This window comes from Pseudopodoces humilis, chromosome 16, assembly GCF_049639895.1.
Source record: "Pseudopodoces humilis isolate 2021_Gansu_Grassland_sample_001 chromosome 16, ASM4963989v1, whole genome shotgun sequence".
Lineage (NCBI taxonomy): Eukaryota > Metazoa > Chordata > Aves > Passeriformes > Paridae > Pseudopodoces > Pseudopodoces humilis.
The window spans coordinates 8,893,612-8,965,700 of NC_142215.1; the positions used below are offsets into that span (position 1 = coordinate 8,893,612).

Genomic DNA, 72,089 nt, shown 5'->3' on the forward strand with positions numbered 1-72,089 from the left:
TAATCTGATCTACATGTACTGTTCTTCAGGACAGACCCCATCTAAGTCCTGTTTGATCAGAACTCTTCCATGGAATCTGAAAGTAGGGAAGGTCTTCCCAAGTGTCAGAAAAATTCTCATTAAAATGTGGACTTTGGGCGCAATTCTCTCACAGAGCTTTAATTTCTCACTGCATGACCACTGTTCCACATGTCATCTTATTTCAATTTGAAACACTTCCCAATTATCTTTTTATCTTGTTAAAGGGTGAAATTTTTCCAAGTAGTACTTTCCTCTGGAGATTTGTTTCCACCAGAGAGGCTCTGTTAATATGTACAGTCCGATTTGCCATCCTCTTGAAGTCATCTTGGTCTAAAGCTATTCCTTTGCTACAATCCAACAGGTAGGCTAGCTATAAAATAACATCATTCCAATGTCTTCCTTTCTCCTTTTCAAATCTTTAGCATTTAATTCCCCTTATTTCCCCTTGTATCTGTCCTCCTTCTTTACAATTGCAGTATCTCATAGAAGCTTTTCACATACACTTGTACATGCTACTACTTTCATACCAGACTTATCTATGCAGACTACCAGACAAGGAAGTTTTAAGGTTGAAAAAATGAAGGAAACAACATCTAATATGATTTTTATGAGAACAGTCATCTGGTAGACTTCATAGGGTCTCTGCCACAGTGCTCAACATTCACAGCTCTTCAAACTCAGAAACAAAAGATGCAATTTGCCTCCAATGTATGAACTTGGTCTTGATTTCCAAAATACAAGTTTAAATCAGTACCTACAGTCCAACCCCTGGTAAGGCTGCATATCACGAGTCTCAGTACTGAGAGAAATGTATTATTTTTAAGACATACCAGACTGAGTAACATGAAGGAATTATTCAAACCCTTGCTGAGATCTCAATAAAAAGTACTGAGCAAATAAGCATAACAGTCTTATATCTAAAGATAAGCGCTCCATTCTTTGGAAGAACCCACCCACCAATTTGTCATCAAGCACTCTGGAAACTTTCTCTTAGTACTACACTTGCATGAAGCATCTACATTGCCAAAACAGCCTCATACCAGGGTACAGTTCTTTGCCTGGCAATTGGCAGACCTCATGCTATGGACTCTGTTGCTTCCAGAGACCAATTTGTGTGTGATCCATTAACATTCATCCTTCGTTCTGACACTCCAGTGTACAGTTCAATTTTATATTTATGAGCACTACTCCAAATAAGCAAAAGGCCTCCTGCTGCTTTCTGCAGAATGAAAGCATGTGTCTGACAGGAAGCAGAGAAAGCTATTTCAGGATTATCCATGTGGCTCAAAGTTAAACAGGATTTCAAGATGAAAATGTAGCAGATCTGTAAAATAACACCTTTATATTTTTTCAGGAGTATTTAATATGCAAAACTGTAAATCCGTATAATTTGTTAGCTAAAAAACAAAAAGGCAAAAATACTTTGGTTTGAGATCTTTGGTAACAGAAGCCACATTTCTTTAAAAGAAAGGACCTTCTTTCTGGACAAGGATCCAGGTTAACAAAAGGTTAATATCTGTCACCTGACAGAGATCAGTATCTCCCATTCCAGTGGCTAACATTTCAGAGGCTACAACAATTAAACCATAAGAAAGCCATGACCAGTGTAATGTAATAGTTGTATTAGTCAGGCAGATCATTTTACATCACTGGGTATTCTGAAAGATCCCATGAGGATTCCAGATGTAAATTCTTGACGAGAAAGGAAATGATAGCAGTGTCTCAAAGATTTATTTTTACTTTCTGTACAGCACAGCGAGCACATGGTAGAATAACGAGTCCATTCATTCATAATTGCAGATGTTTTACGCATCTTGCTGAAACATGTGCATTAATGTGTTATATGGGGCTCTCTCTTCTGTTTCCAAAGTGTTAGGATAATTATTCTTTGATTTGCATGTTTGAAGTGTATACATAAATGCATAAACTCTCCAGAGCTCCTGTTCCAGTTATCGCTGTTACAACTCGTGTCAATCACAAATCAAATCATCTCCTCACTGGAAGGTGGGGTTTCTGCACAGTTATTGATACTCAACTACACAGTTCACACTCTGGAAGGTTCTGGCAAGGAAAGGCACTAGGGCTTGTTCCTGTGGGCTACACAGTGTGACCCTCCTCACCCGTGCCAGCTGATAAGGCACCTCACATAACTCAGATATTTATACCACCCCTGGAAGATGACTTCCATCCATTCTGGAAATCCCATAAACTAGCTGGTTACTGCACACAAACTTTTCCGAGTACTCAAAGATACTATCACAGAAACTATTTCAAACAAAGCAGAAAACTACTATTCAGTGAGAGAAAAAGGGTTTGAGTTGTTTTGGGTTTTTTTTAATCAAGTACTTAAAGTCATTGGATTAATTTCTTTCAGTTCCACAGATGATTTTTTTTGGTTTTTTCCTTATGAGTCTCACTTCCTCTCCTGTTCCTTCTCCTTCCTTGTCCTCCAAACCAGGAAGTTGGTTTCCCTATAAAATGCTGTGTTCTCTCTGGGTTTATTATCCTGATAATTGTTATCCTGATATGCTTCTACAGGCATTTCACCTCTAACCACATTTTGCAAAAGATTAATCTTTACATCTATTTCAGTCCTGCCAACTTTCTCAACCCAAAGATGCTTTGCCAGTGTATTTGTTTTTTAGTAACAATAATATCTCCACTCATGGGATTACTGCATCCCATTTCCCTAACTTCTTGCAATCTTTTCACACAGAGAAAACTTGTTTGATGAAGTTCAACCAACACTTTTTAAACTTTTTTAAACTTTTTAAACTTTTTAAACATCTGACAAGTCACTGAAGTAGAGATGTAAAAATAAAAGGAGCTGCCTAATTTTCAGAAATCCCAATCCTGACAGCCTCTATTGACTGCAATGTACATTCTGCCCCTTCAGCAGCTGAAACCAGACTCTACTCTAGACTCAAGTGCTCAATCAAAATGCAAGCTGGATCACATCACTCATCTTGGACCACAAAAATATTTTATCAACCAAAGATCACAAGTATATAGAGTTTCATGGCAGGAGAGATTAACAAAAGTAGCAGTAACCACAGGACTATTTGCAAAGCCAAGTCAAAATACAGACACTGAACAGGGTGAAAATAAGTTACTGAACTGCTGATGACCAGAAAGTGGAATGATAGAAATCATATAATATTCTGAGCTTGAAGGGACCCATCAGGATCACCCAGTCCAACTCCTGGCCCTGCACCACAACAGCCACACAATGTGCCTGAAAGTGTCATCCAAACACTTCTGGAACTCAGGCAAGCTCCTGACTAGTTTTCTTTGAACAGAATAATACTTCAAATCTACAAACCATTTCAAAGTTTATTGTTTCAAAAACAGTATTTTTGATTTTGATTTCTTTTTAATGTTACCACTCTAATCATAGCATAAAGCCTGACACATTAGGAATGGCGGCTGGAACTGTGTGATAATTTGAAGAACTTTGCATAACTTGCTCCAGGAATAAGAGCCAGGTACACATCACAACAGCCCCCATAGTTACATTACCATAAAAGCACAAGTAGAAGGACTTAGAAGGCTACAAAAGAGCTGTGGCTTTTCTTTTTCTCCTAAGATATGTGTTTCTCAGGATGAGGGGGGGAAAAATAAATCACTGAGATAATAATACAAGAGAAACTCTTGAACTCATTGATTATTGTCAGCCTGGTCCTCATCATGAGATCCCTGAACATCCTGCTCATGTTTGCTAACATGACAGCAGAGACACAGAAGGTCACTTGGTGCCCAACAGACTCTTTCCTATCGTGTTGACTAAGATACTCTTTGGATTAAAAAACTCAAAATGATGAAAACTGCAGTTCAGAATTTTCATTATTTGGCAGTCACAGGCCACAGAACCTGCTTGGACATAGCTACCACATGACAACAGCAGTGGACACCAACCTGAAAGCAGACAAAAGCTTTCTTGCTTTTGTCACACAAAACCATTTTAAACTCTTGAAGTACTTAAGATATTTCCCCCAGGTTGCTCTCCACTTTCTTAAATAAACAAAGAAAATAAAAGCCCACGTGGGTTCTTTTAGCACAAGAAAGGTGCTGCCTGATGCTCAAGGTGCATCTCAGCCCATGCACATCCTTCAGAGAGGAAGGGAGCATGAACAGAAGGAGCAGTGTCCTCAGACTCCCACCCTTGAGCACAGCTCTGAGGATTAATTCCTTCAGCACAAATGGGTGTGACAGTGTTTGTGCAGGTTATGGCCAGTCCCAGGGGAAGGCAGGTGAAGCTCTGCACTGATGGATAACAGAGCTCTTATAAACAGTAGGAGTCTATAACAAAGGTTTTCTGGTGTGTTTTGACTACACCGACAAGAATTTTGCTCCATGGACTGCACCTGAGGTCTTTCCTCTTCAGGGAATATTAACACATTTCTTGGTACTTTTTGAATATTCCTTTTCCATTAAAAAAAACCAACAGACCAAACCAACAAACAAAACAAAACCACCCTCACATGTAGATATTTACCTATTCTTTTAAATTGAGATCTGCATTAGCCACACCTCATGGACAGCTTTAATATTCCAATTTACTTGGGTGCTTGATTCCCCTTAATTTAACCAGAGACAGAGGGAACATAACTGGGTTTCTGCACAGACACAGACTTGTTCTTTTTCCCATGCCACTGAGTTTACCTGTAGTCAGCCCCAAAGATTACTTACAGCAGGGAAAAAAGTATGGTTTGGGTTATTTGACTGGAAAGGAACATGCTTAGTTATTGACATCCCAACTTCCCTAGGAAAGGAGTAAAAAATGTATTTTAAAGAGTTCATGCCAAACAAGTTGGCCCAACCTGTACCAAAACTCTGTACAAAGCAATTTTAAACTTGGAATATTTTCTAGCACATTCTACCTTAGCTGTGGACCTTACATATATTTTTATATAGTTTACAGCTATGCACAAGTCATCACTGGAGAAAATTCCTATTAGTGATGGATATATGCTGACAATCTCATTCATAAATGCTGCATCATTATTTTTGCTGGAACACAGGTAAAGTTTATTTTTACCCTGTAATTTCTACCTAGTCAGAATGAGTTAAGAGGCTTGCACTTATAAAGTGTACAGGATACAAAAGTGAATTATGAGGATGTCAGACTATGTGAAAGGGAATTCGTGATGATGGCTGAATCTCAGAAGAGCTTCAAGTTAAATTCACAAAGGGCCTTATTTGAACTTTATACAAAACCACATGAATTTGAAATTGGGGTGAACATAGAAATACCATCTGTCAGTCTTAACCCCTCTCTTAGCATTCCATCCAGGTGAGAAATACCAGGAATCTTATTTAGATGTTTGATATTCCGTCTTCTAATCACTGCTGGAGCTGGAAACTTCAGTATAAGACCCAGGCAAAAAGAAATTAAAAAAAAAAAAAAAAGGAAAGTTACAGAAACATTTTGGATTTGGGATAGAGAAGCCGTGTGCTAATTTCACGCTCAACATACCAGGGTTTATTTACCTAAACCACATAACTGTAGTATGCAATGGTCCCTACAAAGAATGAGAATCCAACCATAGACTGGGCACACAAAGGGCTGAAGGGTTGGCATGGAGAGTAAATTACAAGCCAAAAAAATCCCACAAATCCACATTTTTGGATAATTAAGCTATTGTAGATTTTCATATGGATGAATGCTCTTGGGACACCTGATATGAGCTATTAGCTAGAGTAATGCAAAATTTAATTTACACAAAGAGTATAGATCTTCTTTCCCTAACAATTTTTAGTGACTAAAAGAGAGGGTGGAGTACAAGAAGCACATTTGCCATGAAAAGTCATTTTTCACCCATCTAAAAGAGTGAAATTTTCCCAATATGGTGATTAAGCAAAAATGAATTATTTTGCCTGGAGGACGCATTTTTTTATTCAGTCTGTCATGAAAAATATCAGCTATTGAACTTACAGCAGGTTTTCTGTGGACAGATAATTTTTCTCTGGATTAGAAATTTTAAAAAAACACTATCAAACCCTTGAAAACATTTTTTTTTATACAAGTGGTGATAACATGAAAGATGAAAACTGAAGGGGTTTAGTATTTTGTGTTTTGAGCAGGGGGTTAAGAGTTCTATATGCTTTGTATATCACATTTTTGTTAAAAAAATAAACATCTATTATGCAAAACCTAAGTTACTTTGCACATGACATTGCACTAGGCAGACTTTGAATTTTTTTATTGAATGCTAAAATCTTGTGTGTGTTGCAGACACTAAAGCAATGAAACAGAATCTACAGAAGAAAATGGAATTATATAGCCTTAAGCATTATGGAGTTTGCATGCTGTTCTTTGTTAAACAAGCACCATACTCCCTTGTCTGTCAGGGCTCCCATTTTCAGCAGCAGTTCAGCCCTGCCTCTCTAAATGACACAAAGCAAGGAAAATAAAGTTTTCAATGAAGCCTCACACAATTAAAATGTTAAATATTTCACATACTATTCTGATGTCTGCAGGAGGTAAAGCTTCACAGGGAGCTAACTTATCCTCCACAGCCAAAGGAAATGAAGCTGTTTCAGCCATCAGATGGCTTTACCTCAGTGCATGTTCCAAAGAGATTCACAGGCTTTGCTTCCATATAAAAAATAATTTAGAAAAAGAGGGTGATGGGGGGAATTTTACAAAGAGAACAGTTCAGTCTCATTTGACAGGCAGTAACTATGGGTCAGACTGCACAACTGATTTTTCAGCAGAACACTTCTTTGATTTCTATAGGGAGTTCAGCTTAAAAATTAATGAGACAATACGTCCTTATTAAAGGAACCATTTTAGGAAAAAAAAAACCTCTCACCTGCTTAAGTTTAACTCTTGTTCCCACTAAAGACTGGCAAAACCATCTATTATGTCAATTTTAGGGAATACAATTCCTAAAATTCCAATTTTTAGGAATTCTTAGGCACTAAATCTAGTTTGCAGAATAGGATAAATACAACTGTCTACAAATAAAGTTTGGCAAGTTCCTAAGAGCTTGTAGGATTGTAACCCAAATCTTTGGTTGGGTTTTTAGTGTGTGCTTTTCTCTGCCTGCCTGTGCAGAGCCACAAGGAGTGGGTTAAGTGTAACAAACACGAGCAAAGCACACCCAAGGATGCAGAAATTCTCTACACTGACTTCCTAACAGGGAAATGATCCGAATTCTGCAGTGCCTTTATAAAGAGGTGTTACGGGGGGCAGTCTGAGCAGGATTCTGGCCCAGGACAGGATCCAGCCCATTCCCAGGAAGGTGCACACACCGAAAGAGCCACAGGAGGGCTGTCCCAGCTCCCAGCACCAAAGCGAGCTCCTTCCCACTGGATGTGACACAGTCACCTAAGCAGGGGTGCTTCCATTAAAAGAGAAGCTCCATTAAAAAAGAATGTAAAAGTTTTCACTGCAGTGAATCACAGAAGCAACTTATTGATGTATTTCACACGTCATGCTAGCTGGTTCTTCAGTTGTGAAACACAGCAAAGATCAGTGTCCTCACCTGCCTTTACCCACACCTGCCCACAAAAGCGAGGTGACATCTCCCCTTGCAATTACTGCACATTGTTTATAAATGAACAGCCTTTAAGTCTGTGCTCAGTCCAAGTCCAGCCTCTGTCCTCAGCTGCACACAAACATTACACACTTTCTCCATAAAGTCCAACAGCAGATATAAGGCAAGATATGAAACATAATGAAATCACGAGGATCAGAGAGTTGGAAAGTTAACAACACGACAGCCCCACTTGCAGCAATATGTTCCTCCAGAGAAGGCATTATGCATCTGGAAAAGAAAATAAACCAAACAAAACAAGCCCATGTCTTTCCCTTTTCAATCCAATTTGCAAATTCACAGAATATTTTTTCACCAAACAAAAAACCCAAAACCAAACAAAAACAGGGGAGCAGGGATAAGATGATGGGACACACACACACACATATTTTGGAAACACCTGGTATGACAACCATAGTCTACAGCCCAGGTGTTTAGAATGCTTCCCCAAAAAGTTGAATAATCTTGGTTTAAAATTATCATCACCTTAATCCAGGTCCTTAGTACAAAGAAAAAAAGAGATACAAGGGATGCTCTACTGCAATCCTCAAAGTTTCACTCAGACAACAGTACTCAAGTTTCCCCACTTACTTTTCCAGTCCTGGTTTTCCACACCTTTTTTTACACATGCTCAAAGGCAAGTACTTAATTTTATTACAAATAAAAAAAGAGGTGTTTTTCAGGGTTTCTGCCAGAATGGCAAAGTCAGCAGGATTTTGACAAAGTGCAGCAGGAACTTAAAGAGTAAAGGCAAAGTATCCCATCACCTGGAAAGTGCTGATGACGACAGCAACCAAGCTGGAAAACCACTTGGAATAATTAATCAGGCTGTGGTACAGATTAATTTGATACTGTCTTTAAAGTGCTTTGAACATGAAAAGCATAACTTAATTGTTTTCTCTTCAGCCTCACCACCACCGCTGTGCCTGATCCTACCTAACGGTGCAAGGCAGCTGGTGAACGCCTGGTGTTTCACTGGGCTGTGACAAGGGAGGGCTGCTCCAGCAACACCCCAACCCCTTCATCTGCTTTCAAGCAAGTAACAGCTGATTGCTGGGTAGATATTTGTTAAAATGTTCTACTCTTCATTCACATCAGCCTAGCAGTGCAATTCCTAAAGTATTCTGGCTAAAAGTTAGATCAGTACCTAATGAAAAAAAATTTAAAAACCATTAACAGTAATTGTGATTTTCACTTTCAAAGCTGTGACAGCACCCAAGCAATTAACAGGTCCTTTTGGCTTTATGAGGTTTCATATACAAACGTTGTAACTCCTACAGCAGTTTAGGTAGATTAGAGGACACTGTAATCCAAAGACTTTAACATCTCCCTTTGAAAAGCACTTCTACCAAAAGACTGTGAGAACCACACTCTTTTTTACTTTTACTCTGTTTTTCTTATCCTGTTAGACCAAATTTGGACAGTACAGATAGCAAGTGCGATCTTCAGTCTTCAATTAACTCTTGAAAAGGAAGTGTTCACTTAAAGGATAACAGGAGAGAAAGATTCAAACATTCTGCTGTCTGACTGCACACTCACTGATCAGGAAACACGGTACAATTATAATGCATTAAAAAAAATGCATGATTTTTCTTCATTCAGAGGCTAGCACCTCTGGCTTCTAACTGCATACTCTAAAAGAAAAGGATAGAAAAACTCAACTCAGTCCTGCAGTGCATCAAAATGCCCCAATACACAAGAAGTCCAGCACACAGACCTGCCAGGACAATGCACATTTCAGCATTTTCTGAGGAAGTGAGCATTCTGCACTAGTAACAATCACAGTCATCTCATATTACACCAAGAAATGGGCCTACTCTTTTATTATGCTGTTTAAAATTATATCACTCCAGCTTTGGGGATTTTTTGTGCCTTTCTTTTTGGAGGGTGGGCATGGGGAGATGGTGGTGGTGGTTTGGGAGAGAAGGACATCTTGCTTTAAGGATGCAATACAGAGAACTGCACTAAGTGTAATAGTAATATTACAATAGTACAATATTACAATAATATTGTAATACATAAAATTACAACAGTAATATTACAATAATATAATAGTAATAGTCTGTCCCTGACAGAAAAACTCGGGGATGAAAGCAAACATAGGGAAAGAGAGTGGAACTGCCAGGGTAGCCCCAGAGCAGACATCCTCTGCAAATACAACACCTGGCCAGTGTTTGAACCACCACCTGTGGTAGGCAGGAGAACACACCTGAAGAACCTCACAGTCTGGAGCAACTCCTCTGCACACATTTAAACTAACACATCAGTCAAAAAGTCTATTTCTACCAATTTCACATGTTAAGAATGGTACAGAGCTGAGGTGCTTTCTTGCTCTTCTCAGACTAAAGAATCAACTCACCTTCTCAATCCTTTTTCTATTCCTTTTTTTTTTGTTTGGCTTTCCCTCATAACAACCAACACTTTAAAAAAAAAACCCCACACAACTACCATGAAAGATTATAAAGGGAATAGAGCACACTTTCATTGAAGAAACAAGGCGCAGCAGCAGGAACACACTAGCGAGCACACAGGAGCCAGAGTAAAAAATTACAAAGTTCTTAAGTACTCTTGTCATAAACACTTTCAGGCATCCCCAAATTTTATAAATACTTCACGTAGGGATACATAGGCCTTTGTTAACTCATCTTTTTGTTGAAAGGACAGGATCCTACTGCAAAGCTCTGAGACACGAGACACTGAATGAATGCACAGTAACTCAGAATTTCATTTGATTTCTGTCCAAACAAATTGAATCAAGCAGAATACAGATTAATTGCAATTCTCTAAGTCAAAGAAAAATTCTGCAACCTTTTCCCAGAATCTGCTTTGTGACTATCTTAAAAAAATGCTAGAGGATTTTTCACTGAGGTTTACACGCTTTTTTAAGTGGCTTATTTATTTCATTAGCTGTCTTAGAGCTGAGGGAACACATGAGCATGCACTTCATCCCCTTTGGGCAGCAGCCCCTCCAAAATTATTGATTTCACAAGGTTGGTAATTCAGCTGGAGTGTCAACCTCAAAATCCATGAGAGAGGCCTAAACATAAAAGACTTGACATACGATCATTCTGCCTGGTAAGAGCCCCAAGGTTTTCCATGCCTGGGAAGTCTTCCATTTCAAAACACAGGAGCTTTTCAGTGGAATATCAGCAAGGTGGTTACGGCACTGTTGAAGCAATAGAACTCTGGAAGACTTAACACCAGCTTTTGCACATAAATATAGTGTTCTGCACAGAAATTGAGAGAGACTTCAATGGAAATGTTTGCATTTCAACACAAGTCTCCTTGGTGAGTGATCTAGGTTTTCTCCAAGATCAAAGAGGTGTGCATTAACATCTTCTGGCTTGCAGAAGAAAACACACACAAAACCCACCCATAACTCAAAGTGTAGTGAACTACAGAAACACAGCCAGGGAAAACAAGAGGAAACAGAATGGATTAACCAGATAATCCTCCAGAAACAGGACTAAATACAGATGCAGATTAGCCTGGCAAACTGAACATTTCCAGGAAGTGCTGATATGTCACTCTATCGCCAAAATTAGAAAAACTGTGTAGGAAGCAATTAGCTACTGTAGCTTCTCCCTACTTAAAATGATTGTTCAAGGCTATATTGTAATATGCAGTTGGTCATACCAATTCAGCACATAAATGCTGGTGTGAAAAATGCCATTTATTCAATCTCAACTTCAAAAAAAATCAAATTGAGTTGAGAGAAATAACAGTGCTTTTCTTGACCATTCTGCATTGACTCTTCAATTCTATTCCCAACACGCAGCTTTGTTGTGCACATTGTATGTGTGTCCTCCATAATTAAAGCTTTATTTGAACCTCCCCCCCTCTTTCCACAACTCTCTTGGTTAGATCAAAACAGTAGAGACAAAAACTGAAACATGCCTGGGGTGCAGGAGAGAAGAAAGACTATTTAGCGAAGTAGGCTAATGGTGGTGGGGAGGAAGGGGGCTGATTTTCACATCTCAGAACTGTTAAGCCTGCAGATATTACTGAAATCACATCTGGGAACAAAGCTCTGCTTTAAGTAAGTTCACCCATGAGTGTTGCTAAGCAATGAAGAAAAGACGAGGGAGCAGGAGAGTGCCTGACTTTAGGATTAGGAGGATGGATAGAAGTAAGGCTTCCGCATAGCTTTATTTGTAAAAACTTTCAAGTTCTTTGTTTTTAGTGCCTGTCTTCCAAACTGCTTGTACCATGATTAATCAGGTCTCATTCATTGTCTATCCCAATGCACACCCAGCACAAAGAGAGGTGCTGCGTCCTGGAGCACTGGCACAAGCGTTTGCGCACCAGAACTGCCAACATCTGTCTCTGGATTTAACAGGTAAGAGCTGGAGAAGCTGTCCTGATGCAAATACTGTAGAATTTAATGTCTATATTTTAGAGAAATACTGCAGGTATTTGTTTTTATGAAAATTAAACTATGCACTGTATGGGAAATAAAATACTTGTGATAGCTAGAGCTTGCTCTAGCTCTATTCTTATGCTAGCAGTTACAGAAAAGTGAAGTATTTCATCTTATAAGATCAATAAATGTCATATCTTCACCTTACTTAAATGAAGTTTTTCTCTGTCCACTCTCTACTTGCACTTTGATATTGTAAAAGTTTCTTGTTCTGCTTTAGCAAGATTGCTTCCAATCCTTAGGAAAGCAACTACACACTTTCAGCTGTAGACAAATACATTGCCTCATATTATTTCCCAGAAAACATTTGTTGCCTTGTACAGCTAAATGCCTCCATAAACTATAGTATGTACATTTGTAAAGCATGCATTGTTGGAAAACTAAATTGAATTCTTTGATTCATTTTTACATGGCAGCAGTATTTTTCTTTTTTTTTTTTTTAATCATCATAAATACTCTGGAATGCTCATCTCTTTATTACTCAGAATTATATTCCATATGCTAAGGCATTTGCAGCCACACAGGTCATTTCATAGGCATTAAACTTTTACTGTATACCTGTCTTTTTAACATTTGCTAATAACTCATCTGGAAAGAGAGTGACATTTGTTGCTGAGTAACAGATGTCTGCACACACAGCATGAGCTAGGAGCATTTCTCAGCCTGAGATCCTAGATTATGATTAACTACCTAGTCAGTATTCTAGTTAGAGATATTATGAAGGCCTTTCCCAAAACTCAAGATATTCAAAGCCTATCACTTCTGCAGCACTCCAGCAGTGTTCCCTACACACAAGATGCATTTCCCTGACAGGCAAATGGCATTTAACAGACTGAACAATAGAAACTAATTGGGAAGATTGAGTATTGTAATCACATTTTTATTTTGTACACCTTTATTATTTTCAAAAGCAGAGACTCTGAACCAAATATTTTAAGCTCAAAGAGGCAGAGACACTGTACAAAGGCAAATTAAGCCACATGCTGAAAAGGCAAGTTACAAGTTTTCCTCTGAAAGATGATAAATTAATTACGGAGATTGGCAAGTTTCCCATGCCTAACACATAAAATAGATCATTTCTTGTGCTATATTTTATTTAGATACAAAGTCAGAAGCAAATCTATGGGAAGCTGCTTTAGAGCTGAACAGGCACAGTCATATAATTTTTCATCCTCCAAAAACTCATCCAGGCAGTCCAGAACAAAGTGATCAAGTGGAAATACAGACCAGGATGGAAGAAAGATGCTGTGGATAACCCAGCAGTTTCCAGTTTCATATAGCAAACCTCTTGAAATGGATGACATGTAGAAAATGCACAGAGATCCATCATGTTGCGTTACCTAATTGACTTTTTTCCCCTTTTGCTTTTTCTTAATGAAAAGCAAGGCATGAGAGAAGAAGAAATCTTCCCTATCAGCAGCAGCAGGGGTTGCTGCAGCAAGATGATAATTCCCTCCTGCTACTCTGCTGACAACCACCAAGCTGCACAGGAAGAGCAAAGCATTTTAATCATGGAATTGAAAAACATAGCGGTTCCTAAAGCTCCACCTTACCTTGGCTGATTTACATTAATTTAGAATCAACTTGCTTTCAGCAAAGTAATGTTATCTATGGAAGATAACAGGCGGAAAAATTCAGTAACTTCTAGCTTCCCTGTGCATAACAGGCACGGATCTATGTACATAAACAGTTTTGGAACATCTTAGATAAGCAAGGATTATTGAATTCCTTAAAAGCACAGTGCAAACTTGATGGTTCCATAATTCCATACTAAATGTTTTATAAGTGCCATGCTTCCAAATACACACCATTAAAAGGATAAAAAATTCACTAGCAGCTGGCAAGTCAGGGTCCAACCCAGTGTCCACTGGACCCATCAGAAATCCTGTGACAGAGGCCTCAAGGTTTTGGCTCTGGCTCTTCCATCAGATTATCATTTATAACAAAGGCACTCCATAAGAAGCTGCTAAGATAAATTCAAACCTTGTGTCAAAGACAGTCAGACACCCCACCAAAATTAAAAATTTGAGCACACAGCAGCTTACAGGCAGCAGCTTTGGGCATGTGGCACAACATCTGCTACAAAAACACTAGAAAGCAGACCTGTGGCAAACTGGACCGGTGCCAGCTCTCAAGATTATCCCCCCTCCAAGGCTGTCAAGTAAATGGACAGATGGCAGCCGATGCACTCACAGGATAGTTAGCTCAGTTAACAATCAAGTATGCTAAATGATTTCAGATTCACTCTGCACCAAGCACTGTACTTTCCAGTGAACCATTAACACTGTGTCCTGATAGAAATATGGTTTGGTATGAAGGAACTGGCAGATCCTGTATTTTACAAGACAGTTTCTCTGGAACAATTTGTCAGGGAACATTAGATCTGCCTTCATGAATAAAGTGAGAATCTGCCAAGTTTGCCAGGCGGGTTTGCTCATAATTTTAATTCTACAGTGTTTGAAGAGAGAGGATGGAAACAAACACAAAGATGCAGGTCAGTTATCCATGCAAGCTGTTCCCAGGGATGCACTCAGTGAAAGCAGGAGGGATTTTAGGAGCACACAGGATCTCACATCCCAGCAGCCATGCCCCTGCAGTGCTGCCTGCCTGCTGTAGGGCATCAGACAGCTCTCCTGCACAGGACAGCTAGCACAAGCAGCCTGCTGGGTGACACACTTGTCACCCAAGTGCACAGATGTGACAATTCATCCCAAAAAAGCTAATGATTGTTGGGTTTCAATGGGTAAAATGTGTAAAGAAAATCTGGCCCTCATACATCAAGGGGGCCAATAACTCTGTACTGGGCACTAGCACATAGCATACAGGTGGACTTTTGGCCTCAGCATTACAAGAAATATCTTAAAATTCTTCCTCCTCATGGTTAGATATGCCTTTAAGGACATTTGCAGACTTAGTGACAAATTTATTCTATTGATTTGCTTTTCTGTAAATCGGCAGGGCAAGAATAGTCTTTGAAAAAAATTGTTGGTTTCTTCTCTCACCTCCACCCTCTGCTCCTGTTGCATTTCCCTTCTATCTGTCCTCCCAAAATCCCATGTAGCTAAACAGCTGGTCATAAGTGTAATTTAATTTATTTTACACTTGGCTCCCATGACCATTTTATTCATCACAGTATAATAAATAACCTGAGAAAATACACACCACCACCCCTTTTCTGCCTGCATTGGAAAAATCCTTCAGCAGAAAGCAGGGGAGAAACCCAAGAAAAACAAGTGGAAAAATAGGAGGACAGGGAAGAGAGAGGATTAGTTAGCTCTATTGAAGGAGGTAGGAGTTGTGCCATGGATACCAGAAAAGCAGCACCTCACACTTCTTATCTGTTATCTCAGTTCCAAAGAGTAGGACTGAAGAAAACTGTAAATATAAAGCATTTCTAGTGGGCAATCTACAAATTAGTTCCCTACACAGTCAGGTGAGTGCCAGCTGGAGAGCAGCAGCTTCTGCCCGGTGCTGTGAAGCCTTGCACTTTGGACTCTCAGCCCAAACTGTCCCAGAGCACAGAGCTGAGCCCAGAGAAGCTCCATTGCAGGGTGCAGAATGTCCCCCAGCAGTGCTGAGCCTGCCTGTGCTCAGAGAGAGAACATCACACGGGTCTGCTGCCCCCCTTCTGCTGGGACACCGCTTTTCCTCAGATCTTACAGGGCATTGCCAGGGTTATACCAGGGAAACCAACAACAGCAGTCAAGGATTCACACTCCCTGCTCTCCCGGTTCAGATGTGGAAAGGTGCCACAAAAATACCAGAGCAGGAGCAGGAACTCTGCCAGTGCACTGAGCTCCTCAGCAGCCCTCTCTGCAGCTTTGCTCTCTCTTGAGGAGGCAATGTTGTGACTCCAGGGTCTGACCACCAGAGCAGGGAAGTCAGAGATGTAATTTAGAAAAAATAAAGAGCAAACCAGTCAAAAATGGAGACAGAAGCAACCTCATTTTCTGGCTGAACTTTATGAAAATCTGATTAGACCTTGGTGAAATTTAATCTTTGCCTTCCAGACCTTCTGAGACAACAGTGAAGATCTCCTGAGCTCATAAAGTACCCAGAGAGGAGAGATACCACTCAACTAGGTAGTAGTGGAAAGGAAAATAGCTGGGAAAAATTCTTTTTCTTGGCACTAATCACCAGGTAAATCTGCAAAAAATGTCATTAAAAAGTCAATGATAAAAAGCTACACATCACTATTTTCAAATACAAGAATGCACTGTATCAGACAAAATAATAAAATAATATGAAAAAGACAAATTAACTACAGCAATAATTAGGAATACCAGAAATTCAGAAGAGAGTATTTGTTCAAATTGCAAAGATAGTCAAGAGACAGAAAATTTTATTCCCAGCAGCCCTACAGTGTTAACATTTCTTTTTCCTTTTTTTCCTACTAAAAATTTACAGCAAAAACAAACCAACCTACCAGATATATTTTTATATTATCAGCCCTTCCCCAGAACAATTCTGCTTAAAAACCACTCATTAAGCTGGAACTGGCAAAACCCAAAGTTCCAATCTTTTATTCTCAGCCAGAGGGTCCACATTTCTCCATGTCCTTGTAACAGCTGCTCCACTTTGCCTCATGAGACAAAGAAAAATGGGAAAATTTTGACTTTTCTCAAAATGTTTTTATGTTCATGGACAGATAAGACACAGGGTCATTAGCCCCACAGGAGGCCAAACCAAATGCTGCTTCCTGCACGTACTGGTGTCACTCCCCTCTGCCAGCTCAGCGGTGGCACCAAGAGAAGCCTTTCTGCTCTTTCAGCATCTGCGGTGGAATATTTGCCAAGGGTTTGATCTTGGCCTCCTGGTTTGTGCCTGCAGTGCCCAGGATTCCCAGGGGGTCTCAGAGCCAAACCTTTCCTACTTTGGGGTTGCTGAGCCCACCACACAAACCACGTTTTGCTGCCACAATATAAAACCAGCAAATGCTACAACACTGATGTTTTTAGATTCTCCCAGTACTCTGCTTACAGTCCAACAAGATCAGCTTCTGCAGCTTTCAGGAAAGAAAGCAAGCAATTCTTATCAAAGTACAACAATAAAGGAAATCAAAGAAGAAAAGGAAAAACCAGATATGAACAGGTGGTAAAATTGTATTTGCAATCTTCTCCTCTAATAATGTAGTATAGCACCATCTTCAACCAACTTGTTTTTTATCACATCATACCAGACAAAGTGATATATGCAGGAAACATTAAAATATAAACAGATGCTAAAAAAAAATCCCAAACTATGGATGTGCAGAGCCGAAATAATTGATGATGGAGTCCATATACTGAATTAAAAACTAGAGAATGGTGAAGATAGATATAGATAGATAGGTATAATCTAGGAACTCTAATTTTTGCATTCATTGATTCCCCCATGTCCTTATTGTTGCTTATAGAATCCTTCACTTACTAATTCCATGTCTCATACAGGCATGCAACAAAACGTGGTTATGTTGCATATGGTTACCCAGCAAAATGTCTGTGGAATAAAGTTTGCTGATTAAAATCCTATTTTAATCATGCAGTTAAAAAGTCTACAGTAATATTGCAATTACAATACTTGTAAAATGCATCTATGCAGAAAGGTAGAAAACTAGAATGAATATGATATTCTGATCTCTTACTGTACAGATGTACAATAACTCTCAATCTGTTCTTGCCTGGGCAAGTCAGAGTCTGTGCAACATTCAAGAATTAATTAGAAGGAACACGTGTTCCTCATGAATGATGCCATGTCTAGTACTATATGTAAATTAATTCATGTCAGCATTGTCCATGTTGTGTCATGATTTTTTTTTAATTTTTTCTAGGAAAAGGATGCACAATTTTTTTACTAAAATTACTATAGATTGTCTGTTGATTTTACAATAGCTGTAGAGAGATTTTATAAAAATAAAACATTAAGCAACATGTAAGTTGGTTTTCTGCTGGGTTTTTTGTTGTTGTTTGTTTGATCTTTGCCAACTAACCGGGATAAGAGAATTCATAAGGTATGAACACATTATGTTCTGTTTGGGCATCCATAACATGAACACAGTGGTTATCACAAGGGCTCAACTGCAGCCACCTCTTCCCAGTTTATCGCCCTGAGGAAACAGCACTGCCTGCAACACCAAACACAAAATAACATCACATTACCCATGCAGAATCCAAGGTCTCAGCTTTAACTGTCCTTTGATCTTCCATAACTGAAGGAAGTGTAAACCAAGATCAAGTTTATTAACTACAGATCAAAGTGCAGCCTAGTTCTTCCCTTTCCAACAGCAATTAAAGACTGGAGGAAAATTTCTAGAGAAAATTATTTTGAGATATATAGGTTATTTTTGCAATCATTGAATGTGCAATTCCAATTTAAAAACAACTTCAGGACACTATGACCTATATTTCTCCCAGCTCCTACTTGGAGATTCCTGCTCTTCCTTTGGCATTAGAGTGTTTATTAATTGGGAGCATGGACATGTAGCTCCATGTTAAGAGCTAACAGAACAACTGCAGTAATACAGTAAAAACTTAGAGGTCCAATCACTTTAAAATGTATTTTATCCTCAAAATTCATTCTTCCAACTGATTCAGATGTACTGAGAGATTGGCAGTACAGGTTATTTGAAAACTCATTGAGTATAAAAAGCTAAATATATTTCTCCAGTCTTGGAAGCACCTTGGAAATTGCCTTCTGTTCCCAGCATCTTGTGAATTCATCGCTTAAGTGCACTGCAAAACACCAAGCTATACTGCACTCAGATTTCACTTTTAGGAGCAGTTTATAACCCAGGAATTGTAATTCTTTATCATAGCAGCAGCTTAAAACACATTATAATGTCTAATTTTTTTGAAACTTAATTGTAGAACGCTCTAAATATGACCTTTAAAATAAAGCACAATCTAAGTACCATAAAAACCTTGCAGCTTCATACACAATTAAATTCTTTGAATGAAAAGCACTATCTTGCAGTTTTGCAAGTCAAAGCAGCAGATGTATATGCTAAAGAACAACTCAGGGTAAGCAGATGCCATTAATGATTGAGACTTGCGACTGAATTTTTTTCCAAATATAAAGCAGTATGAAACCAAGATACCTGTGAATTACATGTTTTTTTGGGGGGTATTCATACAGATATATCAGTTTTTAAACAAGACAAATGTTTGCATTACAAGTTTGGCTGTTTCCACAGGAGTTAGCAGGATGTTTGGGCTACAGTTTGGGGTACTGGTGTCAGGAGCATAAGACTGGTTCTTGTAAAGCATCACCACCCTCAGCTTCCACCATGCTAAGTCAGCTCACCTAAAACAACATGTCCTAAAGTAGATTTTATTTCTTAAAATACCAGTTGAGAGACAAGTGATAACAGCTAAAAGTCAGACTACCTTCTTTATTAAAAATAACACAGCTCTGCCTCTTCAAATTAACACTTTCACCCCCTCTTCTCCAGCTCATCTCCAGTTCCCCGTTACATTCCAGTGTCACCAGACTCACATCAGTGCCTGGATTGCACCCAGGGTACATCATCTTACAGCTGGTTCCAAAACCACAAGGTAAATCAGCATTTACCCATATAGATGCCCAGCAATCATTACCATACTATATTAATATCTTTCCTTATATTGGCAAGTACTGCTCAGTATAAAGAGCTGGGTTTTTTTAAAAGACACTCTAAAACTATAACCAATACTGACACGTTTCCTTATATTCCCAAATTAGTTGCATAATGCTGCTGCCCTTTTGTAAAGATAGATCACACTGGCACTTCAGAAATGGCTGCAGTTTCCAAGTGATGACAGAATTTCACATCCCCACCCTATTCCCACTGAGTGCCAGGAGCCTTTCCAACGCCTGCAGCAATGCTTTGAAGTAGGTGCAAATGCAGCAAATGCAAAAGATTAAAGGATTCTGGAGTTCATGGAAAAAGGTGCAGAGCTCACTATCACCAGAAAGATTCAACTAAACATTTTAAATTTTTATTCAAAGAATTTCATCATGAGATGAGTTACACCATAGTACTTTTCCTCAGGATATATTTTACATAACTGTCTATGCTGCCTGTGACTAAATCCTTAGATGCATAGAAATGGACACACATTCAGCCTTCTGAGACAGTGCAGATCTCACACACAGATAACAGCATACCAAGAGCTGAAAGGTTAAAAAAATGTTCAAAATCGACAGCAATATTACCTCAACATTTTCTTTTTTAAGCAGCTTTCACACAGAATGTTTAAAGGAGAAGTCTCACATTTAAAACATCCTCCTACAGGGGGAAGCTGCAGTATTTCTGACAGACATTTTCATTTTTGTTAGGCATTTCACTTACTCAGTATCCTGTCAGTTCAGGAACTAGGAATCAGGGCTTTCAAAAATCAACTGATGACATGAGTCACTGTCTGTCCCTCCAAAGGTGGTTTACCAAGCACTATTTCTTTTAAGGCAAGGGGACAGGAACAGTGAGGTTGACAGTGATTGGTTTTGTTTTTTTTTTTTTAATCCTTCAAATCACAGCTTTTAGCCAAGTCAAAGTTGAATATCCAAGTAACAAAGGTTTCTACCTCAGTCATTCATGTTGCTGAATGCCCTGGAGTGTACCAGTACCAAAACCCACCTACCTACAGGGTATCACAAAATCTGTTCACTAAGACAATTTGACATTGGCTTCCACAAGATGCAGTATAACACAGGGTGCTGCAAATTTTGGTGGCTTTTAAAGTAATAGGCCATAAAAGACTCCCTGAAACTTTCTGGTGAGTATACAAACTGTTGAAAATAAAGTCAATCAGCTACAGCAATATTTTATTTCTGCTGTTGTCTAGAGATAAGTATGACAGATTTGGAAACAGAACTGGTCTTAGATTAAAGGCCATCAATAGAGCAGAGAAGCAGAAGTGCCCTCATTTCTCTGCTATTTCTATTCAACTCAGATCTGTCTGCCCAAACCTCATCCTCAAACTTGAGCTCCAGCCTCTTCCTTTCCCGGATGGCATATCTTGCCTTGCCAATCAGGGCCTCAACACCATATCCCTTTTCCTCCAGTCCTAATACCACAGGCCTATTGTCCCAGCCCACCACAAAGCCTTTAACTTGCTGCCCACTCATACTCCTTCCTTACCCTCTGCTCTGCCCAGATCCCAGCACTGCCTTGGGTGATGCAAAGAGCAGCAGCATCAGCAGCAGTATGTTGGAAGTATCCTACAAGAGCTGAGCCATAATAATTACAGCAAGATGCTTTCACATTTACTGAACTCTTGCATCCACAAGTTCCCACAAACCTGCATGGAAGGCACGTGAAGTGTGCTGAAGTCTCCACCTTAGAGCTGACCCAGATAAGCACTACTTAGATTGCTGTTACTGATGCACTTTCGCTGTAGAATCGACACAAATCGTCTAAATACATTCAACAAAGGTTGAGTTTGGATTTTCTCCCAGGGCCAGCATTGCTGAAATGAAGCTGAAGCAGATCCAGTTTCTCTTCCTGGACCTGTGATACACTACCACCATAACAGATTTGTCCTTTTTCTAATACTTGTCTCCCTCCCCCGTCCTAGACAGAACTGCTGAAACAATTTGCACATAGGCATTACCAACCTCACTATCCTTGTATAAAACCTCTTCCTTTTCGATCTGTTTCCCATTGCTTTACTAAAAACTAAGAAAGAGAAGACTGGGAAAGAGGAGGAAATGAGGGAGTGTTAGTTTGGACACTCAGAACTGCTGCAAGGTAGAGAACACAGTATAACTAGCAGAAATATTTGTAAAGATAAGTTTAAAGGCCTAACACATAAACAGTACTCTGAGTTACAGCGCTTTCCTGCCTAACAGAGTCAGTGTGAGAGCCCTAAGGCTACAGTAAAGTTAACAAGCATGAACAGAATTGCCAACACCAGGACACAGTTTATATGTATCCTGTGCACATGCTTTTTCAAATGTAACTAATTCTTACTGAAGATAAATGGGAATACTAATGAATATCTTAGCCTGTGGCACTGGGTTGGAGAGGTACCGTGCACAATGAGAAAGCACAACAAAATTAATAACTTCTAAAAACGTATTAGCAGCAGTAGCAATTTTTAGTTTCTTGCTGTTTTGTCTTCTATTCTCAGTAAGATCTAGTGAAGTCATTAGACTTCTGCAATGAGTTAAATTTTCTTCACTTGAGTAGAGCAAGTCAGGCTTTTCTAAGCGGCTCAGTGCCAAGATATTGTCATGTATTTGATCTATCTTCTTTACAAGCTGGAAGACCACTTGCTCTCCCCCAAGCCCTATATCACACTAGGGTAGAACACTACCATAAACTACTACATCCTCAGACCTCCTCTGAGCTTAGGAGTTAAATTTATCATTTTTCACCAATACAGTCACACCTAGAGGCCTGAAGGAGTGAACAGCTAACACTGTTTAATCTAGTCTGCCCCCCACTCCTTCTCAACAAGTCCTTTAATAACCCAAAGGTGTGAAGAGATGAAAGCAATACAGCAAAAGCCAACAACTCAAAATACTAAATAACTCTATTCCCTGACTTGTGACTTCTAAGTTTCCTTGGCCAGTCCTCAAAGGTTCTTTCTGAGACCAGGAGGCCTTATCTGATGGAATTCAACATCAGTAACTTCAAAGTCATGCTCTGCAGGCATGATGGGGAAATCAATCCAACTGTGATACACAGTTATTAGATCAGCCATTGCCACTCAGAAAAGAAACCTGTGAACCCTCCTGTGGAAGTGTCAGCTCAGTGTTCATCAACAAAGGAAAAAATGAGTCAGGAGCAACCCCTCAAGGGGCAGAGAATGAAATCTAACACACCTTTGTGTGTCTGTCGCTACGAACTTGGATGGTGGCATTCAAGTTTTGTTTCACTTTTTTAAACTGTATTCCACTTTGTTTCTAATCCAAAAAGAACACTGGGGACAAGAAAATTCTAGAAGAAAAAGGAAATTATGGATAGAAAGTGTCATCAATACTGAAAGAGACTAGAACTATGATACTCTTTCAGACTGGGAAAAAAATGGGATTTAGAGGGGAATAAACTATCAGTTTTGGAGTTTAAAACACTTCTCAGTTTTAGAATACTTCTTCAAAGCACAACTCTGAAGACCCAGTTTAGATCCAGATTGCTATGGGCAAATCCCTCAGAGCCCCCAGCCAAAAGTCATTGAAGCGGCACACAGCAGCAGAGAAAAGAATCAGAGTATTTTCACCACCACAGCCAGAGGACAGGACCAACCCCGGCTGATTCAGTGTTCCTAGCAGATGGTGTGTGCCAAGGGGCTCCCACAGAGCACTGGCTAGGAGCTAAAGCTGCCCCCAAGATAACCTGCAATCTGAAACTGGAGACTGTGCAAAGATGCCACCTGCTCCCCCTTGCAGTGTAAGCAAGCCTCTGGACTGGAGCCAGTCCCAGGGGCACAGAATTCTTCTGCTTGTTCACACATACATGCACAGGAGACTGAATGTGTTTTCTCCTAGTGCAGAATTTTTATTCCAGAAAACATTGGGCTGTTGGGTACTTTCTCACTCCCCCCACTCTGTAGACACCATGTAGTCTAAAGGAAATAGAATGAGAAAAAATCTATGCCTTCTTAAAAAACTCTTTTTTAATGAATTTAACTCCTTCCACTGCCTTAGACAGAAGATTCAAACCAAGATGAACATGTGTTTCCATACTTTGAAGCAAGTCTCATGAAGACCAGGCTTACAAATGCAGCCCAGACATAAAACAATCAATATTTCCCTAGAATATGGCCTAACCCATTGTAGAAGGCTTTTCACATAAGTTGATGCAAAGAGCCTCCTCATTCTTTGAAATTTAAGACCAAGAATTTCTGTCAGAAATTATCCAATATTTTTTACAAAAAAAGGAAACTTGGCTTCCCAACCCCGAAAGCTCCTGATACAAGCAGCTGTTCTCCACAGAGTTATTGTAGACAGAGACCAAAGCCTGTGTCCACTGGCGTAAGAGAATTGACCATGAAGGAAGCACACATCCCACCAGAACCAAACTGATACCCAATTGAATGCTCTGTTATAAAGAAAAAGAGCAGAGTGTGTTGTTGCCTTTTCCCCAACCTGGAAACGAAACTCAGGACAATTTTAGAGAGGAGATAATACAAAAGGGGATCTTTATTTGAAGGCCTTCAGGGGCAGTTATGGAAAGATGGTCATCAAACCCCCCCACCCACCCCCACAGGGATGAGTACATTTATAGGTTTTAGGATATTTGCATAATTGATGAAAAGCACTAATTAGGGGGACAATTGGTGATGTGATTCCCCCCCAGGTCAAACTCTTTCTCTGGAGCCTTCCCTCAGCACTAGCTGTACTTTGTCCATGAGAATGTATCTCCAAGAGTTGTTCTTGGCCTTGGTTCCCAGGAAGAACCAAGATAGCACAGAGCCTTGTACCTCCCAGGGCTTGGAGCTCTGGAATTTGTTTTGTCTTTCTGCTTAAGGAAAGGCCATGGAAAAGTACTGGGAAAACTAGTCACTAATACAATAGACTACAGAGCTACAAATATATGTGTGAAGAATACAGAGAACATAGAAAAGAAAAAAAGGCAAAAGCTAAAGACCATCAGTGTGAGCATGGCAATTGTTACATGAGATCTAGTTCATGGGAGAATCAGCTCTAACACTCTGTAATATATTTTTGTAATATACCAGTTTGTATTATACCAGTCCCAAGGAAACGGAAAGGAAATGCTTCAAATACTGGTACAACATTTATTTTCTAATTCAGGCACTGATGAGGATAGTCTAAAGGTTGCTCAACATTACCAGCCCATTGCTCCAGGACTGGTCCTGCAGATCAAACTTCAGCATAAGTTCAGTTTTCTCTAAGGCATCCTGCACCATAAACCTGAATTTTGTATGTCTGACCTCTTCCAGAAGACACCAGCTGGCCTGTCTCAGATAACAATAGACTACTAAAGGTTTCTCCTAGCCATGACATTTAATAAATTTGAGGTTTGGGCTGGGGAGGAATTGCAGGGATGATGATGAGAGGAACAGTGGGAAGAGGCTCATAGGTGACAGAAGCAGTGGGTCAGCTCTCCTGGCTGGCAGTGTCCCAAGCCACAGGCCTCCCAAAGAGTCAGCAAAGTGTCTGTCACAGGGTTTTCCCTCTGCAGCTTCACACCCCATTACCATGCTCTGCAAAGTCTACTGTCTGCACAGGAGGAAGCATCACCTCTTGAATCTTTACACCACTCCTGTTTTGACAGTGCTTGATTATAACCTATGGTGTAAAAAATTCAAATGCATTTGCCTGCCTGCATTGCAGAGTGAGGATATTTAGCAGATACACAGATAACCTCTCAAAGTTATATCCAGATATTAAATTGCAGAGAAATATTCTGTTGACTGCTTCTAGCAGAAACACAGAGAATTATTTTAACAGTCTCAAAACTATTCATTTCTGTGGAAGAAACCAAAAAACAGGCATATCTGGAAGACAGCAAGATCCAACAATACAAAAAACACAAACTCATGACATGGAGGACAGCTGTGGAAAACAAAATTAGCAATGCTTTCACTGGTCAGAGCACATACTGAAATGATAACTAGAAACCCAGAGTGATATTATTATGCTTTTGTTATATGACCTTGTCAGAACTTCACTTGGCTGGAGAAAGTCTTGTAGTTTTGTTCTTTCATTTCACCCCTAGAGCCAAGTATCACTTAGATACATTTATTTTCTCAGCATGTCATTTTAGGAAGTTGTAATTTTACTCAATACACAAAGTCATTTCTCTGTTCTCAAAAAAAAAAAGCCTCTATCCAAACTTGTGCATTGTGCATCTAAACAGTAAAGAAAATCATTGCACTAAGAAAGCATCTCATTACCAGCCATTCAGATTGTTGAAAAATTATAATGAATAGCACATTTATACAACAGGCTTCCTTATGTTCTAAACTATGTTTTGACCACAATATCCACACTCAAAAACCTTCCTGTCCACTCTTGCATATCCCACAATTGTTACAGTGTAGAGTGAAATTCCTATTTTGCTTTCAGCTAAAATTTCTAAACATATACATTTGCAGCATAAATTCTGCTAAAATGCTGGAAGAGCCTATACATTTGCTCATTCTGGATCCACATGGTCTGTGCTGCTTTCTACTTGCCTGGTTAGCAGCCCTCTCATTCCTTCTATCAAAGCTGCCGTGTTAAGTTGAACAATGCCAGGCATTTCCCCAGTATTCTTCAGGTTGCCCAAGGAAAAACCTAAAACTGTAGATAAAACTTATACCCCTGTATTCAGTAGATGTGCTGGGAAGTGCTTGGAAGGCACTGGAACAGTAACACAAGAGGTCAGTTAAAAATAAGAGAGCAAAAAGGGCTTGAGCCAGATGACCTCTAAAGTACCTGAACCATTCCTCAATTTCCAGGCCACTATTGGCAAATTCAGCAATGGCAACATTGCTGATACAGAACCAGACATCCTTTATCATCTCTTTGGCCTTGCAGCTATGTGTATTACCTGTCTAACAATCAATTAAACCTTTTCCTGCTAAACACCACATGGTCAGGCCACATCATGAGCCACTGCATGACAGTGTAAGTTGTCAGTAGGAACACAGCAGAAGGTCATGTCCAGAAGGTCAGCTCCTACGTGCTGCCCTTCTCAGCAGGTGCTCCCAGCCCTGATTTTCCTCAGCAAACACCTGCAGAATGGTCATCAGCTTTTAGAGCCTCCAAATACTCACACACACCTTGTAGAAAATAAAGTTTGGGAACTCATGTACCACTGCAAGCTTGAGTAAGGCTTGGGCAGCCTATCCTTTCCAAGGCAAGCATCCAGTTACACTGAGCACATTCACCAGCCATTAAAGTATATATAAACAAACTTCCACTCCAACCGGCCATGACAGGTCAGGCCATGACACTCCTGGGCTGACATCTCCCAGGTAACACCAAGTTTTTATCACAGGCTTCCTAACCCTTATCAAAAAGCCAACCATACACAAAATACCCACATCCCCTGTGCTGACTTCAGTATGTGATGCCAGCCATATGTCACTGACTCTACACACCTGCTTCAAGGGCAACAAGCTAGACTGTGACTTTTACCAAATGCCTTCATCCTGCCAGGAATTAATTTCTCCCTCAAGCCCTCCTGACATTTCCATGGATTGGAAACTGTTAATTAAACACTTGCAGTCATGTCCTTTCTCCTGGTTTGCATCCTGAATGCAACACCAGTACAGCTGCAAGCAAGAACCATTCTTCTGCCTTGCTTCCAGATGGATTTGACTACAGTAAGGGGCAGAGCTGAACTCATCCATCTGTCCCCAGAACCCTTCTCTGGAGTCATAATGGACAAGGGAACCTTAATATTAACCTAATGCAGCAATCATGAAGCAACGAAATCCATGAGGGGTGCACAGAACACAGTACCCCACAGCTGCAGCTGTATTGCCATGGGTACACAGACATCAGTCATGCAGCTCACCCCTTGGAAATTCCCAGCTGTGCTTTGTGGGCCTCAACGGGCACACAGGGAGCCTGAGAGCTGCTGCAGATGCCTTGAACCAGCACATGGAAAAGGTTTCCAGCTTAATTTAATGATGATATTTTTCCAATAGATTTCTATCTTGCATATACCAAAAAATTTGCACTCCTAGAGGTTTTCTCCAAAAACTGTTTCCACACATGCACAGGAGAAATACTTAAAATAAACCTGCTCCTTTAACTGTTTGCTTAAGTGGATGCTATTGCAATGAATTATCTTTCTTTAGCCACAGCTGCCTCCCAATGGATTTATTCTGTTTCTTACAGGGAATTTAACAGCAGTCTCTCCAATCCAACAGAACTGACAAACTGCTTTAGTTTAGTGAGACTCCATGCTGGGCAAGTCCCAGAATCTCCTATTCTTTACAAACAGCATTTCTTTTTAAAAGGTGCAGAGAGTTTGTTTCCATATGCTCAGGATTTCTCAATACTGCTGTTCTTACAAACTAGTAAATGAATGCCTCCAGCTAGCAGTAACATTTCTATCAATGTAACAGCCCAGCCCACAGGGATCTAATTTACTGAAACTGGTTAAGTGCTACACAAACATCATCTAGAGAGATTAATTGGCTGTTAAAGTTTGATTGCTTTGCAATCCCTTGGTGATGGTTGGAAAAATGAAAAAGTGATCTTTTGTCATTACATAAATACCTTAAGGTACAGTACATATGCAGGGCTTTGTGTACATTTTATAAACACAGCAAGCCTTCAGTGGGTAGGAGAGCCGTGACCCATTTATTTATACTGAAGTTTATTTAGTATATTCATTATGGATGACATTTTCCTGAAGTTTATTTAGGAGCAAAGTCTTCCCAGGCTGTAATTAATCCAAATTAAAACACATTTATGCTGATCATTAAAGCAATTTGTTGCAGACAAGTTTCCATTTGATCACTTCCCGAGGTCTGTATTACTGTATTCTGAATCTTCCATTTCCTAAGTGCAACTTTTCATTTCTTCTCCTAAAAGGAAAAAATAAAATACCATAAGCCAGATACCCCTGGCTTCTGGAATTTTTCCACTCAGATTTCCTGAAGTTATAGGGGAATTTGGTGTCAACTCTTCTATTACTCAGTTTTCTCCATTTCTGGTTTGTAAAACTCTTGCTTAACCAGGAATTTTATAACCCTGTTTTTCTCAGGGGGAGAGCCCAAATCAGATGTAAGGAAGGGTGTAGAGAAAAGCTCACAACTCTGTTCACTGACCACGCTACAAGATTGTGTGAGGAGCCAGGACTAGAGACCAGCCAAATGAGCTGTCAGTGTGATCATTCCCTACAACTTCAGCAAATGAAAATAGTTAGTTTACACAGTGCAGTCCTGTGCATATGAGAAACTACTTTTCTTTAAAAACTGCCATAATTTTTTCACAAGCTACCTCATTGACAGCACTTACATCTCCAATACCTGCAGGCATGCTCAGAGCAATAGGTGCCCCTCAGTGTTTGCATCCATGTTCAGGATGGTGCAGTAAGGATCAGAAATACACAGGCAACAAAGAACAAGTGCTATTAAGATCAGAGTGGAATTACTGAAATCACTCCTAGCAGTGTGGATAAGAAAAGGAACAGTTTTCAAATTCAGGGGAAGCTCTTGCATAGTAAGAAAAATCCTTTTTATTCTCAGGCTCAGGAAAATCTGATCAGGAATCAGAAATACAAAATCCTCAGCATCCTACATTAAATTGCTCTTCCACTGATATGTGACTAAATATCCATAATAGTTCAGCATCTGGGTTGCATGTAAAGCTGTAATACAGAGGGTGGGGGAAAAGAACCATAGCACAGACTTCATATAAAACAGCCTTAAAATAGACTTTCTAAAGGCAAGGCATGAAGAATTTAAACAATTTGCAGATAGTGATATTTTTTGTCTGGATATATGAACAAAAAAGCACTTTGTTTATGCTGCACAAGTGCGACAGCCCATTTATTGAAGAATTTGCACAGTTCTGAAAGAGAGAAAACTGAATAAACCATCTCCTCCAGCTGGGGTGTAGGGTGGGAAGGGGTTAGTTAAATCTGTAGGGAAGTCCACAGCTGGTACAGGAAAATAGGTAATGGCCTTTTGGGAAAAGTAATGGAAAAATCCACGATTGTGTGAATTAACAGACACTCCCACGTTACCATTGCAGAACAAAGTGCTCAGATACCATGGTGATGAGCATGTTAGAAAATAAAGAATGAGTACCAGCTTATACAGTAAAGGTTTCTAACAGGACTGTCCATCAGTTGGGCCTGCACCTAGCTTGTTTAGAAAAAGAAAAAACAAAAAACACCACAACACACCAGCCCAGCCCCAGGACAGGCATCTCCTGGCACAGGAGGTGCCTAGCTCAGTCCTTCAGAGCACCTTATCTGCCTTGTTAATTAGTGCTTTCAACTTGCTTTTGGCCATTTCATCAGATCTTGGGCCAGCAGAGGGGAGGGAGGGGAGTTTGAAGTTTGGAAACCAAGTTCTTCCAAGCTAAATGCAGATGTCAGCTCTGCCAGTGTTTTCAAAAGCTGGCGTACACATCCTTCCCCTTCCACCACCAACCATCCTGTGATGCCTGGAGAGCCATGCACTACCCAGGAGCACTTAATCCAAGAGATGCCACTTGCATCCAAAAGATTATCACGGGGTTTGGCAAGTGAGATGTGCTGGAGGCCAAGATTAGCGGGGAAGAGAGAACGTACTGTTTGGAGCTGTGCATTGCTGTCTACCAAGCAAATCTTACCACTGAAGCCTGAATTTGCACTCTGCACTAGGGGTGAACACAACAGAACCTACTTTAAATTATTTAAAACTGTCATACAGCTGGCTTGGATAATGTTTGTGTAAAATTGCTGACTCAAAACCTCAGATTGCTTATCCTGTTCAGATTACATTCCCTCACTCATTCCTGTATTTAAATGAAACCGTTTCAAAATAGGCACCTATATCAACTTAGGAAAGGAATACACTTTAAAAGAAGTAATAAAACTGTCTCCTTTCTACAGTGAAAAGGATCCTAATTGCCTTATGCTTACTAACACCTCCCAGATTTATGGTGCCAGTAGGATTCATCTCCCTCATATCCCATTAAGAGTGGCTATTTCCTGTCAAAGATACACTGAGCAGACCCCGTGCTCGTGCTCTAACCCGCAGATAATGAGAATGGCAGCTCCCTTATTTACTCTGCAGTCCTTTGGCAGTAGCACTGTTTGCCTTCTTTGCTGCAGCTGTGCATGTTGGGATCAGCACTTCAAGGATTTTTATGTTCACTTGAAAGTGTCTTTCCTGGGCAGCATGCTCTGGAATCTCACCCATTATATACGATGCTTTAAACTGGCTCCCACCTTTTATAGCTTCCTAACTGACTGTGCTGCAATTTATGAGCAGAAACTTAAATGATCTGAATCTCCTGTATCTAATTGCAGCGAGGGAGGCCACAGTGTTTTGTTGTGCTTTTTCATTGATTTCTAGCCTCAAAATCCTTGCTTTGTACAGCATTGTCAGAGGCAATTACAGTACACGTGTAAAGCCTAGATTCCACCATAGATCCTAAAATCTCACACTACAGAGACCCTTCAGAACCTGCAAGGCTTACTGATGGTTCCAATTTCCTTTCTCAAGCTGGCCCCAAGTCCTTTTTCTCCTCCCCTTCCAACCAAGTATATCGAGTTGTTCGGTTTGTGGAGGTTTTAGTTTTTTTAATTAAACCATACTCCATTTTCTTCATATCTTTGAAGACATTGGGCATGTTCAATACAGTATTTTTGTCATCTGATTTCTGTTGAGAGCAGCAAGACACTCCTAACAGAAGAGCTGCCAGCACTTTGTAATACCCAGCATCATCTCAATACAACTTTCCTCAGAAATTCCACAATTCTGGAAGCATCCCTTTGGCTTTCCACACTGCTTTGCAGCCTGCCAGCTGGACTGGTTTGGAATTCAGGAGGTAAAGAGTTAATCCCATGACATTTTTTCCAAGTGTTTTCTCATTTAGGCCATTAAAATTCACTTAAGCTTTAAAAGAGCTTCTAAGACTTTCCACTTGAATGACATCAAACAGTGCAGTCTAAAGTTTTCCAGTATGTTACTTGACCCCTCAAATGAAGGCATTATATGTTAGTCACATTCTAGACCTCAGGAATCTCTTAAACTTCAGGGGTTTATTTATTTGTTTTAAAGTCTGCTTAAAGCTTTTAATCTCCATTTCCCCATCCAATACTGGTAGATACAAGTTATGTTTGCCACACACTACTTACCATTTCTAACATCTTAAAATAATTCCTGTGTTGCTTTTCTGGTAGAAACATATCTGAATGATGACTAGAAGACATCTTTGCACTTCTAGCATACAATTACTGCACCTGCATGTCTTTCATCATAAATCTGAATGATTTTCCCATATTTTTTCAAACATTACTTTCCCACTGAAGGAATTAATAGAGTGCCTTGCACTACAGTTTGGATTTTTAAATCTAAAGTAACCAGAAAGTTATTTGACTTCCATAGTCCAGTGAAGGACTCCCTTAGTGCCACCATCTAACAGCATTCACAGCTGATATTAGATTGCTTTACCAGTGATTAGATTGAAACTGTATACTGAATGCTTTTTTCAGCTATGTTATAGGAAATTTTTTTCATAAGTTTCATTTATTTTGTAAAGTTGAAAAAATAAAATATTTAAAGTCAGACATCACAAGAGCTTACAGACATTTACTTTTACAGATCCTAACTTGGTATACTACTTTTTTATGATGTTCAGCCTAATGCCTCCATTCATGCTATCACAAACAAATTTGAAATATAATCAATCCTCTGATCACCCCAACAATTTGACATTTAATTCATAAGATATCTCATAAAAATGTGGAAGAACTTAATAGCATTGCATTCTTTTACTGGAAATTACAAAAAAGTAACACTACACTTGCCATTTTTCCCACTTAAAGTGAAGCTTAGATCTCTTTGATAAAGGGAGCATTGCCCACTTTTTAAAGCAACAGAGGATTTAAATTATGAGAGGCTGATTTTTAAGTTCTCTGCTCAAGTGAGAGAATAGCAGAGATTTATGGCATTACAGGAGAATGATAAAAGAATAGGTGAAGCCAAGCACTACACAGATTCTCCATTTTCAGTTTTATTAAGAGCAGCACACAGAGGGGTAATTTACACCATTTTACCCTGGGGATAGAGAGAAGGGACAGAAGGACTGAACAAGGATACTGACCACATTTTCTCTTTTATTTCCTATGTGTTTCAACACAACACAGACCCACAGACAGAGTTTGGGTTGTGCCACAGTACCCTAGAAAGGAATAATGTTCTGTACACTTGTAAACAGAACACTAGATCAGAGCACTCATGTTAGTGTCAGTAAAAGGAAAAATAAGTTTTGTTTCTACTAGACATAAAATAATGACAACACTTATCCCCAGCTCTTTCCCACCCAATTCTCCTTACAACTTCTCAAGCAAGAAGAGTAACCTCACTTGCCAGAATAAGCACAGAGTGTTGTTGCAGCCTATTCTGTTCATTTTTTCGTATTAAATTCTAACACGTAAAGGCCAAACCCAAACAAAATATGCATGTTCCACAATGCCAGTCACTGAAGACCTGCCTTAGCCTAGCAAGCCTCTGTATGTAAATACGATTAAATGTTACACAATCAGTCAATAACATATTGACTGCCTGAAAAGGGGATTTCCCTCCACTTTCAGGTCGAAAAGTCCCCCCCACAAACAAGAAATACTCCTCATATTTGAGGTAAAGCCATTCTCAGGTTGATCCTTTGCAGAACAAAACTTTCAAGACAGCTCAAATTAACTAATTCTGAGTATTCCTATTAATGTTTAGAAACAAGTTTTCTAAACATAGTCCTGACAGCAATGCTGGGATTATAATTCTAAAAGTATACATAGATGCTGATCAGCTCCTAAAACCAACAGCCCTGGCATTTTTGCTAAAACAGCCATCCCTGCAAGCATTCATCTCTTAGCACAGCCTCAGAATCACGGCATTTCTTGTCATTCCTGAAGGAATTGCTCTAATATCCTTGACACTGTGTTTGTGTGGCAGATGCAGGAGCACAGAGCTCAAATGCAGACTTCCAGGAAATTTCACCTGTGCCTTTATTGTCTTGTTTTCACTAGACAATTGCAGATATGTGGCTCTAGAGTTATAATGTCTAATTTATTCGTATTAACCTTACTGGAAACCACTACTCTACTGATGTGTCCCTCTGGAGAATCCATGGCTCCAGGTGCCCAAGGTACTTTTCAGCTGCCTGTTTACTGAAGCAACACTTAAAGGAAAAAAAAAATAGAAGATAAAAAAAAAGAAAACCAAAACAACACAGGCAAATGCAAGAGTTCTCAGGAGACTGAATTTAACAGCATTTGCAGACAATGTGAAGATCCACTCCCCTCAAGTGATTGCTGTAATTTCTTCCAGAGAATTACAAATAGCGTTTAAATTTATTTAAAAGAAGGTTAATTAAACTGGAACGCCTCACTACAATTTCTTTCCCTTGCCTTAGGAATAAAAACAAATACCCCAAACTTTGAAAAGCACCAAAAAAATTTGAAGATGGGTTTGTTCAAAACATTTGTTCATATCTCAGGTTACAAAGGAAATCTTTGCATCATTTTCCCTCATATGGGAATATTACAAGGGCATATTAATATTCCCTTTATATTTCTCAATACTTGAAGCTGAATATCACAGCCCTTTCAAATTACATAAAGAACAACTTGGCATGAAATTAATGTGGATGTGGGGCTTTGGTTATTTTTAACAAGTATTTCAAGCACTTTTTTCACTCTTGCCATGCAGCAAGAACTAAGAACATTTCAGTCAAAGTTTAAAAAGGCATTTGACTAAAACTTGGAAGTGGTTAACATTCAGATGCAATTTTAACTGCCACGTGAATATCTAATTGGGCAATCTCTTGCCTTAATGGACTGTTTCGAAGTGTTCTGTCCTCACAGCTAATGACTGATTCAGTTTTTACAGCAGAACTAACTCAGATTACACTTCTTATCAATTTTAATTCATATGATCTTATGAGTTCCTTCAGAAAGTGCAGCCATTTACCAGACTCCTATAAGTAGATATTCCTCACACATTACCAGGGGGAGTGCTTGGGGGGAAGGTATGTGTGTGTGGTGTGTGATATAAGACCTCTTTAAAGCATTAGGTGTTATGAAAGTCAAATAACATTTAGGTAAAGCAACTTCTCCCCAACACCCCTGCTTCATGCTTTTTAAAATACTCAGCCAAGCAACTGCTAGTTAAATACCACGGAAATGGACGTGACACTACACAAACTGTAGCATACCCCATAAATCTCACTGCATATGCACTCATCACTCATATGCAATAGTGATGGGTATATTTTAAATTTCACATAATCCCATTATCTAGCAACACCAAATGCAGACAACTGTATAATTTCCAAAGACAGCTTCTTGGCATATTAACAAAAGTTATCTCCGTACTAATAAATTAAACAACTTTCATTGTGGAAAAAAAAAAGATATTGCTCTATGCCAAGATTATAAATTTATGGGCTCCAAGAAATTAAGAAAATGTTATGTGTTCAAAAAGAAGTCTGCACACACAATAATTCCATTCATTTTCATGATCAACCTTTTGTTCCAGTCTCCTCATGAAGATCTTCAGCTCCTTCCCACCTTTGGTTCCTAAATGTAACTTTAGGAAATAAATAAGGAATAAATATGGACCCAGTGTCAGCAGGTTTAGCTCTGACCCATTGATATTTTTGAAGAATACCAAGCAGATGGACACAGGCAGCAGCTCTGTGTCCCCCTGCACTGGGGGAAGGCAGGCAGGAGGTCAGGGATGAAGTTATGGAGGAGAGAGCCCCAGTGCCAGGACTGGGGTGGCCAGAGGGACACAAGAACCTTCTCAGGAACCAGCCCTAATCCCTCTGCTTAGCAAAGATCATTCTCTTCATTGCTTTGCTGAGCAAGATCTGTAGCCTGTCACATACACATGGGTGAAGAGGCCTGTAAATGCACACAGATCAAACTGTATTTGCTACAGATTCAAAATTAATTACATTCTACAGGTGTGTTGCAGCCCAAAATAAATGACAAAATAAGTCACTATGTTCTAATGGCTTTGATGTTACTGTAGAAAAAGCTTCTTTTCTTATAAAGACATTTCATATTCTATTAAGTGACCTGGCCCAATAATTTAAAAATTCATTAAATACTACCAGCACTCATGAAGTAGAAGGACAAAGGAAAGAGCAACAATTAGCTAAGGTCTAACCAAATTAAAAACATTATAAGGATTAGCTTGTGCTGAAGTTTAAGAGGAGATTCAAAGCTTTAGGCTTTTAACAGGGTTTTTATTTTTAATTTTTCTCTGAGTTTAGGAATTGGAATCAAAAGCGGAATTATCTGTTTGTTCTGAGCCACAACAGTGTATTCTTGCTTAAACTCCTCCTGTGGAATGCTAGATGAAATCCATTGAAAAATAATCTTTTGGGTTTTTTACATTCAAACCTGCCCCGACACAAGTTTTACACCCCTTACATGGCTGCCACTGCTGGCCCCAGCATCCCAAAGCCAGGGCAATGGCAGCAGAACCCATGAGCTGCACTCATGAGGAATTTAAGCAGGCACAGACAAAGCATCTGCAGGAACATTACACTCCAATCTTTGGTGCTTGCATTTTTACTATGTGGCAAAAATATCTAGAGGCGTAGGTTGAAGGGGTTTTTAATCTATGACTTGTTTAACCTCAAAACAATAAATAAAAAATAAAAATCAATTAGAACAGCCAGGAAAAGAGAGCTGCTTTTGTTGGCTTCAAATGAAGGAGTCTAATATATCCTTTCATAAACAAACCTCCTCTCTACTAAGGTTTCTTGTAAGAACAAGGCAGGCTTCAAAAGAGGTTCAGAGATTCAGTGAGGATAGGAATCCAGAAGTTCAGAAAATTCATTTGTCTGCAAAGCAGAGCTGGAAGTCCCAAGGGAACAGCTTGAGTGAGACTTTCTAGTACTTGCCATGTCTGCTCAAGCACAAAGGGCACTGTAAAAACAACATCTCAGGGTGCTTTTCAGGAAACTGGAACTTTTCTGCTGAACCAGCCAGAGCCCATTAATTTCAACCTATAAAATGATGAATAGCAAAGCTGGCTGCCCTCAAAGGTAAACAGAGGTCAAGGTGGAGCTTGGCAAGCATATAGTTTTTGGTTAAAATACCACCCCCCCCAAAAAAATTGTTTCATGGAAAAACCACTCAAGTTAAGAGAAGTAATTGACATAAAGATTTTATAAGCTATTTTGTTCATCTTCCAGGAATAACCCAGTTGATGAGTTTAATGGCAGAAACATTATCAGATCAGAATACTTATAGGGAAAACCAAAAATACCATGATTAGTATGTCTTATAAGCAAACCATAATATTCCATTTCAATGTGACCAACTGTGTTTTTACCTGTTAAAAAAAGAGAGGCCTATGAGTCTCTATAGGTTTTATTTAGCACCAAACAAATTGCAAGTTATCTGCAATCAACAAGAAAATAAAGTTAAAAGTCAGTAAATAAATTATTTCCTGCCTATTCTTCTCTGGATGTTAATAATTTTATCAAAATTGGCTGTTATTCCTGGAACCACAGTGCTAGATCCTTGCAGTTGTAACAGGTTCTATGTTCAGACACCCAGGAGAGGGCCCAGGTTGTAAAGGAAAACTGACAAACAATACATTATTTCAAAATACCTCTATGCTGCTACAAGTAAACAAGAACCTTGACTGACAAACCTTCACAAATCTTAGTAAGCCATTGAACAGTACAGGTGCTCAAATGTAAGATTTGCAGGGTTACTGCTTTTTGAGTGGAGTTCATAAAATTACCAAAACTTGGGTAAAGAGAACAGTTTTGCTCTTTCCACCCTCCAGATAATCCCACTTTAATTTCTGCCTAACCCCACATACAACTTCCTTCCTCTTCTGGTGCTTAGCTTTCTCTTCTCCAGACCCCCTTCAGCCCTAAGGCAAGACAGAGAAGGTGAGGAGTTTCAGAGGAAGGAAAGGAAGAGTGGGAGGGAATGCCCTTCCCTTGCAGCCTACGACTGAGCAAAACAGGTTTTCAGAAATTTCCCCACTTTCTCATCTCAGGCAGTGCCAGAGAAAATAACTGGAAAGCAGTCACCTGAACCCATGGCCAGGCTCCTGCTTACATACCCCACTGGCCTCTGCTTGCCAGCAGATGTGATCAAACACGTTCCTAGCTCCAGGGATCCCAAACTGACAAATTTCATACATCAGCCTTCCACAAAAATAGAAGGAAATCAATCACAAGGGTTACTCATTACACAGCCCTAAGGATCAGCTGCTCATGATGCCACTGGCTCACTGGTGGATACAGGAAGGGGACTGGAGGTGGATTTTAATTGCATCACCCAAGAGATACCTACCTGCCATCTTTATGGAGTAAAATCTGATCAGAGGAGTCTGCCTCTATCTATGGCCAAAAAAAAGCTTTGCAACAATGCAAATCAAAGTGTCCTTGCCTTAGAAAAACATTACAAATGGATATTTTGCTTGCACTTAGAAAAAAGAGGCATGTTCTGACCCAGGCAAGTCCAGGCTAGGTTGCCCCTGACCTTGACTAATCTTTTCTTGGCATGTTTTTCACATGTATCATCTCCCTAGAGCACAGCACACAGAGAGCTTCCAGTTACTAACACAGCTTTTCTTTCCTGAGCATGCCCAGATGATGAGCTGGAATCTAGATTTTCCATGAAACTTATTGTCATAAGACCTCTAAGGGCAAGGAAAGACTAAAGGAATGAAATGGAGATATTTAGAGGAAAACACAAGATATCGGAGAAGAGGGAAAAATTGAGAGTCAGGTTCCAAAAGAGAATGGATAAATTCTTAGAGGGGAGACTAAAACAAGGAAGAGTGGCAGTGCTAAAGAGAATAGGATAGAAAATAAGGAAGTATTAATCTAGAAATCACCCTCAGGAGAAACCCTGCATCCTAGGAGTAAGTGAAAGAGGGTTTCCAAAGGAAAAAAAAAAAGGAGCTGTGGCTCCATCATGCAGCATTTTTTTTCTTTTGGCCCTGCACCTTCCTACCTCTGACTTAGCCTGCAAGAGCACTTGGAATCAGGGCTTTGGAAACACTTAAGTATTTCACCCCATTGTATTTATCATTTAGTCTTTTTTAGTCAAGACCACAATATTCATTTTTTGCAAAATCTAAAGCTCTTAGATGTCACTGAAAGGGCATCCCTACAGCTATCACAGCTATGCCCAAAGAAGTGCCTGCCTTACAGCAGGACAAAGCACTTGGATCACCCAGGTCAGTGAATCCGTAAGGAAAAACTGGATACGTGGTGCTCTAGTGCCTACAGAAGGAGTGTAATAAGCTGCCTTAGCCAAAAACCCTCATCCCTGCCCTAGAGCTGTGGTTTATCAGATAACTTAATTCACATTCATACAGCAACTTTTATCCTATGATCCCAAAACCACTTTATAGGCCACATATCCAGCATATTTTACCTATTCATACATACCCTCCAACAGATGTAGCCACACCAAAGTCAAAGGTAATATTTCATTTTCATCAAGACATGAGGATGAAGCATTTTCTTAAACCAGATTCCTTCTGCTAGCCAGAGAAACACCACATGCTAAGTAATAGACTTTTCCTTATACTGGAATAAGATTCTAATTATTCCCTAATTTTGCCAGCTCCTATGAATCATGAGGAAGAGATTAAAGCAAAAGTAAATATTGGTTCCTTGTCCTATTTACAGTAATCATCTCAAACAATGAAGCTACTTGAGTCACTTACATTATTAAAAGGTGCGTGTGGTTATATTTTCCTCATTAAATTTGCAGATAACTCACTGCAAACCAAGTGTTACTCTGAAGAATTACTGAAGTCTAAGCAGCAGCTGTGCCCATCCTACCAACACAATGCCATTTTTCTGAAAATTCAAATGCAATCTGTTCCCAGGCATGAGCAGAGTGGCAGTGGAGAGCTGAGTATTGCAAAGCAACAGCAGACTATAAACCTCACAGAGATCAACAGCCTTACATTTATTAGCAGCTAAAGATTTTCAAAGCGTGGTGAATTAAAAACTCCACCACTGCTCAGCCCCCCCTTTAAAACACACCTCTCCTCAAAACTGGCTACTAAACTAATTTTCCAGGAGAGCCTTAAGTATCTTGAGCAAATAACACTGTACTACATCCTTCTGGCATTCCTTTCATCCCAGAGAACACTGCACTCATCACTTAAATCAAATACTTGTGTTTTCACTCTTGTTTTTTCAATGACCAGATGTTTGAGCACTGCTATCAGTGGTTAGAGGAGAAGGAGCCAGAGAAGCACGATGAATAGCAAGAGGATGAGTGGGCACCATTTCAAAAAGTCTGTGCTTTAAATCTGTTGGTATTCAAGAAGTTTAAGTGCCATGATGCTCAATTCATTTTATCACAATGATTTAAATAGCCTGTTCTGCTACTGTAAGTCAGATAATCAAGGGCATAAACATTTTAGTTATAAAAGCCTGAACAGCTACAACACTGGTTGATAATTATAGGTGTACAATTTTATGGCAATAAAGATCTCTTTAGACTGAAAGCCCAGATTTTTCTTCCTTTAGCCTGCCAATTTTATTTACAGAAAATGAAAGTAAGACATGCTGTTTTCTAAAAAAATAATTTCAATTACAATAATGCCTTACAAAAAGATACCCAAGTCATTTTCGTGCTGGCCTTTGAAACAAAAGCCTCCATTCAAGTGAAAGAAAAGCAGAACAGTTCACACACAAATACACTTGACACTACATGTCTTTCAAGAAACATTGGAATAACAAATACACAAGCATTTTGGTGTAATCTCACTGTCCTTCTGATCTGAATGTCATAAAGAGAAAGCAGAAAGTTAAAGTTCAAATCTGGCTTACTTGAAGTGGAAACATATCCTTGACACACTTCATTCTACACACTTCAAAGCTCTTTACTGGTTTTCTTCATAAATTCCTTAAATTTCTTTATAAATTTCACCCTTTGCCTAGAAGAAACCAACTCTCCAATGGAATATGCAGCCCTTAAGAGCAAGGACTTTACTCTATTGGGGAATAAATATTGGAGAAAAAACCTGAATGCCATATTTAACCAGACCTATGAAGGAAAATTATCACCATCTTAGAGTTCAGTTACATTGTGGGCTGGCTCAACTCTTCTTGAAGGGAAAAAAAAAAATCCCAAACCAAGTCTCTTGAGTTCAGAATAAAGGAGAAAGGATAGTTTTTCATCTGTGAAATGCCAGCAATACACAGCCCTGCCATAAGTGCAATGCAGGGACACTGCCTTGCTCTCCAGCCTGGGGAAAACATCACAGGCTGAAGGCAGCCACGGAGCAAACTTTGTGTCTGTGGCAATCTGTTTTGTACCCAGGGGGTTCCTGAGCAAAAGAAAAAAAAATGAAATAAAAATAAAATATAAAAAGAAAAGGCAAAGCACACAAAAAAGAAATAAGTCAAAGCATACAAATAACTGTAGACTGAGCAGGAAAATGGAGAGGAACGTGTTCCAGTTCTGTCAGATCCCAAGGGTTTTAATCCAGAAGCATTACCAGTATGATCCACCATCCAGTCCAAAATTCCCTAACAACATGACAAGCTGGCTTGACAACACTGCTTGCAAAAGATAACACTCACATAAAAAAACATAGACACACTTTCACAAAGGGTCACAGAAAGAGAGAACAAGCAATGCAACATTTTTCCATGTCATCAGCACAAAACTCCACCAGAAAGCAAGACTGAATTTTAAAGTGACAATATTAAAAAAAAAAGTTTTCTGGCTGTTTCCTGCATTTCAAAGCAAACAACAGAATCCGAGTTGCAGCAAGTTCTCCCCAGCACACTCTAATCCTTCAAAAACCTTTCTTCTTATGCCCAAGGCTTGGCTGAGGGATCCCTGCTCTATGCACAAGCTCCTCACTCTGAAGTGCTCTCTTCTGCCACTCCTCACCCACCATGTACCACGGGCCAAAAACCTCTCCTGTGACTGCACTCAGGAGATCACTTTTCCCCCTCCTTCCAGATTATTTGTCCATTCATTCCTTAGGGAAAGCATCCCAAGCCAAACAGCTGTCCATCACAGTTGGAAAAGGCACCTTGAAGTCAGAATAAGGACCTTGACCTCCTGCCTTCAGTGGTCTCAGGCCATTGGAGAAAGGACGGCCTTCCACTTACCCAAAGGGTTGCTATTTTTTTATTTACTTGAAGTTCAACACTGGCATTCAAATTCTTTACTAATAGTATAAGGGAGACCATAACAGGTAAAATTTATAAAAGACACCAGAGCGGCAAAAAGTCTTACCACAGATGTTTCTGCATTACCTTATTTTCTAGAAAATGTAGTTTCCTTGCATGGCACATACTAATGTCATAGTTCCCATTCTCTGAGTAAAATTTATAAATTAGACCAGATTTTCATCTCCATTCTTAATCTCAGACTTCTTTTGAATTAATCTATTTGCTTCCATGTGAGATTATCAGGAACACAGAGCTTTATTTCACCCAGTTATAAATCAGTCTGATCAGTACTACTCCCCAAGTTTAATGTTTCAAAGCTGCCTTTTCAACCATTAACAATAAATAGTAGTAACAGTATTACTCCAATCATGACCATTTTTGTAACAAAAATCTCCAGGTACCTGGTTTTATCATATTCAAGTGATTAAAAGGAAAGTTTTTCTGAACAATTTCCTTGGATAAGTTGAATTCTTAAATGCCTGTACAATAGTTTTTAAATGGCTACCAAGTTAAAGAGAAAATGGTGTTCTGAGAATCACTGGGAATGGTTCTTTTATTCCTTTTCCACTTTCCTAAAAGCTCATTTTTAACATAACTAAAAAAACCTACTGGCAGAAACAACATGCAGTTGCCAAAGATCTTTGATCTTCATCAGTAACTGCCACACCATGATTAGTAAAGTGATTTATGATCAGAAAAAACTCACAGCTCTACATATTCCAGTCAGTCTCTCTTTAAGGCAATTGGCATGACCATGGCATGCCATAGAAAATATTTCCTAAGACACCTTGAAAATTAGGACTACACTACTCAGTGACAGCAGTAATGAACCTCAGATCTCAACTTGCTAGACAGTTTTTTCAACCCCATCTCTGCTCATGAATACTTTGCAGAATTAAGTAGTTTGTTGTCTACACATACTAAGCACCTCTCAGCACCATCCTCTTTCTGCATTCTGACACCATGAAGGATGAATTACATCAGTTTCCTGCTCCCAGCACAACTCTAGACCCTGTGACCAGTCCATCCTGTCTTCTAATTAACTTCTCAGGTAAAAGGGGTTGCTGCTGGCATAATCAGCCCTTTCAAGCTTCCATGATGAGACTTTAAAATCTCTTCAGCACAGAAGAGCTTAGGTTGGTTAACAGTCAATTGAATTTTTTTGATAAAAACAACTGCCTTCCACAGACCTATTCAAATTTTATTTGCTTGATAGAGCTGATAAAACCCTAGAATCAATTTTTAGCAAGTGTTTTCAATGATACAAACATTGGCTTGTGCTGCTCTTTGTTACTAATTGATAAGATGGTGACGGGGTATTTGAAGGATTTCCAAACAAGAACAGTTCTCCAGACATCAGTATGCCACAAGACACAGGATTTATTTAAAACTAACTTAAAATGGCTTGAATGATCTATTTGTAACTGATCATTCAGAAAACAATCAAGTAGTAAAGAAAAAAACCTCTGCCATCCATCCAGAAAAAAAGTCATTTGCTGTGAGCCAGGTGAAAAGGCATCCACCAGAAAAGGTGGCTAGCAGAAGAGAACAGTAAGCAAGCAGTTCATATTGAAAATAAACAAAACATGCTTGTGACTAAAGCAGTGAATAGCAGCTATGAGAGTAGAAAATCTCATTTGCAATTGAAAAATAAAGGACAGTATTTTCCAGCTCCAGCCCCAAACAGTGTCATCTTTGATTGGAACTTTATCAAAATGGCACCTAAGCTTCTCTTGAATTCAAGAATGTTACTACATCATCAGTAATAAAACACCTAAATAGCATTAGTGCTCCATTCACAGCTAACTATAAAAGTATTAAAATAGTAATTCCCACTTTTTTTTTCCTGCTGAGCATACAGTTTTACAAGAAAGGCTTAAGCCTGGAATATACATCCTTAGCCTGTATACTCCAGGCTACTAGTCCAGTGTTACTCCTAATTAGACAAAAACAAAAGTTTGTGCTACCTCAGTCCTTAACTGGATTTAGGCTACCTCCTGTGCTTTTCCATCTGAGGCTGGGCAGGCCTGTGCTTTAATGTAGCAGCGTCCTACTGGCAGATCCACTGATGAATCTGCAGAAGCCCATCGATCCGAGTAAAACTCGGAACCATTTGACACCGATTTAAACCTTTCCCTCTTAGCCCTCCAAGCCCCTTTTTCTCCAAGATGATGTTGAGCGTTTCTTTTCAGCATCACTTGATTGGGTCCAGACACTGCATCGCATTTCAAAGTGAGATGTGGAGTGTCTGCCTGTGGCAGACAGGGTGCTGATCACCAGCATAAACATTAGGAGATAAAATACCCAGTGACACCTCCTTAGGAAATCAACTCCCAGATGTGCTCGGCAAAGAACAGGAAAAGAATGAGGCCATTGCTCAGAAGGCAGCACAGGAATTGCATATTGCACATTGACTAAGGAGAATCAAACAACTCAAAATACTTTAAAATACTTGTTTCCTTACCAATAAATGCCAAAGGAAAAAAATTAAGCTGTAACACTTTCCTTTTTTGCTGCAGGCTAGGACCGAGCCACAGACTCCATTGTGTTAACACACCAACAGACAGCTGCAGTGAAATAAAGAATGGATGACCACTGACTGACTCATATATGGAATATTATCAATATTTGCACTAAAGTGCCAAAGTCTTGATAGAGAGGTGGAAAACTCAGATAGAATGAAACATGAGGTCAAGTATTCAGAATGCAAATAATCCACCCAGACCTAGGAGTTTATATCCAGAGTAACCACACTGAGCTGTCTGCCAAACCTCTCTAGAAGCTCAAATTTCAAGAGGGGTGGGGGAATCAAAAAAAAAAAAAAAGCACAACAGAAGACATCCACTTAGACTTGGACAAGGCAGTTCTAAAACATGCAACAACATTTTAGTACTAAAACTGAATTTTCTTTAGTAATGCACATCCTCCCATGAATAATAAAAGAGTATCCTCACTGTTTTATGAGGTATAGCTTAGTCTTGAAGACTACCTGCAGGACTTGCTTGTGCTGATACTTTTGCATTAAGGAGATCAGTAATACTCAGTTAACTAATAAAGGGCAAACACAAGCTACAATGACAGCCTCAGAAAACAAAAATCAAAAAAGTCATTCTAAGAAATGGATTTGCAGAGATGGATTTTTATTTCTTCACATCACTGCAGTATCCAGGAACCCTGATGAGCCCAGACCCCACTGTGGTAGATGCTACTGTACAGCCAATTTATGAACCAGACATGCTTCTCAATGAGTAAAAGAAAGTACATGCTAATAATGTTATTACAGCATCAGTGCAGCATTATCTTAGACAATGAGAAGCATGGAAGTTTTATATGCTTTCTTTATTGTTATTAAAAGTAGCACTGTTACCTTGGCAACTGCTGAATCACTTGGGAGTTTGTTAAAGAAACCCAAATGTTACTTATACTTGCACATTTGCAATCAATTTAGAGAAAACAATTGAGGTTTTGTTTGGTATACTTTTTTTTAAACAAATCACACATTTTTTCCTTATGACTATGACCCTGCAAATTTCAGCATTTTGGGGGTTTCTTTTAAATAAATCAGTTTTGGGGATTTAATTAAGGCAGTTCATGTCTCATTTGCACACAAAGTAATCTGCACTTTCTTACACAATGAATTCTAATAATTCATCTAGGATGTCAGTCAGAAATAGAAGCACAGACACTCTGTAGTGCACACAAAAATTCCCATTAGCTTCCTACCTCCTGTGCAGGTACTGGGAATAGGGACAGGCATTTTCCCTGGGGGAGTGTGGAGGGGCGACAGGAATCCCAAATCCCTCTTTGCAGGGGCTCAGACCACACTCCCAGGCATAAGAGCAAAGAAAAGGGAAAAGGTGGTTGCACAGTATCCTGAAACACCTCAGCTTGCCTGTCTTAGCTTCCAGGTGTTGGCACCCTTGTGGTTTTGAGGTTTTTTCACCCTTCCTCAGCAGTATTTGTCTGCTTTTCATGTAAAAACTGGGTGCATGAAGATAATGGGAAACTGCAGGAGAATCAGATTGTGAGATGTGATGATTGTGTGGGATGCCTGTTTTCTTCCTAGTTTTCATAAACGTATTATTCCCCAAGTACAGGCCAACAGCAATGAAAAGCAGAATACTGGCAGCTCTCAGTTTTTCTGTCAAGGAACCTCGTGAAACTCAATTAGGCTGTAAAAATGGGTATGATTTTGCATGATCTCAGTTTTTAAACTGAAATTGCCACACACAACCAAAGGCACATCAGACTCCTTCAGACTGTCTCCTCTAAGGTGTACTGAGTCAACTGGATAAAAAGTCAAGGGTTAAGAATGCTCCTAACCCACACTGGCAGGGTGAAAGGAAAGCCTTATCACTCCCTACACCTGAAAGGAGGTTGCAGGGTTTTGTCTTCTCTATTAATTCTTTGTCACATTGCACTTGGAGGCTCAGCTTACACCATAGCCAGAGGAACTCCTGGTTTATATACTTGTTAAATATCTTTGGTGAGAGAATATATCTGACACCTACCCTCCAGAAAATATGAACACTCAGGAGACTGGGGAAGACCAGAATTCAGTATAATTAAACATAACTTATTTCAATAGGAATATTGAAGAGTTACAGAGTTCCTGTTATGGTTATTGCATTAAGAACTACATTGGCAAGAGGATAAATATAGGGCTATAGTCACCTCCACCACAGGGCTACGTTACCCCTATGGCCAAAATTTATTATTGTATTTCCTAGATGCCTTTAAGACCTGAATAGTTAAATTGCTCAGAGCATTCAAACTTTGAACACACAGTATTCCACATTTGCTTGTATGCATATAAGTCTAAGAAATGACTCAGCCAGATACAGCCTTAACTCTCAATTTCCTTTCATTTAAGCTTCTAATGAGATGATAACAGAAGGGCCTTAGGGTTTTGTTTTACAAGGTTGTGATAGAACTTTATAGCAACTAAGGACTTTTTCACCTGAGCTTGTTCTTGGAGATAAGAAGGGCAGGACATGGAAATTTTCCTTCCAAAAGGTGCAGCAGAAAGTACCTGTGTAAGCGTGTGTTTGTCTCAGAGATCACTCCTTAAGAAGTGGCTCACACTAAAAAGGAATAACGTAGATCAGACTGTTTATTCACACACACATTGCAATCCCTAGACGTGTTTCAGCAGGAGAACAGCTCAGGATCTGTGCAGGGACATGCATGATCCAGCCATGCTTAAAGTTCCATGTTTCTCCAACACCAACCTCAGTTCTGTCAGTCCTCACTCCGGGCTGACCTTCCTGCCTGTTCTATTCCCATGTGCTGGGGCTGTAAAGACCACAGTGCCCTGACCCGAGTTTGCTGGCTCTTGGTGTCATCTACATTCAGCACCAGTGAAGTTCAACCCCTCTTTCCAAGCAGAGCTGCAGTATGGAGCAGGAAGATTAGCATGGGAAGTGTGACTGCATGGGAGTTACCTTTAAAAAGTGTCCTGCTTCAGAGAGAGCAAGCAAAATCTTGAGAGAAAAAAGAGATATCACTGGGACAACTGCGCTGGGCTACAGAGCAGTGAGACACAGACACACTCAGACTGGCACAGACTTGAATCACTTTCAGATTAATTTTCAGACCCAAGTGATGCGACTCCTAATCAAAACAAATACTGTGTAACAAAAAGACACCTAAAAAACAAGTAAATTTCAGACAACAGGGCATGTTTTGACAATTCAAACTGGTTCAAAATTGGCACTGATACCCATGTCCCAGAGAGGATACAGGTGAGAGGCTGTAGTGAAGGAGGGAAGAACAAAGCAAAGCCTCACTGCTGTCTGTGGAAACAAACTTGTCACTTTGGTCTTGATGAAATGTTTAGGGTCAACTTCTGATGCAAACTCCTGCAAGCAGAATCTGCAAACTGCAGTCCCATGCCAGATGATCAGTGGCCACAAGCACTGCCACAGTCCCCCTGCCTCACATGGCTGCTGAATAAGCCTGAAAACAGCAGGAAGTTTGTACACAGTTCCCCGGGTATGAGAAGAGCCCTGGCTTGCCACCTGTGTGAGTTCACTCTCAGAACCACCTCCCAAGAGGACTGGCAGCATTCACCCCCACTACATTTTGGGAGCCCCACGAGGAAGAGCAGCTGCCATTTCCTCCTGACCTCACAAGGAAGGGGGAAGGCAAACAGGACAAGGGGGCTGCCAGGGACACCCTCCTCAGAGCACTGGGCAACAAGACAGAGGTGAAAAGGCAGAGTGGGAGAATTAGAAAGTTTCCATGAATGCATTCTGTTCATGTTTTAATTATTCATACTAACTAAAGTCCTATTAGGCCAGTTGGTGTTTACCCAGTTTCACATGGCACTACTACAGCACCCAAGGCAATTACCTCTGATTACAGGACATAATGACTAAACAGCTTCAGCACACAGTGCCTGGTCTCAGAGCTGCCATACATTCCAAGATCACCTCAAAAAAAGGGCCAAGCTGGGCACTTAATTCTGTTTCCCAGAGGGGAGAAGGTACCTTTAAAAATACACCACCATCATGGGGAAGGCAATAATTACAGACTTCCATACCAGAGAGAAGAGCTCTTTCTTTCTGCCCCGCCCCTGCTGTCCCTTCCTGTTCCTCTCCAAATAAATGGCAAGGAGAAGGTCTCAGGCAAAAGCACTCACACAGCAAGGCTGCTGCAGAAAGATGATGTATTTGTACACTTACTCCTGGGCCACCACATTTCCTACACAGCAGGATGCAGCACAGCAGCCCCATTTCTTCTCCAGCTTTTCTGACCCTCCTGCTTAAACTGCTTGTCATTTGACATTGCTACCTGCTACTCTGCTTTTTCCTATTCCACAGTCTCACAAGTGGGACCATTAATCCACACATCAGCCAAGACTGCCTAGCAGAAAAGGAACCCCATGATTAAGGAACAGGATAAAACTGTCTTGCATTTAAAAATAAATAAAAACAGGGCAAAGAACAGAAGCAGAAGTGTTTTGCCACATCTTCCTACAAAGAATATTCTTTAAGCTCTAGCTGCTTATGCACAAAGCAATTCACAGCAGTAAAAAGACAGGAGAGAGCTCTTGCTAAGCAGTGAATAGAAGCAATTAGCCAAGAGAAGAGCATAAGCAACTTGCACTTTGCCTTCATACAGCCTATCAAGTTTATTCTGCCCTGTTACATCTGTGTAATTTATATAAAAAAGCCAGCAGCTATTTGGCAAGATTTACATTTAGAAACAGCAATTTAATCACATAAGAAAGATCAGTGGAAGCGGATGCCTCAGGACATTGCAAACTTCTCACCTCCTGCTAACCTGCCTAAAACTTGCCCTGGCCATGTTAAATGTTCACTAAAAATAACTTTCAAATATCTGTTTCATTATTAAGCTCATCTCTCTAAACAGAAGCACAAAATTTATTCAAGTTATCATGTGAAATATTGAATGCTTGCACAGCAGAAACAAGGGGCTTGCAGGTTCAGCAATCTTCCCTCTGCAGTGATGTAACTACTCTAACATAGCAGAATTCCTTGCAATTTCTTGGCCAGGCAGAAACAAGTTGAATGGCAGATGTTAGAGATTCATCATGAAAAAAACTCCTCCAGAAGCAAAACTGTCAAACAGGACTTTACTCCCTAAAATAATAAAAGGAAGGGATTCACATGTAACCTGTCTGTAGTAGCTAATCCCATCAAGTCCAGGATACCCCGTCCTGTTGTTTCATTATTACATTTCAGTAGTGAGCAGCAGTTATATTTACCAAATGCGTCACCTTTGAAGCCTGACCTCAAAGTGTCCTAAAGTTTCAAATGCCAGCACTATGACCAGTTAAGTGACTAATTTTCAGCAGTCCTGTGTTTATTGCTGTTATACAAATAACAAAGCTCTTAATCAACCAAGGCCTCTCAGAAGTCTCATTTCTTTCTTCTTTATAAACCTCTTTATGGGCAACAATCAGAAAAGACCAGAAGTTGTTTACTTGCTGATTGGTGTTCAGAATTTTTCCTAAATGTGTGTGTGCCTGCATTATAAACACTGTTGCTGCAACAGGTACCTTCCATGAACTCTTGAGAATTGGGGTCAAGAACAGAAAGAGTTTTAAATTAGCATTAGTTTGCCAGACATTGCACTAATCACTCCCAAATCAAAGCTCATAGAAAGCATGGACAGCCTGCTGAGATGTACTTGATCTGTGAGTAACCCCTCTCACTTTATCAATATTCCACTTCAGAAGACAGAATTTCATAGTAGAAAAAAGGAAAATAAGTTAAATCTCCAATATATAAGTAAAAATGTAGGCAAAAAATGACAATTCTGTCACTTAATTAGAACTCTAATTAGAAAGCAAAAATACATTTCATACACAAACTGTTACCTTTCATTAAATTCCCCTTTAGAAAAGAAGAATCTCTTTGGGAGCTGTAGCCTGGGGGATTTGTTTTGTTTATTTTCTTCAACAGTCATTTATCTGCTACTTGTAAAATACAAACAAGACTGGCAGAGAGGAAAATTTCTATTGAGTCCATGTAAAAATATTGAGTGCAGAAGTTAATGTCCATGTTAATGCTCAGAATGGTGGGGCTTTATACAATTTCACCATCTGATATCTGTGCCAAGGCCAAACCTCACCTCCTGCTGTGTTCAGCTGTTTTCCAAACGTGGCATTATCTCACCAGCAGCAAAACACTTGGGACTCCAAAACCCCAAGTTCCCAATGCCTGCAGAGGCCTTTGAACGTGCTCCTCAGCCCACATTTATAATCAGACTTCTCTTGAAGAAAATAAATTGATACAACAGGATTCAGTCACATCTAGGAGAGAGTAAGAGAGTAGATATTCAGACTAAATTGTGAGTTCAATAATCAGTGTCCTGATTAAGATAAGCTGGAAGTAATTGAGAAATCAAAAGCTTTTACACAATGAGTTTACTGTATTCCACACCTAACAACTCAATCCATCCATTTTTCCAGCAGCTCAGGCAATAAGTACTACTGGGATTTTCACTAATAATTCTACAAACAGTAATCATAGAAACAATCTTTTTTCCACAAGCATCAGTGAAATCTTAGCAGAGATACCATATTGCAATCTTTCACTGTTTTTTTTTTTTAATTGTGCCACAACTGACTCTTCTCATTTTCTTTCATCTCTGAAATACAAAAGGATTCTCACAATCATCCTATTTAAAAACAAATCTGATTTAAAACAATAGTTGTAAACATTAATAGGTTTAAACAATAATGATGACTTGCCTGCCATTCCATCTGTAGCGAAATCTGTGTTAATTCACAGTAGAATTTCTAATTTGTGTGATGCCACAAGAAACAGAGCTGTGCTCAATTTGCATGACCAGTAAACTATCAAAACAGGGAAAAATACATTTCTATATAAACACTGCCTTTTATTACAGCAAAAATTGATGCCTAAAATTAATTTATCCACTGAAAGGTTGTCATTTTCTCTAATTTAGGATATTTGGGAAAGGCTCCCAGTCCAATCTTTAAGGTGCACAAAAAAAAAAAGGCAGATATTCCTTGTCATCTTAGACATGCTTATCAATTTATGTTTTTGCATACAAGGATTTGGAAAAAAAACCAAAATATTTCAAATTCTTAATCATTATCTGCAGGAACATTTAGAAAATTTAAGTCCCGAAGGCAAAGTACAAATAACAGGAGAAAGTTGTTCCACTTTCACCTCTTGGGACAATTAAAATGTAACAGTCACCATTACCCTTCTGCAGTCAGTTAAAATCTATAACATGAGAAATCAATCTAAAAAAACACATGGAATATTTAAGGATTTTATAATCTAGAAGAAAGACTAATGTGCATTTTATAATATCTAAGAAATTGTATAATATGCAAAATTCACCTATCCTTCTCAATAATTCTCAAATTACTTTCCATAATCATGGTCTAGTTGGCAATTTCCAAGAGATGTCAGTAATAACAGTGATATTTAATTCAGTAATTAATTAAAAAACACAAGGTTTTTTTACTGAAGATAGTTTGCAGAACTGAAGTGTTTCTTATGCAGGTTTTCTGTCAGAAGAGTTTTCAGGTTCACAGGCAAATCTGAAAAGGTTATAATGGAAAATAAAGAAAAAATATTGCTTCAACCAGCTGGACCATGCTGTATCTAACAGCAGTTTGGGGAGGAAAACAATAAATATAATGTTTCCAAAGGACACAGTCACACTAGACAGTGCACACTTGTTCTGAAATACATCACACACCCAAGGTTATGATATAATCATCCATGTGATTTAGACAGGGAATTAACAGATCTCTTCCCTCTTCCACAGAGTGACCAGCAGAACTGATGAATGAGAAGGCAAAAATTACAGGTTTTGGAGACCTTTGAACAAAAGCCATTTAATCCACAGGAAATTAAGATCATATCTGAAAAGAGTCCTTGATTTGAACTGGGAATAAAAGTCTTCATAAGATTTGCCCATTGTTTCTCTGAGTTCTTCATCCTTTCTACTTGTACCAATAGGAAAAAAAAAATAACCAACCCAAAATACAGCCCTACAATGCACATGCCTGTAACAAGTTAGGAACAAGTATAAACAGAACATTTTGCAAACCAGTATATTTTAGAATTATTTTTTTAAAATCCTTCTGCACTGAGGGAGAAGCAATGCCTTCTCCCTCCACCCCCAGCTTCCTCTAAGTTTCATCTACATAAAACAGTGTAATGCTTTTATGTATTTCACATGTAGATCACCCACAACACTTACACAGCCTACCAAAAAATCATTTTCTGCAATAAATGTATTAAAATACAGGGAATGTAAAACTGTAGTTCCCTTCTAAGAAAGCTATTTCAAAGTGAAAGCATTCTAATGATTTCCTTACATTTTTTTCTGCCTAATAAGTTTCAGTCTTATAAGAATTATAACAAACATTATTTGAAATGTCGTAAGACACCGAGCAATTATAGGTCTGATTATTTTTTTTTAAGTACCAATTTAGAACTCAAATCTGCATTTTCTAGGTTTATTCTCAAATTCATCTCAGTAATTTATCACAGTTCTTTCGAAACCTGGCCTCTAGTTAATAAGGCTTCTACACATATGGTCTGACTTTCTAAAGGGCCTATTAGGAAAGAAAGAAAAAAGAAAAAAGAAAAGAAATTCCATTACTGTTTTCATGCTTTTTCATTGAACCATCACTGCATTCGCTTGCAATAACTCTAAAGGAGGATTATAAAAGTGCTTTCCCAGAATGTGTACTAAAAGGAAAGGAGCTCCAAACCTGGAGAGTGTCTGAAAGGGGCCTCTTGTGAAGTGAATTCTCCCATGCAGCCCTTTGAATCCCTTTGCCTGGTGGAGCTGCTGGGCCTCCACATACAATTAGCTATTACTGCAGCTTATCCCAAATACTTTCAGCAGCTCATCACAGCAGTGATTAGGAAAACCCTTATTGCATGTGTGTAATGGATCCATTAGCAGGATCCTACTTCACCTCGGAACAAGTTGAAACAATTTTCACTTTCTTAACACATCTTCACTGCATGTGGGCTTTTGAAGAGCCACATGTTAGTTACTTCTCTGCTCTCCACCATAAAGATTCTCTCCAGATAGCCAGGCTTTAGTGATCACAGTTTTATTTTGCGGTCCTGCTTTGACAAACATGAAATGTTTTCAGCTTGTTAACAGCGTGCATGCAAAGCAAAGCTCTGTTAAAAATCATTAATTTTATACACTAGGAGATGTAAAAATAAACCAAACAACCATCTGTACTCTTCACTGTTAGGCAACATTTGTTATCCTCTTATTGATGCGATTTCAAACTGGCTGGCCAAAATCAACATTTTGGATAGGCACACAGGGGAAATGGAATTAGCTGCTGTGTGGGGTAGAAGTCTTTGTGTTCCCAAGACAGCAATGCAGCAACTCTGTTTCTCTGCGTATTATCCCAAGTACATCATCCCCTTTGATAGTATTTATCTTTACGATCATGTCCCAACCACCCCATTACTGGTATTTTCCTTGAATATAATAGCTGCATATCACCATCTACTCATACTATGGAAAATCCCAAATCTTTTTATCCACTAATTCATGCAAGGGAATAAAGTGAAGGAGGACAAGAAACACCAATATCAGTCAAATACCTAAGTAGTCCTAAAGACCATCCATGAATTAAACTGTAAAGGGAAGGGAACAATGTCCCTCCACTTTTTCAGTTTTTGAACCAAAAACTTAAGGAATGCCCTTAAGGAATACACCTTAAGCCACATTGCTTCAGGGAAGAAAAAAAAAATAAAGCTGCACAGTTTGACAATTGCACTGCATCTAAAAAGCAGAACTGGAAAATCCACAGAGGGTGAAGAAGTGCCAAGGGAAACAGTGGAATTTGCTAGAAGCTTTGAATTGCAAATGGAAGGGGAAATCCTCTTCTGGAAAATATATTCAAACTCTATATACAGAACACACGAATGCCAAAAGAAATCTGATACCTTTCTCTCCCTTTTCACCTTTTGTCTTTCAACCTCTTTTTTCCTGTCTCACTACTTCATCTTTCCTTATCTTTTTTCTTCATTTATTGGTTGTGTTTTGTCACTGTTACTTTCTTACAGAGACAACAAATGCCAGTGTTTATTCTGCAGATCGTCTCAAAAGAAGGGCTCCATTTTTTCCCCAGGGCACGAAGCAAATCCCACAACATCACCCATGTTAGCAGTTCTTCCCTCGCATTCAGATCTCTGGTGTTTTCATTTGTCCAGGGCACGAGGATCCATCTCACCCCTGCAGCAAAGGGGCATTCCCAGAACACCAGCCCAGCACAGAGCAGCACTGCTGGGGCTCACCACCACCCCCTGCTTTGCTACCCAGCCCTAAGCACCAGATGCAGATGGTTGGAAAACTCCTGGAATGCGAGAGAATCTGCTGTACAAGTCCCAAAAACCCAGATTCAAGCTATGAATTGTGAATTACACAGATATAAATAAATTATAATTGAACCACTTATTTAGCTTAATATCAAGAGCTAATCTTACCATCCAGCAGAACTCAAAATCAAACAGCAGGCAAGTTTCTTTCCTCAGCAAGATGGTAGCATATCTCCAAGTGCCATGCTAAGCTCACTGTTTTAATTAGGGTCTGAGCCTGAACCAGAGAAGTCACTGATAGCCTTCAAATGAACAAAACTAATGCAAAAGTCCTGGGATCACAACTAGGCATTCAATCCAAAATTGCAATCCAACACAACTGCACATGCTTCCCATTTATGTCTAATGTCACATTTTCATTATGAAAACTAATTTGCAGGTTCTGGCCATGCCTATGAAAGGAGGAACAGCAGAGCTTTTACCATTTGCAGCACAAGCAGTTCAGCTGACCAAGCACTTTGTGAGCTATGTTGCTCTTGTAGGCCCACAATTCATTAAATCCCATCATGGCATTGTTTCCACCCGGAACAGGAAATCCTACACAAAACTTCAGCTATGCAAGTTTAACCCAAGTAACTAGCACAGAATTTAGCATGTGTCTTCTCATGAAATCAGAGTACAAATGCCACACTGATATCAGGAGCTAGCAGGCTAATTCTGAGAGATAGCAAAGGTTTTCCTAATTACAATATATAACCAGAAAGGCACCCAAACATCTGTTCTTCCTTTGCCCAAGCACATTAAGCAATTAAAAAACAACCAATCCAACAAGCAAAAACAAAACAGAATTTCAATCTTGCCTTAGCAATTGGATCTAGATATCTGAAAAATATCCAAGTTTCATCACATACAAAGCTGGAGGACAACTCATAAATAGTAGCAGTCAAACCTGGATTAATTAGACATTACTGTGTGGCTTTTTGATCAGAAGAACCAGGATACAACTGTATCTGCTAATAACAAAACCACATCCAGGTGGTTGATAAAGCTGTTCCTTTTGCTTTCCTTAGGTCTTAATACTACAGGCACGATAGGATTTTTAGTAGGATAGAAATGGAGAACTAGGACCACAGCACTATTAATTTCTTCCTTTCCATCCTGAAAATCATAATTTCCTTGTTTTTAAGGAAGAAATATGGTTACAAGTAAAGAAGTTTTACACCGTCAGGGTGAAGAATTGCAGAGACTCATCCCTGCAATTGTTTCCCAGTCAGTAGCAGTTTGTAAACTAAAGAAATTACTTCCCAGAGTAACCAGACACATGACCAGCTTCTCTGACCATTACCCATACATAATTCTTCTAAGCAAATACACTTTTTGATCACAGAATTTCCACAGCAAAGGAGTTTTAAATTTCAAGAGCACCAGGAGAACACTCACAGATCATCACTTTATACCATATTTTGGACACAATCTCCACAAGTCCTTTTATCTCCAGAGCTCAAGGACTCACATTCCCCAGGGCAAAAAGGATTCACTCAGTGCACCAAAGACCAGGGAGCTGCAGGCTGGACCCCACTACAGACCAACCTCATTCATCACCTATCACCCAGGCTGAGAAGGAGCAGGGACTGCACCAACCCACTCTCCACTTGTCCCATCTTTGGCACACAAATACCTGGCAAGCAGCAGGCTTGAGCCTCTCTTTGAAGACTTTCTGCAGCAGCTCTGCTTGCCTAAAGCTCCTAACAAGAGTTAAATACTGCCAGGTAAACAGTTCAGGTGTGTCAAATTGCTCTCTGCACCACCATGAGCAATGCAAGAAGTGCCTCACCTGTGTGTGAGGGTCAGCATGGAAGTAGATATTGGCTATGATAGCCTTTCCTCACTTCTGTGAGGATTACACCAACCCCAAAATTAAATGTATCAGTTTATAATCAATTGCACTTTCATCCAAAGATCTTAAAGCAGTTCTCAAACATCAGTAACTTCCAGGTGCCCCCTGAGAGGTGTGCCCAGGTAGGTAGAGGAGCAGTTTCACATGGGAATTACCAGCTGCATGAGGGAGGAATAGGGAGGCAGCACAGCCTCCTCCTCCCCACATCTGTGTATAGCCCTGCAGCACCACTGTAGACAATTTATAGATGACAGAAGCAGATGCTGAGTGGTTACACATCATAAAACACATATGTAGCAAAGCAAAAAGCAGGTCATAGTGTGTTGGGGATGCAATACTAATTAAAAATAATATGCCAGCACCATGCTTTAACTTTCTCTGTGCTGCTGCTGAGACGTGTGAAAATGAGACTTTGTGTTTCTGTGAACCACTCTGTTCTTGGTGTCCCAACCTCTAAAATCCCTTCTTTGAAACACTGGATTCCTGAGATAAACTTGTATCTATGTGCCAAATTCTCACAGGCAAAGTATGCACCTTCCTGGGTAGACTGAATGGCATCTTTTAGGAAAGTGTGAGCACTGTGCAACATAGCACCAAAAGACTTTAGGACAAGCTTAATGCATCCAAGTGAAACTGCAAGGGTAGGGCACTTCAGGATGGGGATTCAGATGACACCTGGGCTGATCTAACAACTCACTGCTACCAAAAGGGTTAATCCTTCCCCTCTCTGCCCCCCACCATGGTCCAGTCCCCTTCCTGCACTCAGCCCTGGTGTTTGTCCCAGCCCAGGGACCAGTGCAGCTGTCTCAGCCTGCAGCCAGCCCTTCTCCCACCATGCTGTGCCAGTTTTAAGAGCAGTTCCTGCTCAGAGCCTGGACCACTCAATGAAACAGCACCAAACTCCTCTGGCCTTCTGAAATACACTTGTTAGGCAGCACCAGATAATTACCAGTTGTCAAGGTAATTGTCATTATGTACACTAGAAAATTTCTATCTTTTCAGTCTTTGTCGTTTCTCTGCACACACCTGGGTGTAACTTGCATATAACATCTCTTTTTGCTTTGCCATCACATGGGGTAGGATGCAGGTGTGGAAAGGAATTTCAAACCAGTCTTTTTGTTGCTGTGGTGCACCCCAGTTTTTATTTTGTATGTGTCTTTCTCAGCAGGCTGACTAGACTAGACTACACTGAGTGGCAAATGCAGCCCATACACTGTGCTGCTGTGCTATAGAAGGTTCATTTCACTTTGGTTGTTCTTGTGCACCACTGTAAATTATGGGAGATGCAGAGTCCAACCAGCCCCAAAGCTCACACTACATAGTTCTGTGTTTTCTTCAGATTTCCCCTTTCAGAAGGTAGTTTACTTGGACAAAGAGGTGTCTTTGTCTCACCCTCGATTATGAAATTCAAATGACAGCCCTTTGCCTTAGGTGCTGCTTCTGCTTTTCCTCTCTGTTTCTTTCATTTCTCCTCCCTGCTGCTACACTGGAGTGAATAATGCATTTTTTAGCTAATTTCCGTGGATTAGGCTTCCAATTAATTCAAGCCAGTTTTACAGACTGCCAATTCAGGTTGCTAAAATTCAGTTGGAGTTATTGGGATAGGGTGAGGGGGTTTCCCATACATTTTTTTTTCCAGATTAACTGCAAGAATTCAGTGGAAACAAATTAGTAATTTTTACATGTGAGTATATACCATCAGTATCTGCAGGATTTGTTTTAGCCCTAACTGAAAGCACAAATTACACTCTTCCTTTATAAAAAGCCCAAACATGGTTTCACACCAACTGACAGTAGTAGTAATTAATGTGAAGGATCCCTGGGGTCTTTTAACCTCCTTTCTTAGCTTTTGATGGCTGAGACAGCACAACCTGTGTGCCATTTAACCATCTATAAAACTGAGGGGGAAAAGCATTTAAACACGACATTGAGTTTTCTTTAAACTCTCTAATGAGCTCTAGATAAAGCAGAGAGGTCTTTACTGTGGATTTTAAGAAACACTTTTTCCCCCCTCAATTGTTCTCCCCAGGGCAGAGCATTTCTGTCTCCTCGTAGGCAGATGAAATCCAGGAACAGCTCACACAAAATCCAGGAGCACTGATTATGTCAAACAGGATTGCACAATAAAAATCTGCTGTAGGACCATTTTATGCATTTCATCAGCTTGGTGCAGTTTGCCCTGTGTCTACTCAGATGTAAAATTGTGACAACTGTTTTTCCTTTGCTTCTTTCTTTGCTGCAGATTTGCCAGCTACTCCAGGGTGGTTCAGAATTATTAGCTCATTCAAATAATGCAGCTTTATGACACTTTACTTAAATCAACTAATCCCTGAGAGATAGCAAGGACTATCAGTTGGACCTGGGGTTGGGAGCTAAATTTTGCCACCAAATTGTGGTATTGGACAAATCAGTCAACCTTCTCAAACCTAAATCTGTGTAATACCTCAGAAAGGAAGCATCCCCCTGGCAAAGCACTTCAATATCCTCTAACAATGGAGCTTGTTCTAAGCATAGAAGACATTAAAAGACCAGGAAGAACTGGCTTTTAGATTGATTTCCAGTTCAGGGATTATAAATTAACAGCATAGGAGCTGCTCCTTGTTAAAAATTCCAATACTTTGTACAGCAAATTATGAAATAACCTTTCCAAAATACAAACCAAAGAGAGACTGTGGATCCAAAAAGAAGCACTCGTATGCTTGAATGAAGGCTGCCAATATCCAAGCTGTGGCAGACTCCTGAGAGGGCCACCAGCAGCTGAGCCCTGCCCTGTGTCCGTCTCAGAGCCGGGCAGGAGCAGATCAGTTTTTCTCACAAGTGACATTTTAGCAGGAGCTGCCAAAGCAAATGGGAAGCACTGGGACACGAGGCTGAGGCAGCAGGGGAGTCTGTCCTTGCAGGGCCAAGGAGCCCCAGAGAGGGCAGGGAGGGGCAGCACGAAGCAGACAGAAGCAGACAGAAGCAGACAGAAGCATGGTGGTGCTTCACATTGGCACCCAAGCGTTCAGCAGAGCCCTGGGATCCCCCTGGGGCTCTGCTCCTCCTGCAGGAGCAGATTCACCCGAGCATTTCCCATTTCCAGTACGTGGAGGAACAGGTTCAGATGGAGCAAGAGCATCCACCCCACTTCTCTCCATGTTTGTCAAGCGTCTGAAATTCTTGGTTTGGGCTGGAAGTACAAGCAGAGAACAAGAATCCTTTTAAAATATAGCAGAATCTGCTGGTAATGAGAACAGCAAAGCAGTTATGGTCTGAGCTTTATTCCTTTTATTTTTGTAATGCTATGATTTACCAAAACTGCTTTACAGAAAATTTTGGCACAGCCTTACCCTGGTGAAGATTAGAATTTAAGATCTGACATCTGAAATTAATTAAACGTACGAGAAACAACAAGTGAATAAATTGATTTTCCTATTTTGGGGTTTAGGAAAAAAGAAATCAGGAAAAAAATTATCTGAAAGAGAAGCTGCTGGCTGTTTGGAAGAATTCAAAAATAACAAAACAAAACAACCAAAACCAAATCAGAACAAAAAAGGTCAGCTACATCTTTCAACCCAGGGTGAAATATTTTGGAACATATTTCAGAAGTTTCCATCTATAAAATGAAGTATTTTTACATGTTAAAATGCCATCCTAATTCTATTTTTCAGCTGAAATAATTCTCCAAATTTAACCTTTATTTTTAATATTTCAGTGTTTTTATTTCCCAACAAAATCAATTTACTTGAAAAACTTTTATCCAGAGTGGACTGAACTGGAATTTCATTTCCAAGTGTTAACCATTAGGATTTGAACCAATAGCTGCCTCTTGGGACAGCTACACACCATGCCTGGGATGTAGACATTTAGTTCAGGAGACCAGACTGGATTTATTTTGAAGAAAAATCTCCAAAGAACACATTGAGTGGATGCAGAAGCCTCAGCACCAACTTCTTAACTGATCTTCAACTGCTGCACTGATTTGTGTCTTAATGTAGCCATAGCATGGGACATCTCATGGTGAACACCAGAAAATACCACCAAATCACAAACAGTACCTGAAATTAAAAGCAATAAAAGAAAGCCATTTACAAGATGAATTGAAAGAAAACAGGAAGGACACGGCAGAATGTTTGTGAAATCACTGAACTTATATTTCTTCACAATAGTTTCTTGGCCAAGGCAGGAATTGATATCTCCTGTGTTAGCACAGAGACGTCCCAGTCCCTTTTAGGAGATATTAGATAATATTTTCATAGAAAAGCACTCTTCAGCAAACATCATCAAGAGTTTTACTTGAGAGATTGCAAAACCAAGTACTGTAGCTGAGACACAGAAAATGCCAGCACTCTGATGGGAAAGTGTTATTTCCCTATAAATATTCTTTTAAGAGTTAATATAGTAACTATGAATTCAGCTTAGGATTTTTAATATGACCTCACAGAGTAGTGTCTTGGCCCTGAAAAAACTGTGATGTCATATGCAAACTATTCATTACAAATCCACTAATTGAAAACAAAATCCTTTGGAGCCATATGCTAATAACATTTCTGTAAACAAAGAAGAGTAAAGATGAAAAGAAGTTATCATTCAGCTCCAGACCAAAACATCTCTATCACAGCCTAACACAAAAGGAAGATGATATTTTTAAGACATTAGGGAAGTTTGCAGAAGTCTGAAATTTATATCAGATTTATATAAATCTGAGATCAAATGGATGAGACATCGTAGACATTTTAGCTACATCCAAAATTTTCACTTGAGACCTACTGGGACACACCATGGTGGGTGCTGCTGTAACACAGCCCCAGTGCTCACAGGTGGTGCACTGGGAACCCCCAGGACATCAGTGGGGAGCAGGATGCAGCAGTCAGGCTGTAGAGAAAACAATCTCTGACAATTCAGAAATCCAAGGAGTTTGATTGTGAAAATCAAAAAATCAAATCGTGAAAGCTTCATACTACTAAATACCTAAATCCCATTTTCTACAACATGTAAAAAGTGATGACAGAATCACAGAATGGGTGAGGTTGGAAGGGACCACAATGCTCTGCTCCAACCTTCCTGCTCAGAAGAGGAAAGGCTGCCACTTGAGGACACTTCTCTTTACTATTTCACAGCCTGTGGGACTGTGGAACAAAAGGGATGGAAGCCATGTAAATGCTGAAAATCCACAACAGTTCTTTTATTTTGGTAGATCTCACCTCTTGTCATTGGTAAACGGAAGAGTCAGAACCCATACTAAAAGATAAAAATAGAGAATGTTTAAAATTAAGTTAGAAATTAACCAATTTTCTAATTATTTTTTTTCCCCTTTGGAAACTTCTAGAGTGCTCCATAGATAGATAAAAAGCTGTCTGAATCTTTTTCTTTTTCTTCATTCATTTGGTCCTTCATGGTGACCCATCTCCTTGCAAAGAAGACAGCACCAGGCCTAGATACCAGCTCATTACTATTTTAAGAAATTCAGTACTGAACGTGCTCAGAAAAATCTCAAACACTGATCTCCCTCAGAGTTTTACTATTTCAGAAGATAAATTCACAGGCATTAAAAAAGACATTTTGTGACATTTAAAAGAAACAACACCCAGAAACATTGAAGGAAGCAAAAATCTCCCTATGTCAAGATTTGATCTGACCCTGAGTCTTAAGTGTGGCTTTGTCAAACAGCTGCCATTACTTCAAGTATCAAGAGAGTAGCCTTCCATAAAATTTAGGCAATCCAAAATTAAATGTAATCCTTCATTCCCCGGGGAGCAGATAGGTTTGTGCTGTGAGGTCACCCACTAATTTTTTTATAATCATTAAAACTGTAGCTCAATACCAGGCAATCATATAATATGTATAGTGATTTTTGCAGTTCGTTTGTGCCATTTCAAATGGGTTTTGTCCTGTTATGTATGCCTGATAAAACATTAAAATGCAACTGTTTAAGGCCAATGACCAAAGAAATATTTGGGGCAGTGAGGTGGAAGGAGAGAAGAGGAAAGTGGAAAAGGTAACTCCAGAAGCATTATGAATAAAGTAATTTAATGAGTTTTGCAGTTCTGTGTGCCAGGGTCAGGAGACTTCACGGCTCCCTGTGGAGTGTTGTGTCACCTTCCAGAGTCCTGTAATTCTCCAAGTGTGTACTGGAGGAAACTCCAGTTTGGGATGGCCAGAAGGAGTATTTCAGCTAAGGCTTTAATATTAGCTATGAGAAACTTGGGTTCTTTCCTAAGTGTTTATGAAAACATGAGCAAGTGGTCTTGAGAGTATTCCAAGTTCAAGTTTATTTGCTTTACTGATCAGAATGAGATGTGCAAAGAACGGTTCTCACATGATAGGGGTGGGGCCATGGTGTTATAAAACAGAACAGCCTTTTAGCATTTACAGATCAAACATGAGCACTGAACCCATAACAAACCTCTCTAAATTCCTAAAAACAACTTTGGTGAGCCTGTAGCATTCCAAATCTCCAGCTCATGCTCTCACCATAAGTAATTGATCAATACTAAACTGAAGTCTCCAATTATTCCAAAGACACTTTTTTCTTGACAAGGTGCAATCCATCATGTGAGGATTACAGGCTTTTCACGTTAGGAAACTGCAAACTTCTGAGATTCCAACACCTATCATTCTAATTGGGCATAGAGATAGATCAGAGTTGGGGGCTGGGTAACATTGGTCTGAAAAACCTGTATAGTCAGTGGTGACTGTGGTGTTTGTCCCTGGAGACAATTTAATGCAGCATTTTGGGCAGACTGTTTCAACAGTGAAAAGCAGAGGAGAAAAGAGGCTTTTTAAGAAGTTGCTAGCAGGAAATTCTACTTAGGACTACATCTCATGACCTAGTTCACAACTGAAGAGATGCAGATGTTGATGAAACCTTCATAAATGTGAAAAACATTTAAAATACTGGAGTAAGATGTATTGTCTGAATGCCTGGGATCATGGTTTCAAGCAGCTTTCCAAGGTTTTAGGGAAACAATTGTGTCAAAGTCCTTCATGTGTGGAAGGAAACATCAATTCATTTTCCTCTGTCTGACAGACAATCAGTAAGATGAGAAGATCCTATATGTTACAACTGATAGGTTGCAAATGATAGAACGGGCCTATATACTAGACAAGTACACAAAGTGTAGCATTAAAAACTGTTAAAAGTAAAGGTGATGGTATTAACCAGGAGACAAGGATATGGAAGCTCTGACAGAGAGAAGTGGATTGTTGAAAATGTGAGTTCAGTGTGAGAGATGAAGGTGAAGTGTCTGCAGAAAATCTCACATCTTTCTGGGGAGGGAGGGCTCTGATGAAAAATTAATATCTCACTGATGCAGTTCCTAAGAGATACTAATTCTGGCCTTGTTTTAAAACCAGAAGGTTAAAACTTAAAAACTAGAGAATTTTCCAGAAGATATGGACCTGAAAAAGTAAAGCAAATTAAAATTTTCACTTATTTATACATTTTACTTATTTCTCATGGCATTTTTGTATATTTCACTAGCCTTATAAACTTGAGGGAAAGGTGCAATTTTATGGTGATGATGTGACTGACTTCCTCACTAATTTGGAAATACATGTATTCCACACAACACATCAGACAGTCACGTTAGGAAGGTGGATAGTACAAATAAATTGTTACCTGCAGTTGCCCTGGTAACTCCTAATTTGTCACTGCATAGCAGATTTGTGTTTAAATAGCTATAAAACTTTCCTTGAGGCTGCTACAAAAATACACCAATGTCATTTGCTTTTACTTTTCAAATTGCATACACATACCTGAGTATATATGTGAACACATTTAGTAGGAAAGATGCTTTCCCAGCTTAATTTTACCTTCCTTACAGCTATGTAGCTTCAGGATGTCATCATGGAAAAAAGGCAAAAGAAAGAAGTCCTTGTTGCTCTGGAAGAGAAGTCCTCCAGAACCAGTCATTCTCCTCTTTAAACAGCAGCTTTGTAATAACAGTTTTTAAAATTCCACTTTACTGGTCTCCATTAGATGTTAGGAAGAAAATATAAAACAAATGTAAGATTTTTTTGATCTTATTTATCCCAGTTCTAACAGAAAACCAGGATGATTTGACACAGCTATGAAATTAAGTAAATGGCTTGATACTTATCACTCACTGACAGTGAATAAGATTTTTTTAAACATATGTTTCATGGTTTAAAATAAACAGGAACTGATAAGACTCATTTAAAATACATATACACCTCCTTATTAAAAAAGAAAATCCACCACCTTTAAAGTTGCTTCTTTCAATGCTTCATAACAGAAAAACCCAAAACCGAGAAAATGTTTTCATCAAATTTAACAAATAAAAAAACCCCTAATTTTAATCCAGTGACAATCTCAAAGTCTAACAATGAGGTAAAGCATCCATAATTCTATTTAACTCTGCTTGATGTGAAGGTTTTATTTTGTGATCATTTTAGTGCATAAACCCTGATGAATAATGGAATTTTAGAAAAAGAACCCCTATTGAGCCAAGCTTCATTGACATCTGACTGGTAGTCTAAGAGCATGCAGAGAGGGTCCAAAGCAATGCATCACAGCCTCCCAGCAGGTCATTAAGGCATTACCCAATTAGAAAGCAAGGCTACGGAGCGACATTGTTCACAGCAGAGCAAACATAATTGATTTTTATTTCAACAGGGGGGAGAACCTCCTTACTAAAGAGCTTTAGCATAATTTCTTATTTAGGAGAGGTTTAAAGAGATTTGTGCTGGAGTATTTAATTCCAAACCCTGGGACAGTCTCTGACAATGTGTATAAATTAAGGGGCAGTTGACTTCACTCATTCATATTCAAAGTAGAGACTCACTTGTTGCTCAAAAGTAGCATGAAGGTTTCTGAGCACTGGCATCCAACACCAGCTGTGCAGGGGCACAGTGCTTGGACCCTCCAAACCTTTATACAGTTCATGTAGCTATCAGCAAGCCAGTTTCCTGCTTTAGGGCTCCTCTCCGGGGCACTTTAACATGCTAATACACTGTATGGAGCCCACAGCTCTTCAAGAGCACCATGCAGATGGAATTTGCTCCCAAGACATCTTCATCATCCTCGATCTCCTTCTCATCTTATTGTTTTCCTGCTGGTTATTTTTAATCCCACTGTTCACAGGCACCACTGGACGGGAATGTTCAGTGACAGCCTGTAGCAAGAAAGGCTCCTAATGAACAACAGTTTGGATTTTCTCAATTTGCACTCCTACAGGGGGAAATGTTAGCCCTGTTATCTCCCATCTCCTTTTATATATGAGTAACATGATGCCTTTTTGCATTGCAAGCCACGCAAGTTAAAAAAATACAAAAGTCCCATTGCAAGCACCACATTGTCTCTGAAAGCAATCAAATCATACATTGTACAAAGAATGTTTGTTCAAATTTATTAACACTCAGTGCCTCGATGGCAGCAAATAACTTTTTGAGAGAGGTGGTTTTTTTCCAGCCTTTGCATTTAAGGTCCACTGGAGAACAGATAGCTGGAAAATGCGATAAAATCCTCACTTTTTATGAGGCCTAAAGCAACACAACTGAAGTTCTTACTGGAAATATTTGTAGATTACTATCTCCAAACTATGTATACAGTGGACTTGGAAAAAATTGTTTTCCTCTATTAGTTTTACTTCAGTGTGCCAAATGAAACACTTAAAAAAATTCAAAGGACATCTTAGCTGCAATGGCAAAAGTCCATTCCCAACTTCATACTCTGGGTCTGTACCTAAGAATCATGTGACTCATCAGTCTCTAATTTTCTATTTTTCCAGCATGTTTCTGACAAAAATAATCATTTTCCACTTGACTTATGCCTTAACACACTTTTTAAAAAAATTCTTATTTGAAGAAAAACAGGGAAAAAATTTTTCATGGCACTTTAACTTCAAAGTCTGCCAGCAACAGTGACAATTTTATTCCACTTGGTTGTTCACAAGCCCACTTCTCTGTCTTGTGTAAGTACTCTCCTGAAATACAAGGTAAGCAAAGATATGGAGTAAATAATTTTTATAAACACTTATGTGCTCAGATATATCACAAACCCAGCAGCAGCAAGGGCAATTTAGCAGTTGTTTGTCTTACCCTGGCACTTGCGAGCCCCAGGCACAGATTGCCACCCCTTAGTGCTCATCACACCAACACACATCAAAGCAGCAATCCCTGACCTGAAAAATCCTCCTGTAAAAATTTATACCCAAGACCAGCTGTTCGTGAGTTCATCCATATATTCCCAATTCTGTATCCCTTTTTTAATGTTAGGATCAAAATCAATTTTTTCCTGTTGTGCAGATCAACACAGGTATAAAATTTCAGTAGCAGCAGCCATATATTTACCGTGCACTGCTGTTTAGTCATGTACCAGCAGGGATAGGAAGTTTTTCTGAAAGCTGCCAAGGCATACTCAGTGCCCATTTCACAAAAGATCAGTATTCTCTCTTCCTCTTGAATCAGAAGGACTATGGCTAGAATCTTCTTCCATGGACATTTTACCACAGATAAATTTACTGTCAGCTGGCATTCAGTTATTCAAATCCACCCATACTTAACTGGCTAAAGGACCTATTGCTTTCACCACATCAATGCTTGAAAAAAACTTTTAAACTAACTGTGACAAAAACCATCAGTGCACAAAGCAGAGTGATCATTTTTGTTAGTTACTACTACAGACAAACATCCTATACCCCAAACTTTTTCAGCTGCAGCAATTCCTGGGAAATTATTTTAACTCACAAAGAAATTCCCACCAACAGACCTGGTAAAAGGCTGCAAAAAGCCATCATTAAACACAAGTTTTCTAAGAAATTAGCTAGATCCACAAACACACAAAAATGGTTCAGGGTTAAGCTCATCCACTCTTTGAAAACAAATGATCTGAGCCATTGGTTCTCTACCCCCCTCCATTTGTGAACATCTAATATTTTCTAGCTGTAACACAGACCCAGTACCATACAGCAATAATAACCTCTCTATTTCTTAGGCTTGTTATACCTGTCATGGATGTTTTGAAAATAGTCACTGACAACGAGGGGATTTTAGCCCCAAGCTGGCCTATCACCGCTCAGGTAGCATATTTGAAGTAGGCAAAGGTATTGACCAAATATCTTGAAAGCATGTTGGAGTAAGGGAAAAGCTTTGAGCTCTCTGATTTCCTCACACACAGCCATGCCTTTCCTCTGCACCGGCTGCACAACTGAAGCAACAAACCTTCAGGGGTGAACTGTGCAGCCAGGAAACGTGGAAGAACAGGATCACATGTAGAAAGCCAGACATGGGTAGAGAAAAATGCCCTTTCCAGCTTTAAGAAGGATAAGCGGAATAGCTTACATCTGGAATTAATAGGCCTCTTGACTTAATGAAAATAGGCAATGCATGTTTTGCATGCTAGGTTAGTGTTTTGATTTGTAATGAGGAAAGAAAGTGTGGAAAGAATATACTGTACACGTTCTCCCACAGGTGTGTGATGTGTGGGCTGGAGAAAATGGGCTAATTTTAGAACTTTCACCTTGTTAAATGTTTCTGGAGTTTAACTTTGTAATAGGACACATGCTGATATTACAGTCCTTGAGCATTCCTCACCAGTGAGAAAACACAGGGAAATGGTCTGAAAATTCAGTGCTTAAAATGATAACTATAAATTATGCTGTAACTTCAGTTCCTTAAAAATGCTTATTTTACTGGAGGACGTTGACCAAGGCTGTGTTTTTCTCTAAGGAAGAATTGCTGCAGTTCACCACAGTAAATCTGCATGCTGGCATTTAAGTACAGGAATAACCATTATTTAGTCTATAAAAGCCTTCCCTAATATTCAGTAAATTGTTCGTTGCTGAGTTCTTAAAAATAAATCTTGGAAAACTATTCAAATTATTTGATTTCACGTTTTACATAGTATTCTTTAGTTCACCTTCTGAAATCTTCATTTATGTGCTCATTGGATTATGTTCAGTACATGAATGTACACTGTATTACTGTGTTTGTATCTATACTAATTGAGAGACTAATTTCAAGAGAGAAAAAGCATGAAGAGTCTCTTGAACATAAAAAAGCTGTAAGGACATCAATAATGATGCAACACAGAAAATGTCTCCTAAACAGAAGCTTAGTTTTTCTTTAGTGTCCTTCAAAATATAAAACCAAAATATCAAATGAACCAGCAAGGTAATTGACATGAAAAATTTATGGCAGCAGGTTTCAGGTCATGGGTTTAATTGATGCTACATAGACCAACTCAATGTTTTGGGTTCAAGCATTTATCCAGCCCTGTGACAGCTGCATTCACAGATACCTGTGAAAAGATACTCAGAGGTTCATTTACCTCTTCAGTGTTTCATGGCTAAAATCTTGGTGCTGAACTGCTCAAACTCCACAGATTCAGGAGATGGAAAGTGTCCAATAGTTTTATATAGAACAAGAAATACAAAGCAACATTGACTATTTAACTCCACATGAAGAAAGGGTGCGGGTAACGAGGTGCAGTCACACAATACGAGCAGTAATAAAGTGGAAAAGCACTCTTTTCTTTAGCTCAGTACAGTACAATCAAAGAAGAGATATATGTCACCAAGCAGCACTTCTGATCATGCAGTCAAGTCCCTTTAAATGGTACAATAAGGTCTGTCCTGCAGCCCCATGGAAAGCAGATGGCACAGTAATGACCCAGGGCCTGCGAGCGTTTGAACCTGCGGTGCCACGTCCAAAGTTCACCGATGTCAAGGCACATCTGTCATGTGCCCTGACATTAAATGAGGCCCATAAAAAACATCAAGCATGAAAGTGGTCAGGAGTCAGATGGGGCCTTTCCTGTGAATGAAGATAGTCAAGAATGTATTTGCCTGAAATCATTTCAAGCCTAAGGAGTTCATGGAACCAGAGCGTTTGTCAGAAAATGGTGCACCACTCTAAGCATCTATCTCAATTATGTATCACACATTAGAGAAAATTTAATCCAAAAGAGGAAGAGGGAAAAAGCAAGGCAGAAAACATATTTTTCCCAAATTTCTGATGTTTACTAATTTTTCACATTACAGTTTTCCAATTTTTCCTTTCAAATGGTTACATGAACTATATAAATTATATAAACATTTTAATCATTTACTACTGTAAAGAGATGGTCATAAACAATCATTTTGATTTGTACATTTTTTATTTCATGCTTTCCATAAGCCCCCGGAAGTTTCAGGAATACACATGGGACACTATTTGGGGGGAATAAATTTTAACAAACTAAGAACATGAGAAAATGTTACACATTTTTTGACTTCCAGGACCAGGGAGTGCAATATGCCCATCTGATGAGAAATACACCATGTCCCTGAGAGGTTTCTCATTTACACCCCAAGAAGTGTTGAAAAAATATCTTTAATCTATAAATACCTACAAAGACATTCAGAAAACTTGCTACTGTGTCCGGGAAATTTACTGCTCATATATTTCAATAAATTATTCATCAGGATTTATTTTCCATAGCTAAGTATCACACATAAATTACTGATAAATGCTAGTGAAATCTGACAGCTGAAAACATCTGTCCTCCCATGCTTATACATCTTAATTTTCTTTCAGCTTGCCTTTATTTCTCAAAACTAACTATGCCCAACAGCTTAAGGATACAGTATATTTGATGGATGTCATGCAAACCAGAGCTGCATGGCACAATATACACTTAGAAAGGATACAGAACATCATTCCCAAGGCTGGAATCATCTTAGTAAGAACACCAGCTTTTTATGCCTATGGCTAATGAATTTATCTTCTGAAATAAATGTATCTTTTGGACTTGGATCAATGCATGCCTTAATTAAAACCATGTTTCTGTATAAGCATCTGACAAGAACACATGAAGGCCCTATTTAAATTGGAAGAGAGCAGCATAAACCAGTATGGCTTTTAAAACTAACTGCTTCCAGGTGCAGAGAGAGTGGAAGTTTAGTGCTGTTTCCAACTTGATGCTTGGATGCCTTTGTTCTTGAAAGTGTAAGGTTTCTCTCATTCTCAGTTTTATGACTGCAGGTTTCTATGTTGCATAACACCCCATAATGGAGCACCAAAGGACTTAGTTTTATTGTTTTGTTTCACTTTATTGACTGCATGTTTTATTCAGCTAATATGTGCCATGGAGGCAGGCAGTAACATCTCAATTACCACGCCAGGGCTCTTCCTTCTCTGTAAATGACCAGCTTCAATCTGCACTTTATTATATTCACATGCAGGTGTTAAAAGGCAAGGGTGGGGTGGTGAGGGAAGTCGGGGTTGGAACAAACCTTTTAAAGCATTACAACTGGAAAGGCTTTTTCCCAGGTAATCCTCTAAAGTTAAACACATTCCAGTATATGATATTCACACTGTGGCAAGCCACCAAGCACCAGCAACTATTGCATAGCAATGGCTGTGAGAAAGTTCAAATCTAAATAAAAACTCCTCCAGAGTTTGATCAGAGCTGGATCTGGCATTTCACTTTACTCATTTCTACTATTGTGCATCCCTGCTGGAGAGCCAAAGAGACTTTGGCAATGCAACAAGTATACGAGCAAGAAATTGGCACTCCCTACAGCTTATTCAATGTCCTGAATATTAAAGCTTGTTTTACTAAGAAGGGGAATGCTGAACAGGATGACATTAGGAGTCTTCATGGTTCCTTTTGTAATGCCACTGGATTTTTTCATTCCCACAAGATTCCCACAAGGGCAAAGAGACAGACTAGCTTAGCATTAGAGACAGATAAAATCTTCTGTTAATCAAAAGTATGCTGAGCTGGCAGGGCAATGGGTGAGAGGCTAAGGGAGCAGAGGGGAGAAAATACAAAAAAGGTCATCTGGAACTTCATTAATACTAGAGAAACAAGGCAATTCTTTGCAGGTGGAGATGTAATTGAAGTGAGTCAAAAAATTCTCCCTTATTTTATCTGAAGAACACCAACTCTAATAATTCATCAGTATCAATCAGTTCAGCACACGAGCCCAAGTCCTCCTAATGGACTTGAAAGTTTAATGTCTGTTTTTTCTGGCCATTGATAAATAAGATACCAACTGATACCAACAACTGTCACAAATCACCATCCCCAAAACCAGCAGACACTAAATACTGAATGCTGTAGGGAGCAGACCTTTGCCTCCCCATAGGAAGTGTCTGTGAGCCAGGAATGGATTGCTCCATTGAAGGCAGATACTGTGGCATTTTGTAGCTACAGACAAGGAAATAATCTTTAGTGTTTCAGAGATTATTAATAAATACTTCACTTCAGCTGAATTGTTTACATTGCATTGTGAGCCTTCTGGAAAATCATGATAATTTTATCTTGTGTTTATAAAGAATTCAAATATTCAGTATCTAGCTCAGTTAAAGGCAACTGGAAACAGCTAGATGTATTCACAGTGATACTTTGGGCCAATTCAACAACAATAAGAAAGAATTATTTCTTTTTAGCCTGGTATAAAGGGTAGCTTATTGCACAGACCTTTCCCTGTCTTCAAAGGGCAAAAACCTGGCTCAGCTTTTTCATATTTCCCCCACATCCTGACTTCAGTATTAAAAGCAAAGCCATACAGCTCAGTCCAATGCCAACATTAATCCCCTATATAAAGCACTTGAAGACAGTTGCTCTACTCACTGACTACATCCAGAGAATTTACTGGGTGGAGAGAGACTTTGCAGACCAATCCTGC

At 39.4% G+C, this 72,089-nt stretch overlaps 1 long non-coding RNA gene across 1 annotated transcript; it reads right to left on the minus strand.

Annotated features, from left to right (window-relative positions):
• Positions 1-28,186: 28,186 nt before the first annotated feature.
• On the minus strand, positions 28,187-56,299 carry LOC148183021 (uncharacterized). Its single transcript, XR_015773954.1, has 3 exons — positions 56,254-56,299; positions 50,365-50,545; positions 28,187-28,436 (listed from the first exon to the last, which is right to left on the minus strand). It is a non-coding gene; the product is annotated as an uncharacterized LOC148183021 (long non-coding RNA).
• Between the last annotated feature and the right edge of the window lie 15,790 nt (positions 56,300-72,089).